This window comes from Ahaetulla prasina, chromosome 2 (genome assembly GCF_028640845.1).
Source record: "Ahaetulla prasina isolate Xishuangbanna chromosome 2, ASM2864084v1, whole genome shotgun sequence".
In the NCBI taxonomy this organism is placed as follows: domain Eukaryota; kingdom Metazoa; phylum Chordata; class Lepidosauria; order Squamata; family Colubridae; genus Ahaetulla; species Ahaetulla prasina.
The window spans coordinates 11,541,240-11,612,519 of NC_080540.1; the positions used below are offsets into that span (position 1 = coordinate 11,541,240).

General features: G+C 43.5%; 3 protein-coding genes and 1 pseudogene across 12 annotated transcripts; all 4 read right to left on the minus strand.

The window, feature by feature from the left end:
• Nucleotides 1-5,039: 5,039 nt before the first annotated feature.
• LOC131193485 (zinc finger protein 84-like) lies at nt 5,040-38,149 on the minus strand. Of its 8 annotated transcripts, none has more exons than XM_058173696.1 (3): nt 36,784-36,957; nt 35,602-35,719; nt 5,040-11,378 (listed from the first exon to the last, which is right to left on the minus strand). In XM_058173696.1, exon 3 carries the CDS (start codon nt 10,831-10,833, stop codon nt 9,205-9,207), a length of 1,629 nt encoding a protein of 542 aa, XP_058029679.1. In that variant the 5' UTR covers nt 10,834-11,378; nt 35,602-35,719; nt 36,784-36,957; the 3' UTR covers nt 5,040-9,204. The 8 variants fall into 8 exon arrangements, with proteins under 8 accessions (XP_058029679.1, XP_058029683.1, XP_058029685.1 ...); XM_058173700.1 differs by lacking the exons at nt 35,602-35,719; nt 36,784-36,957 and adding exons at nt 22,927-23,055; nt 24,162-24,195; XM_058173702.1 differs by lacking the exons at nt 35,602-35,719; nt 36,784-36,957 and adding exons at nt 20,091-21,883; nt 22,927-24,151 and having other exon boundaries at nt 5,040-10,616.
• Nucleotides 25,036-45,486, minus strand: LOC131193525 (zinc finger protein 850-like). The gene is made up of 4 exons (XM_058173783.1): nt 45,393-45,486; nt 44,337-44,589; nt 41,748-43,280; nt 25,036-33,546 (listed from the first exon to the last, which is right to left on the minus strand). Exons 3-4 carry the CDS (start codon nt 43,106-43,108, stop codon nt 32,436-32,438), a joined length of 2,472 nt encoding a protein of 823 aa, XP_058029766.1. The 5' UTR covers nt 43,109-43,280; nt 44,337-44,589; nt 45,393-45,486; the 3' UTR covers nt 25,036-32,435.
• Nucleotides 45,487-49,087: 3,601 nt separating this feature from the next.
• LOC131193475 (zinc finger protein 268-like) lies at nt 49,088-57,794 on the minus strand. 3 transcript variants are annotated; one of them, XM_058173670.1, is made up of 2 exons: nt 57,740-57,794; nt 49,088-52,393 (listed from the first exon to the last, which is right to left on the minus strand). In XM_058173670.1, exon 2 carries the CDS (start codon nt 52,219-52,221, stop codon nt 50,422-50,424), a length of 1,800 nt encoding a protein of 599 aa, XP_058029653.1. In that variant the 5' UTR covers nt 52,222-52,393; nt 57,740-57,794; the 3' UTR covers nt 49,088-50,421. The 3 variants fall into 3 exon arrangements, with proteins under 3 accessions (XP_058029653.1, XP_058029655.1, XP_058029656.1); XM_058173672.1 differs by lacking the exon at nt 57,740-57,794 and adding an exon at nt 54,783-56,076; XM_058173673.1 differs by lacking the exon at nt 57,740-57,794 and adding an exon at nt 53,339-53,853.
• Nucleotides 57,795-61,109: 3,315 nt separating this feature from the next.
• Nucleotides 61,110-66,181, minus strand: LOC131190365 (zinc finger protein 271-like; annotated as a pseudogene).
• Nucleotides 66,182-71,280: the final 5,099 nt, after the last annotated feature.

Genomic DNA, 71,280 nt, shown 5'->3' on the forward strand with positions numbered 1-71,280 from the left:
CTCCTTTCTGGCCCTGGGAGAGGAATTGAGAGCCAACTATTAAAGCCCAGGACTCTTTAGATCAGCTTCCTACAAACTAGCACCCTGCAGATCTTTTGCCCAAATTGCCTGGGAATATTCAATGCTGGAATCTTGACCCCTCTGGACATTGGCTTCTCAGAGCAATCCTGCCCTCTAGTGAGATTTAGGCCCTGCAAGAATGCAGATGGGAAAATAATTACTCCTATCCAGATGTGCTTGGAAGCAATGTGGGGTGGGGGGGAATCCAATATTTTGTCCCATATTTCATTTCCTTCACTAATGGGATGAAGCTGGCAATCCTTTAAAGCTGATGCATCAGCTGGTAATCTTGTGAAGCTTCACTCTTCAAGCTTCCCTCAGTTGCAAAGTCAGTTTTTGGGGAGTTTTCCTGCACCCCCAAGATGGAGAACTGGCTGGAATAGTCTTTGCAGATCCTGTAGGGAGGTGATCTTTCTTGTTGCCTGAAGGCACATTGTGTTCTCCCCATGGATGTTTTCCCTTGGTTTAGTTCTTGCAAAGGAAGCTCCAGGCTCAGTTGCAGTGATGATGAGGACTCCTCTGTGAGACCCCAAAGGATAGACTGGGGCTAGATCAGTGGTGAAATCCAATTTTTTTTACTACCAGTGTAGGAAGTTAGCACCCACCCACCCCTCCTAGAAGAATGAAATATTTTAGAAAATATTTAAAAGGCAGAATATATTTCCCTGGATGAGAAATGGAGAAAGATGTTTTAAAGACAAAGCAGCTTCCTGACTCCCCCCACCTTTGTCAATGGGTCAGAGACAGAAATTAATTCCTCCCCACCTTTGTCAATGGGACCATCATCTGCAACACAATAGGATCCACCTAGCAACAGAAACTCACCACATGACACCTGGGAAGATTACATCAGCCAGCAAGGTTAGCTAAGATCCCCACCCCCTGGGACTCTGACAACCAATCAGGATACTCTTGCTGTGCCCCAGAAAGTTCAAAGCTCAGAAAAAGCATAAAACCACCATTAAACCATCTTTCCAAGCAGCCTCCATGTTTCCAGTGTCTTTGTCCTCACTTGGAACTGAACCCAGATGGATATTTCTTCCAACACCAGTTCTGTAGGTGTTGGATATGGCTTGGTGGGTATGGCAGGGGAAGGATATTGCAAAATCTCCATTGCCACCCCACTGTGGGGACAGCCAGAGATGGTATTTGCTGATTCTCCGAACTGCTCAAAATTTCCACTCTTGGTTATGGATGTGATGGCCACGAGTGGAAAATGGCATTTCATTAGAAAAACCTTAAAAGCATCAGATAGGGACGGAATGAGCGTATTTTCAGTCTTCTGTCACTAGATGGAGCTCTAACACCACAGCAGGCCTGGAAAATCATCTGTCTCATAGCAGCATTGGTGGTGGCTGAGATCCAAGGAGGGATAAAGTTAAAACAAGTGAGTATTGCTAGAAAGAATGTCGACTGAATGTCGAGCAGAGGATGGAGCTGGCAGTCGTGCTCTTCCCAGGGTCAAAGCAGCAGCTCAGGCTGTTAGAGCCTGTTATTAGAACACAGTAGCCTGCAATTACTGCAGGTTCAAGCCCGGCCCAAGGTTGACTCAGCCTTCCATCCTTTATAAGGTAGGTAAAATGAGGACCCAGATTGTTGGGGGGGGGCAATAAGTTGACTTTGTAAAAATATACAAATAGAATGAGACTATTGCCTTATACACTGTAAGCCGCCCTGAGTCTTCGGAGAAGGGCGGGATATAAATGTAAACAAAAAAAAAAAAAGGCAAGTTGAGGGCAGGTCGAGAAAAAAAAACCGGGAGCAAGACTTTGGCTTCCTCTATGGTGTAAAAGCAGAGAAGGAACTAGACTGTTACATATTCCTTCCCACCCTGGATTTTATTCCACCGTTGCTGTAGGCTTTCAAACTGATGCTCGCAATATTTGGTGCTGGAAGATTTAAAAGTCTTCAAGCTAAGATTGATTCCTTGGGATTTTATGGACATGGTATTTTCTTGGCACCACGAATATGGGATTGGAATGAATAAATGAATAAATGAATGAAAGAACGAAAAAAAGAATGGAATGGAATGAATGAGGTGGAATGGACCTTGGAGATCTTCTAGTCCAGCCCCCTATTCAAATAGGAGAACCTATAGCATTTCAGGTAAGTAAATGCCCACTCATCTTAAAAACCTCCAGTGATGGAACTCCCATTATTTCTGAAGGCAAAGCTGTTCCATTGGTTAATTGTCCTCACAGTAAGGAAGTTTCTCCTTAATTCCAGATTGCTTCTCTCTTTGATCAGTTTCCATCCATTGTTTCTTGTCTTACTACCCTCTGGTTCTTTGGAGAATAATTTGACCCCCTCTTCATTGTGGCAGCCCCTCAAGAACTGGAATACTGGTATCATGTTCCCCCCAGTCCTTCTTTTCTCTAGACTAACCAAACCCACTGGTATTTTCTGGGATTTTACTTTCTTTTACTTCCACGTTTAGCTCCTATTGGAGCTTCATCAATTTATTAACCAGGTTGAACCGTTCTTAAGCCAGCATTTTTTTTAAAAAAAAAATAGCTGTTTAGGATCTTTTGTGAGGTTCAGTGGCGTAGGGAGTCCTCGCTTATGATTTCTTCCCTGAGCCTTCAAAGTTACTACGGCACTGTAAAAGCAGACATACGCCTGGTCCACAGATTTGTGGCCATGGTGGCGCTTCTTCGGTGACCGCACTTCAGCCCTTCCTGTGGCTCTGAACGTCCAGGAAAAGGAGTTGCACCAATTTGGGTGCTCCCACAGGTGCACATTTATGATCCCGTTTGTGACCTTCCCAGTTATCTTCTGACAAGGGGATGCTGGCAAGAAGTCGCCAGCCAGTCAGGTGAAAGTGCCTTTAACAACCCACAGTGATTAGGTTGACAGCTGCAGAGGAGGAGATACAGGTTGGCACTGTCGGGTGACATGATTAATGAATGGGCTACTTTAGTGACACAGATGCCAGCCCCAATTGCGGTCAGTAAGTGAGGACTACTTGAATGGGTATGTCACAAGAGGGCTTTTGGGCAGTATTTTCTGTCCTTCTTGTGAGCTGAAGATTTCCATGGGCAAAACTAGCGCTTCAAAACTTGCAGAGACTTTTGGCATCATTTCATCAGTTAAAGCCCCACATCTCTAAAAGGAGCTCAAGAGGTTTGACTGTTTTTTGTTTTTTGTTTGTTTGTTTACATTTATATCCCGCCCTTCTCCGAAGACTCAGGGCGACTTACAGTGTATAAGGCAAAAGTCTCATTCTATTTGTATATTTTTACAAAGTCAACTTATTGCCCCCCCAACAATCTGGGTCCTCATTTTACCTACCTTATAAAGGATGGAAAGCTGAGTCAACCTTGGGCCGGGCTTGAACCTGCAGTAATTGCAGGCTACTGTGTTCTAATAACAGGCTCTTAACAGCCTGAGCTATTACGGCCCTAATTACGACTGTAACCATTTTGGGACATTTTTCAGATTAAAATATGTGCGGATTTTCTGTATATATACGTTTGTATCTGTGTATATTTGTATTTCTCTCTGTGTATATATCTTATCCCCCAAACCTCCAGATATATAGTGGATATAGAATGTCTACACACCCCTTGTAAAATGCCAGGTTTGTGGGATGTAACAAAATCAGACCTCAGCATTTTTTCCACTTTTCAGATAACTTACAATTCAATTGAAACAGAAACCGAAATCATTTACAGGGAAAAAATGACAATAGAAACTTATAACCACATGGTTTCCGAATGATGCACACCCTCAAACTAATACTTTCTTGAAGCACATTTTGGTTTTCTCACAGCATGCAGGCTTTTGGGGGAAGAGCCTCTCAGCATGGCACATCCAGCCGTGGGAATCTTTGTGGCTCCCGCCCCCGAACCTGGCCCCATGCCCGAAAGTGCCTTGGAGCCAGGCGTGCTGCCAGAAAGTGACTCAGAGCCAGGCCTGCTGCCAGAAAGTGATTTGGACAGTGAGGGGGAAGGGCCATCAGGACTTACCTCAGAAGCAGCAGCCTCCCTGGCTCAGCTCCAGGAGCCAGAAGCAGGCCAGGTGAAAGAGATAACCAGGTGAAAGAGATAACCCCCAGGCCACGCCTGCAGACCCAGCTGACAGCAATCAGGTGTGGTTGAATCCTAGGTTTTCTAGACAGGAGAGAAGGGAACAACAGAAGCAGGGGAGGGGCAGGCCTAGGAAGTGCTGAGTCATGGAGCCACACTCCACAGGATATAAAAGGCAGCAAGAGCTGGTGTGTCTCTTTGTATCAGGCAAATCCACTGGTTGACTAGAGCTGAAGGTTGTGACTCACCAGCGTCTTGGCAGCTAACGAGGGCTCTTGGCAGACGCTGGCTCTTTTGCTGCCAAAGCTTATAAGAGCCGGCTAATTAAGCCATTGTTCGGACGGAGGCAAGGACAGAACAGGAATCTTTGCCCACTAAACCAGGGGTGGGCGTGGCCAGTACGTAACGCATCTGGCCAAAGTGCCGGGAATATGACACCCATGACCTAGAACATACTTCCAAGTCAATAAAACAATGGCCTAACCAGAAAATGATCGAAGTTTTGGAATGGCCCAACTAGAGCCCGCTCCAGTGTTTCATTATTCCATTAATAGCATGAAGCTGGCAACTGTTTAGGGCCACACAGAAACAAAAAAACTTCAAGAACTTTCAGGGCGCAGCAATTGCCTCAACCTGTGAACCTAAAATAGGGCCAAGCTTCATTCTTACAGCTTCGATCTTTTGCCAAAGCAGGTTTCCAGGAGTTCTCTTGCCCCCCTCCAGGCGAAAAACTGGCTGGAACAATCTTCACTAGCCCCCCAAGGGAGGTCCACTTTCCGGTTGGCTGTTATACGTCATTCACCCGCCTTGGACGCTTTCCTTGGGTTTAGGCTGAGCAAGTGGGACAGTGGCTGCCCTCTTGGGAGACCTGAAAGAAAAGGTTTGGGATACATTGTCCTGCACAAAAACTATTCATGTGCTGGATACGAGTTGGATGCAACTTGATGGCAGAGAAGGAAGCACGGAATCAATGAAAACATTCTGCTTTTATGATTATATTGAAAATTGAAAACATTTATTATATTGATATTGATATTGTTTCCTGATTGTTTATTTGTACCCTGTGACTATCATTAAGTGTTGTACCTTATGATTCTTGATGAACGTATCTTTTCTTTTATGTACAGAGAGCATAAGCACCAACACAAATTCCTTGTGTGTCCGATCGCACTTGGCCAATAAAAAATTCTATTCTATTCTATTCTATTCTATTCTGTTCTGTTCTATACCATACCATACCATACCATACCATACCATTCTATTCTTCTTTAGAGTAGAAATAGAAGTGGTGTGATTTTCAGCCTTATGTCGCTAGATGGCGCTCTTCAATGTACATATGCACATTGAGAGCATATGCACCAAGACAAATTCCTTGTATGTCCAATCACACTTGGCCAATAAAAAAATTCTATTCTATTCTATTCTATTCTATTCTATTCTATTCTATTCTATTCTGTTCTATTAAGAAGCGACAGTCGCGCCTAGAAAGCAGTGAATACAGTACCATAGTGGCATTGCTAGTCTACTGGGGTGGGGTGTGGGAATGAAGAGGCTGAGCTGGAACGAATGGAAACGATAAGAGTGTTGGATTGCTAGAGCGGATTTTGGAGAAGTGTACAGGAACCTCCTCTTCTGTGGGTCAGAACCCATGGAAGGATGACGTCGCTGGTTCCTCTTGTTCTGTTTCAAGGGGTGGAAGCCAGAGGTGGGTTTCAGCAGGTTGTGACCAGTTCTGTAGAACCGGTAGTGGAAATTTTGAATAGTTCAGAGAACCAGTAAATACCATCTCTGACTGGCCCCGCCCCCATCTATTCTCTGCCTCCTGAGTTCCAGCTGATTGGGAGGGAATGGGGATTTTACAGGATCCTTCCCCTGCCACGCCCACCAAGCCATGCCATGCCCACCAAGCCACAGCCACGGAACTGGTAGCAAAAAAATTTGAAACCCACCATTGGTGGAAGCAGCTCCTGGGAGGTGAGTGGAGGGAAGGCCGTGAGGAGAAGCCGGGAGCAAGTCGGGCCCTTTGGAGATTTTATAGTATTCTTTTCCTGGACTGAGGTGGGAATGGAGATTTTACAGTATCCTTCCCCTGCCATGCTCACCAAGCCACGCCCCATCCCACCAAGCCACAGAACAGGTAGTAAAAAAATTTGAAACCCACCACTGCCCAGGGATCAAATCTTTTGCTGTGCCTTTTTAACATCTACATGAAATCATTAGGGGAGGCCTTCCATACAGTAGAGAGTTAGAATTCACCCGTCTCCTAGAAGAGTGAAATATTTTTGGAAATATTTAAAAAGGCGGAATATTATATTTCCCTGATGAGAAATTGAGAAACATGCTCTTGGAGACAGAAACTCAGAGCCTCAGCTCCCTGATCCCCTCCCCCAAGCAAATACTGAGCTGGGGCAGCTTTAGAAATGCAGATTTGGTAATCCATTACTGCCTGCAGCATGATCTGGCCGTGAACAGAGGTAAGGCTAGCCTTCAGCTACAATAGGATTAACCCACTAAGCAGCAGAGCTCACCACATGGGACAATCGCTGGGGACACTGCATCACCCAGCAAACTTCAACCAAGCCGGGGACTCAGCCAGCCTACAAAGTTATCTGTGACCCCCCTACAACAACCAATAGAATACATATTCTTGCACAGGAAGAGGAAGTTCAAGTGCAAAGCCCAAGGGAGGGTATAAATATCTCGCTCTCTCAACTCCCTGTGGTCAGCTGCACCAGGACCACGTGCTTGATGGCTCTGCTTCATTAAACCATATTTCCAATCAGCCTCCACGTTTTCAGTGTCTTTTTCCCCGCTTGGAACTGAGCCAGATGGATATTTCTTCCAACAATACTTATGATGCCCAATTTTGTACAACTGGTCCTGGACACCTAACATTTCATTTAGCGACCGTTTGAAATTGCAACAGCCCTGGAAATCCTGACCTATGACCATTTTTCACACAACAACTCCAGCATCCCCATTGTCCCATGATCAAAACTCAAGAGAGTTGGCAATTGAGTCTTATTTGGGACCGTTGCAGAGTCCTGTCGACTGAACTGGGTGGGTGGGGGGGTCCTCCTGGACTCACAGATCCTGCTTGAGATCATGGCTGGGGGAGGGGCTTTGCACAAATTAATCAGGCGAGGAAATTGTGCTCTTTCCCAGATCAGGAGGATTTGCACACGGGTCACTCTTGCTCGTACTCCACTGCGCCATCCAGAAACTTCAACTGATACAGAACGCTGTAGCGCACCCAGTAATTCAAGGTGTTGGTTAACACCTTTAAAGTGCTCCATGGCATAGGACCGGGTTATTTACGAGACCGCCTGCTTCTACCAATAGCCTCCCATCGACCCGTGTGCTCCCATAGAGAGGGTCTCCTCAGGTGCCTTCGGTCAAACAATGTAGACTGGCGACCCCCAGGGGGAGAGCCTTCTCTGTGAGGGCTCCTGCCCTCTGGAATGAGCTGCCTCCGAGGATACGTCAACTTCCTGACCTCCGGACCTTCCGCCGCGAACTAAAGACTTTTCTATTTCATTGTGCTGGGCTGGCTCAATGAAGTTCTTATTGGGGTTTTATTATAGTCTTATATTCCTTCAGCCTTTAATTTAAGTAGTTTCTAAATGTTTTTTAACTTCTCTGAGTTGTGCTTTTACCCTGGCTGTAAACCGCCCTGAGTTCTTTGGGAGAAGGGCGGTATATAAATTAAATAAAATAAATAAATAAATAAATAAATGGAGACCCCCTAGATAGTCCATGTAACATCTTAGTAGTGCAAGCTGCATTGGTTCATTTCTTTAAGGTGCAATTCAAGGTCATCACCTTTAAATCATTTTTTTTTAAATTACAGAAATAGCACTTAGACATATATATCACCTCACAGTGCTTTATAGCAGGGGTCTCCAACCTTCGCAACTTTAAGACTTGTGGACTTCAACTCCCGGAATTCTTTTAAAGTTGTCAAGGTTGGAGACCCCTGCTTTAAAGCACTCTTGGTTTACAGTGTCAGAATATTGTCCCCAACGATCTGGGTCCTCATTTTACTGATGGCAGAAGAATGGAAGGCGGAGTCAACCTAGAGCCAGATCAGCATTGAACTCCAGACTGTGGGCAGAATCAGCTGGCAATACCACATTGCAATAACTATGGCACCAGAACACCTGTCATTATTGTTCCACCTTTATTTTTGCATCTCTCTCTGTCCTTCCAGATCAGATACAGTGGGCACGTTGTTAGTCCCTTGCCTTAAATATTGCCATCTGATAGGAGCTAGGAAGTGAGCCATTTCCGTTGCAGACCCTGCCCTATGAAACACTTTTCACTCTGAAGTCTGGCAGGCTTTTATCCTCCTGGTCTTCCGTAAAGAAAAACTAGCTTTTCCCCTAAGCACGGGGGTAAGAGAGGACTGCACGCCAGATGCTTGTTTCGGAACCAGGTGTTTGTTTATATTTAATGAATTTATATGCCGCTAATCCTGTGGTGAATTTCTCCAATTTAACTCCTTGCAAGTTGAAAGAATGGCATCAGGCATGAACACAATTGAACAAAAGCAAGAATCCCCTTTTTGGGATTCCCAGACCATCCAAATGCTATCAACCTTGCTAGAACTGCCCTGTATTTGCAGGGGAAGTACATGTTAAATGTGAAGCCTTTGCATTTTCCCATTTGCAATATATGGGGTTTATCGGTTTCTGTATTAAAGTTTTATTGCTGTAAACTGTGTGGAGTCATACAAGTTAGGCTACCATATACATTTTGTTCCTGAATAAAAATGCATACATATTTATATCCCCCTTTCTTATATGTAGAAATAAGTAAAGGCAACAAACAGACCTAATACAGATCCATATATATTCTACTTGACTTTGCTCTACTCTATGTTCTACTCTACACTACACTACACTACTACTATAATAAGACATATTTCATTCAAAAGAATCATGCAACAAATTAAATGGTAAATTGCTCCGCTGGGTTTCCAAGAGAGACAAGAAACCAAATTCAAGATTCCTCTACACACATCAAATTCTGCCACAAGTGCAATAATTTCTTGTGTGTGATAAGGGAGTAATTTTGTGGAAAACTATCTTTGTCTGCAATCTGGGAACTTGAATGGTTACTCCCCTATGTGTATCCTCACATGATTTATAAGGCTAGTCCTATAACGGAAATCTTTCCCACAATCGGGACATTCATAGGGTTTCTCTTCTGTGTGAGTCCTCTGGTGTGCCACCAGGTGAGAATTCCGACTGAAACTTTTCCCACAATACAGACACTCATATGGTTTCTCTCCTGTGTGAGTTCTCTGGTGCATCACCAGCTTGGAATTATGTGGGAAACATTTTCCACAATCTGGACATTCATATGGTTTCTCTCCTGTGTGGTTATTCTGATGTATCATCAGGCTGGAATTCCTACTGAAACTTTTCCCACAATCTGGACACTCATACGGCTTATGTCCTGTGTGAGTCCTCTGGTGTCTCACCAGCTCAGAATTCCAACTGAAAGCTTTCCCACAATCTGGACACTTGTATGGTTTCTCTCCTGTGTGAGTACTTTGGTGTTGCACAAGGTTACAATGTTGATTGAAACTTTTCCCACAAACTGGACACTCATATGGTTTCTCTCCTGTGTGTGTCCTCTGGTGTCTCACCAGGTCAGCATTCCAACTGAAACTTTTCCCACAAACTGGACACTCATATGGTTTCTCTCCTGTGTGACTCCTCTGGTGTCTCACCAGGTACGCATTCCAACTGAAACTTTTCCCACAATCTGGGCACTTATGTGGTTTCTCTCCCGTGTGAGTCCTCTGGTGTATCACCAACTTGGAAATCTGCTGGAAACATTTCCCACAATCCGGACACTCATATGGTTTTTCTCCTGTGTGAGTCCTCTGGTGTTCCACCAGGTGAGAATTCCGACTGAAACTTTTCCCACAATTTGGACACTCATATGGTTTTTCACCAGTGTGAGTCCTTTGGTGTATCACCAGGTCAGAATTCCCCTTGAAACCTTTTCCACAATCTGAACACTCATATGGTTTCTCTCCTGTGTGAGTCCTCTGATGTTTCACCAGGTCAGATTTTCGAGAGAAATCTTTCCCACAATCAGGACACTCGTATGGTTTTTCTCCTGTGTGAGTCCTCTGGTGTTGCACCAGGTGAGAATTCCGACTGAAACTTTTCCCACAATTTGGACACTCATATGGTTTTTCACCAGTGTGAGTCCTTTGGTGTACTTCCAACTCAGAATTCCAATTGAAATTTTTCCCACAATCTGGACACTTATATGGTTTCTCTCCCATGTGAATCCTCTGGTGTATCAAAAGCTTAGAATTCTGCTGGAAACTTTTCCCACAATCGGGACACTCATATGGTTTTTCTCCAGTGTGAGTCCTCCGGTGTATCACCAGGTTCGAAGTCTGACTGAACCTTTTCCCACAATCTGGACAGTCATATGGTTTCTCTCCCGTGTGAGTCCTCTGGTGTCTCACCAGCTTGGAATTCTGCTGGAAACTCTTCCCACAATCTGGACACTCATATGCTTTCTCACCTGTGTGATTCCTCTGATGAATCACCAGGTGGGAATTCTGAGTGAAACTTTTCCCACAATCAGGACAGTCAAATAGTTCCTCCCTGGTGTGAGTCCTCTTCTGTCTCACCAAATTGGTTTGCATGCTAAATCTTTTGTCACAATGGAAGCAAGGATGCAGCTTCTCTCCGGTATGGCTCGTTCCATGAATCATGAGGGAGATGTTCTGAGTAAAGCTTTTGTCCCGCTCCAAATATTTGTATAGCGTTTGTCTGGCTGAATCCTCATATGCATAATCACTTGTGATCTTTAATCTGTGTTTTTTCCACAATAGACAATCTGTGGGGTTTTTTCCAACATTTGATATTCTTGGATTCTTAAAGAAGCTAAAATATTTCTGATCTCTTACCAGGTGGCTGTTTGGTTGACGTCACTCTTTCCTTTCTCAAAGGCCTGGCACTTTTGGCTATCCACGGAACCTTTTTCTTCCTACTGCCTTCCAGATATTCTTTATTTAGAAATTATCCTCCTTGACTTCTCATTTAATGTTTCCTTGAGTTCCACGTACTCTTATTTTTTCCAGCTCAAAACTTTCTTCTTTTTATTCTCTCCCTTGTCTTTCATCTGCTGAGGAAGGAGAAGAGTTTTTAAACTTTCTGGAGGAAATGGGGAACAATGTTGATTGACGGCTTGTTTTGCGTTTTAATGATGCTTCTCATTCTCTGTTGTCCAGCGTGGTGTTCTTGCCATCCTCTTTGTCTGTAAGATTCATATTAATGGGTTAGTTTCATTATTGTTTAAAAAATGGCTGCAGGACATGTGAAAGCAGCAAAAACAAAACAAAACCCAATATATGATTACGAAAATATCAAAATTGTAGTTCAACCCAGTGGTGAAATCCAATTTTTTTTTTTTACTACCGGCTCTGTGGGCATAGCTTGCTGGGCGTGGCTTGCTGGGCGTGTCAGGGGAAGGATACTGCAAAATCCCCATTCCCTCCCCACACCTGGGGGAAGGATATTGCAAAATCTCCATTCCTACCCCACTCTGGGGCCAGCCAGAGGTGGTATTTGCTGGTTCTCCAACTACTCAAAATTTCTGCTGCCGGTTTTCTGAACTGCTCAAAATTTCCACTACCGGTTCTCCAGAATCTGTCAGAACCTGCTGGATTTCACCCCTGGTTTAACCTCTAACCTCTTATGATTCATTTGATAGATAGAAGCCTAGCAAGATGGTAGTTCAAATATTGACTTCATTATAAAATTCTCCCTTTGGTTTGGATATATATCACACATATATGGACACAAAGGCCCACAGAAATACAAAGCCATGAATTTATGTATATAGAGAATCTATGGGTGTTTCAGTGTGTAAAGTATCCCAGCAGTGCATGATCTAATTTTAGAAAGGTAGGGACATTAAGAGATGAAATAGTGCCCAAATCCAAATGCAAGACTTAAAGCATCCATTTTGCCCATGACACAACTTACTTGCCAGGAGAACAACATCTCAATAAAATCACAAGGAATGCGGTGTTACGTGAAGACTGAGGGAGATGAGCGGTTACGAAATATGACAAATAAAAGATTTTATAAATCTCCCAAATCTGAGATTCAGAATAGAGCTGAAAGGGTCCTTTTAGGTCTTCTAGCCCAACCCCCTGCTCAAGCAAGAGACCCTATACAAGTGATGGCTAACCTTTTTGCCATCACATCCAGGAGGGGTAGGGGTGGGGTGGGGGTCATGCATATGTGTGCCATACCCATAATTCTATGCACCCCACCCCTGCACATGCATGCAGAACCCCCTCCCCGCTCCCCCCATTCCTGGCACACAATGGCCCGGTAGGCTCATTTTTCTCTCTCACCTGGCTCCAGAGCCTTTCTAGGAGTCTGGGGAGGGCAAAAACAGCTCCCCCCCCCCGGAGGTCCTCCGGATGCCAGAAACGGCCCGTTTGCCAACTTCCGGTGGGAGCTGACCTCGCTTCCCCACTGATATGTGCCATAGGTTCACTATCATGGCCCTATACCATTTTAGACAAGTAGCTGTCCAGTCTTTCTTTAAAAGCCACCCGTGAGGAACCACCCACAATTTCTGAAGGCAAGCTTAGTTGTCCTTACTGTCAAGGAGGTTTCTCCTCAATTCTAAATTGCTTCTCTCCTTGATGAGTTTCCCTCCATTGCTTGACTTTTCCAGTTTTAGGAGGGTGCACTGAATCCACAAAGGGTGGTAAATTGCTGCAGCGCTACCATCAAACAGATCAGGCGAGGTATTGGGGCAGGGTGATGGTGGCTCCACTGTGGCCCCTGAAGGATCCGCCCTGCTGTCCAACGTCGTCTTCCAGTGCTGCTCATCCTACATTTGTGGCAGGATGGTGATGTTGGACGGCAGGCGCTGGAGGATGATGTTGGACGGCAGGCGCTATGGTGCGGCGCCACCCCCACCCCACCCCATGCCTCGCCTAATCCATTCAGTGGTACCGCTGCAGCGATTTGCCGCCCTAAGCGGATTCAGTGCACCCTCCTGAAACCGTCTGCAGAAAAATCAATGCTGCCTCATCAAGTTGGCCTTTGGGCGCAGCAACAGAGTGAGCCTTGGAGCCTCGAGTGGGTTTTTTACCTTTTTTCCACTGCAGGAGTAAAGTGAACAAGCCTGTATGGGCAAAGCTAGAGAAGCGCCGGAGGACGATGTTGGACGGCAAGGGCGGAGGGCAGAGGGGCTATGGTGTGGCGCCAGCCCCACCCTGCCTCCTGCCTTGCCTGATCTGTTGGGTGGTAGTGCTGCACAACCTCAACAAGATTGCCAAAAGAGTCACCGAGAAGAAGGAGGGGAAGAGGAAGGAGGATTATAAGGGCAGGAAAGATCACAAGGAAAAGGAGAAGGGAAAAAGCGAGGCCCAAGAAAGAAGAGAAGGAGAAGAAGTGGTATTAGTAACCGGGTTTTCTATTTGTAAATTAAAAGCGTTAAGACCCCGTGCCCGCCACCTCCTGTGCTGCCCACCCTCATGGCTGACGGTGGGGTGAGGTGGCAGAGGCACAGCGGCGGCAGGAATACCAGCCACTGCCACAGCAACCAGCCGTGGAACAGGAGCAGCGGCCGAAGGTGCCTCGCTGGCCGCCGCTCCCAGGTAGTACTGCTGCCACCAGCATCAGGACTCTGTAAGCCCCACTGCCCCTCTGTAAGCCCCACTGCCCCAACAGTATGCTTGGTCACCCATCCAGACAGGGCCTGTGCAGAGATGGGCAGTCTTGCAGGGCCCGAGAGGGGATGCGGCTGCAGCAATGATGGAAAGTGCCCGGCAAGAGCCAGCAGTCTCCTTCCTTGCAGGAAAGGCAGGGCAAGGCCAGCCAGCACTTCACAGAGCGGCCAGCCTGTATGCCCCGCTCTGCGCTCCACCCGTCCACATTCCAATGACATCCCAATTCATGTAGTCCTCACTTTGTGACCCGCAGTTGGGACTGACATCTGTGTCACCAAGACGCCTGATCATTAAGCATGTCGTCACAGGACAGTGCCGACCTACATCTGCTCCTCTGCCGTTGTTAACCTAATCACTGTGAGCTGTTAAAAGGCAATTTCACATGATTGTGACCAGCGACGTCTTTCCAGCATCCCCTGGTCAGAAGATAGCTGGGAAGGTCACAAACAGGATCATCAATGCGCACTTGTGGCAGAATAGGTACAACTCCTTATCCTGTACCTTCAGAACCACAGGAAGGGCTGAAGTGCTGTCACTGAAGAAGTGCCACCATGGCCACAAATCTGTGGACCAGGGGTATGTCTGCTTTTATAGTGCCATAGTAACTTTGAAGACTCAGGGAAGAAATGGTAAGCGAGAACTGTCTACCTCAACTGAACCTCACAAAAAGTCCTCAACAGCTTTTTTTTTTTTTTAAATGCTGGCTTAAGAACGGTTCAACCTGGTTAATACATTGATGAGGCTACACTAGAAAATGCCATCCTCCTACGGGTGAGATTGATTGATTGATTGATTGATTGATTGATTTAAACTTTTATACCGCCCTTCTCCCGAAGGACTCAGGGCGGTGTACAGCCTGCATTAAAACAATTTATATACACACTAAAATAACAATTAAAAAACTTATTCAATAAAAGGCCGAAATTAAAACCGTCCAATTGACCATATAAAATATCCAATAAAATTACAATTAAAAAATTTAAAATTTAAAATTTAAAAATCAGGCCAGTCCCGCTTGGATAAATAAATAAGTTTTCAGTTCCCGGCGAAAGGTCCGGAGGTCAGGCAATTGGCGTAAACTGGGGGGAAATCCCTTGGCCCGTAATCTCTCCTACCAGGGTGGATTTGATTTAAACCAGGGGTCTCCAACCTTGGCAACTTTTAAGACTTGTGGACTTCAACTCCCAGAATTCCCAGCTTTGCTGGCTGAGGAATTCTGGGAGTTAATAATAATAATAATAATAATAACAACAACAACAACAACAACAACAACAACAACAACAACAATAATAATAATAGTAGTAGTAGTAGTAGTAGTAATAGTAATAATAATAATAATAATATTTTAATTTGTATACCGCCCTTCTCCCGAATGACTCAGGGCGGTGCACAGCCAGAATAAAAATACAAAGAGAAACAATACATATAATATTAAGAACACCCCTTAAAAACTTATTCAATTGGCCAAAAATTTAAAATACAATAAAATACCCTATAAAAATTTACAAAAATTTAAAACCCATAAAAGTAAATTAAAAATTTTTAAATCAAGCCAGTCCAGCTTGGATAAATAAATAAGTTTTCAGTTCGGCGAAAGGTCCGAAGGTCGGATAGTTGACGAAGTCCAGGGGAAGTTAGTTCCACAAGGTAGGAGCCCCACAGAAGGCCCTCCTGGGGCCGCCAGTCGACATTGTTTGGCTGACGGCACTCTAAGGAGTCCCTCTCTGTGAAAACGCACCGGTCGCTGGGAGATAGAAGATGGCAGTAGACGGTCCCGTAAATATCCTGGTCCTAAGCCAAGGTAGTCACCAAAACCTTGAAGCGCACCCAGAAGACAACAGGCAGCCAGTGCAGTCTGCGCAGGATGGGTGTTACATGGGAGCTCCGAACCGCTCCCTCTATCACCCGCGCAGCTGCATTCTGGACTAACTGGAGTCTCCGGGTGCTCTTCAAGGGGAGCCCCATGTAGAGAGCATTGCAATAGTCCAAGCGAGAGGTCACGAGAGCATGAGTGACCGTGCATAGGGCATCCCGGTCCAGGAAGGGGCGCAACTGGCGAATCAGGTGAACCTGATAAAAAGCTCTCCTGGAGACGGTCGTCAAATGGTCTTCGAAAGACAACCATCCATCCAGGAGAACGCCCAAGTTGCGCACCCTTTCCAGCGGGGCCAATGACTCGCCCCCAACAGTCAGCCGCGGCTGCAGCTGACTGTATCGGGGTGCCGGCATCCACAGCCACTCCGTCTTGGAGGGATTAAGTTTGAGCCTGTTCCTCCCCATCCAGACCCGTACGACTTCCAGACACCGGGACAGTACTTCGACAGCTTCATTGGGGTGGCCTGGGGTGGAAAAGTACAGCTGTGTATCATCAGCGTACAGTTGGTATCTCACCCAAAACCACTGATGATCTCACCCAGCGGCTTCATATAGATGTTGAACAGGAGAGGCGAGAGAATCGATCTCTGCGGCACCCCACACATGAGGCGCCTCGGGGTCGATCTCTGCCCCCCTGTCAACACCATCTGTGTCCGGTCAGAGAGGTAGGAGGAGAACCACCGATAAACAGTGCCTCCCACTCCCAAACCCTCCAACCGGCGCAGCAGGATACTATGGTCGATGGTATCGAAAGCCGCTGAGAGATCTAATAGGACTAGGGCAGAGGAGTAACCCTTATCCCTGGACCTCCAGAGATCATCCACCAACGTGACCAAAGCTGTCTCCGAACTGTATCCGGGCCGGAAGCCGGACTGGAACGGATCTAGATAGACGATTTCATCCAGGTACTGGGGTAATTGACGTGCCACCGCACTCTCTACAACCTTCGCCGTAAAATGAAGGTTGGAGACTGGATGGTAATTTCCTAAAACAGCTGGGTCCAGGGAAGGCTTCTTGAGGAGAGGTCTCACCATCGCCTCTTTCAAGGCAGTGGAAAAGACCCCCTCCCGTAAAGAAGCATTTGTAATCCCCCGGAGCCAGCCTTGTGTCACCTCCTGTGTGGCCAGCACCAACCAGGAGGGGCATGGGTCCAGTAAACATGTGGTGGCATTCAACCTTCCCAGCAACCTGCCCACAAGTCTTAAAAGTTGCCAAGGTAGGAGACCCCTGATTTTAAACCGTGATTTAAATCAAATCCATCCTGGTAGGAGAGATTATGGGCAGAGGAACTGCCAGTCAGAGGAGGAGCTGCTACGGGACAGAGATGACAGGTACTCTTTAAAAATTATTATTTAAATCGAGGTGATATAAAGCAAGCCTTTTTTTACTAGTGATTTAAATCAGCGGTCACCAGCTGATCCATGAGAAAATTTTGGTGGTCCGCAGAAAAATTATTTGCATTTTTTATATTGAACTAAATCAGGGGTCCTCAAACTATGGCCCCTGGGCCAGATACATTTGTGTTGCTGCAGAGTCTCTCTTCCTTCAGGGTCTTTTTGTGTGGGTCGGAGGGGGATAGAAATTGCAACTTGGGGTCTGCTTCAGCCTCCTGGTGTGGGGCTTTGGGCGAAGACTGGAGGGAAGTGCTGCTGGTGGCGAAGAGTCGGAGGACCTTGTTCCAGTGGGACTGCCTCATGGCCTGGAACTGGCTGACCATCTCAGCTTGCTGAGCCTCCAGGTGCCAGTACCTGGCCTTGCACTCTTGCAGGTCTTCCCTCTGCTTGGAAAGCCTATGCTCCTAGTCCTCAGTGAGGTGCTTCTGCTGAGCTTTCTTCCCGGTGAGATCCAATTTGAACTGAGCTGTTTTGCCAACTCTTTCTCACAGTGGCTGCTTAGCTCCAACAACTGCTTCCTGTTGGGGCCCAGGGGTGGGGGGAGGCGAGGAGTGGCTGGGAGGGGAGGGGTTAGAGAGGCATGAGTGACATCAATTCGGCCTCATCCACCCAGTCACATGACCACCTAGCCACGCCCACCCAGCCGGTCATTAGGCAGATCATATTAGTGGTCCGCAGGATTTAAAATTATGAATTTAGTGGTCCCTGAGGTCTGAAAGGTTGGTGACCCATGATTTAAATCACTAGTAAAAGGCTTTATTTAAATCAACTGGTGGCTCAGCAGACTAAGTCTGTCTGTTATTAACACAGCTGATTGCAATTGCTGCAGCTTCTAGTCCCACCAGGCCCAAGGTTGACTCAGCCTTCCATCCTTTTATAAGGTAGGTAAAATGAGGACCCAGACTGTTGGGGGGGCAATAAAAGTTGACTTTGTATATAATATACAAATGGATGAAGACTATTGCTTGACATAGTGTAAGCCGCCCTGAGTCTTCGGAGAAGGGCGGGATATAAATTCAAATAAAATAAAATAATAAAAAAATTAATAATTTTTAAAGGGTAACGGTCATCTCTGCCCCACAGTGGCTCCTCCTCTGATGTGCTGTTGACTCACCGACAGTCCCATTCACTTTAATAGGAAGGTTGGCGATGCGGCAGTCACACAACAAGGTGAGGGACATGACGGGCAGCAGGTGAGTGGATGCCAGCTAACAGACGCTGCCATGATGGATCTGAAATGACAGTTGCTCTTTAAATGTAAGGACTCATTCTTGCTGGTAGTTAGACTCCTTAATATTATTATTTGCAAAGAAAATGAAGGCTTCCTATTTAGCTTGCAGAGCTTGGATTCATTGAATCAGTTTACCAAAAGTGTAAATATTGCAGAATATACAGCCTCATGCGACACAACTAAGCTCCGTTTCATGCTAAATAAACTAACGTATCTTAAGAAGAAAACTATCTTTAGACAGATTGTTACAACAAAAGGATTTTATTAAAATACATTTGATAAAAACATACAAAATCCGATTTAAATTTTAAAAAACCCATATTTTTTTAATTTAAAAAAATTGCTTTTTTTTTTCTAGCGACACTCGCTGGTTTTAACTCATTCACTCCTCTTGGATGTCAAACCTCAGCTACCACCAGTCAGTTTTCCAGGCCTGGGGATGCATGGAGGCTATTCCAGCCAGTTCTTCCTGTTGTGGGTGCAGGATAACTCCCCAAAACTACCTTTGCAACTGAGAGAAGCTTGAAGAGTGAAGCTTAATCCTACTTAGCTTCGCAAAATTACCAGGTGCTGCATCAGATTTAAACATTTGCTAACTTCATCCCATTAATAAAAGAATGAAATATGAGACAAAACACTTGAATTTCCCCCACCTGCTGGCCTGCTTTCCTGGGACTTATAAAATTTCACTTAGCGACCACATGATGGCTAAGTATTGGGGACGAAATTGGGATATTCAAAGAAATGAGTGGTATAATGAAATTTGGAGTATGGCAACAAATGATAAATTAACAACAGAAGTTAAATTTAAAAAAGGGATAATTAAACAATTATAATGAAATATGGGGGCTGGAATGCAAAGGGAATAAACCTACTCAAGAATATATGTTGTTTGGGAGTGGATAAAGGCACAATTAAAATATATTGTATATCTTCTAGTTGTTATAGAAGAAAGATAAGAAGTATAAGGGAAAAAAATGTTCTCCTGGGGGGAGGGGGTGCATTGTAATATTTGTATTTTTTTCCTCTTTTTTTGTATTTAAGAGTTACAGTAGAACCTCTGGTCACGACCATAATTTGTTCCATAACTTTGGTCGCAACCCAATTTGGTCGTGACCAAAATTAATGCAAAATTAATGCAGCGACCACACGTGGGTCACTGTTGTCTGTAAACAAACAGGAAATTTGGTGGTGTTCAGAAGCGTTCGTGACCAGAGGTTCTACTGTACATGTATTATGTCTGTATTATTTGTATGCAAAATAAAAGTCTTGGCCCTGAAATTTGGGATGCCCTCGGAGTTAAGCCTGTTCCTGTTGCTTTTTCCCATCTACATGGAAAGGCCAGGGAGGCCATGCAGCCTATGATACCGAATTATGTAGAGGTAGCCTGGGACTTATAACATTTCATTTAGCAACCATGTGAAGTTAAAACAGCGCTGAAAAAAAGTGCTACGAAGAGTTTCATCATAATCATTGCCGCATCCCCATTGTCACATGTTCAAAATTCAAAAATTCCATTCTATTCTATTCCAAAAAGAATCATACAAGAAAGTAAATGCTCAGCTGGGATTCAAATGAGAGTCAAGAACCAAAATTCAAGATTCTTCTACACATATCAAATTTTGCCTCAAGTGCAATTTCTTGTGTGTGATAAAGGAGGAAGTTTATGCAAAACAATCTTTGTCTACAATCCGGAAAGTTGAGTGGTTACTCCCCTATGTGTAACCTTACATGATTTATAAGGCTAGACTGAGTACTGAAATCTTTCCCACAATCCGGACATTCATAGGGTTTCTCTCCTGTGTGAGTCCTCCGGTGTATCACCAAATGGGAATTCTGATTGAAACTTTTCCCACATTCAAGACACTCGTATGGTTTTTCTCCTGTGTGAGTCCTCCGATGTTCCACAAGGTGGGAATTCTGACTGAAACATTTCCTACAATCTGGACACTCATACGGTTTCTCTCCCGTATGAGTCCTCTGGTGTATCACCAGGTTGGAATTATCCTGGAAACTTTTCCCACAATCCAAACACTCATATGGTTTATCTCCTGTGTGAGTCCTCCGATGTCTTACCAGGTGGGAATTCCGACTGAAACTTTTTCTACAATCTGGACACTCATATGGTTTCTCTCCCGTATGAGTCCTCTGGTGAATCACCAGGTTGAAATTATCCTGGAAACCTTTCCCACAATCCGAACACTTATATGGTTTTTCTATTGTGTGAGTCATCCGATGTCTCACCAGGTGAGAATTCTGACTGAAACTTTTCCCACAATCTGGACAGTCATATGGTTTCTCTCCCATATGAGTCCTCTGGTGAATCACCATGTTGGAATTATCTTGGAAACCTTTCCCACAATCCGAACACTTATATGGTTTTTCTATTGTGTGAGTCCTCCGATGTCTCACCAGGTGGGAATTCTGACTGAAACCTTTCCCACAATCTGGACAGTCAAATGGTTTCTCTCCCGTATGAGTCCTCTGGTGAATCACCAGGTTGGAATTCTGACTGAAACTTTTCCCACATTCTGGACACTCATATGGTTTCTCTCCTGAATGAGTCCTCTGGTGAATCACCAGGTTGGAATTATCCTGGAAACTTTTCCCACAATATGAACACTCGTATGGTTTTTCTACTGTGTGAGTCCTCCGATGTCTTACCAGGTGGGAAATCTGACTGAACCTTTTCCCACATTCTGGACACTCATATGGTTTCACTCCTGTGTGAGTCCTCTGGTGAATCACCAGGTTGGAATTGAGACTGAAACTTTTCTCACAATCTGGACACTTGTATGGTTTCTCTCCTGTGTGAGTCCTCTGGTGTACGACCAGGCTCGAATTCTGAGAGAAACCTTTCCCACAATCACAGCACTTATATGGTTTCTTTCCTGAATGAATCCTCTGATGAACCACCAGATGGGAATTCTGACTGAAACTTTTCCCACAATCTGAACATTCATATGATTTTTCTCCTGTGTGAGTCCTTTTGTGTATCACCAGGTCAGAATTCCTAGTGAAACTTTTCACACAAGACGGACATTCAAAGAGTTTGTCCCCAGTTTGAGACTTCTTGTGTCTCACCAGATTGGTCTGCATGCTAAATCTTTTACCACACTGGGAGCACTAGTACACTTCTCTTCGGTATGGGTACTTCCATGAATCATGTGGAAGTTTTTTTCAGTAAAGTTTTCACCACACTCCAAGTATTTGTATAGGTTTTCACTGGGTGGATCCTCTCATCCATAATAGGCAGTCTGTAGGGGTTTTCCACCACTGATATTCTTGGACTCTTGAGGTGGCCAAAAATATTTCTGATCTATTACTTGGAGGTTTTTTATTCAAGCCAGTCTTTCCTTTGTGAAAGACTTTCATTAATACCTGTCCATTTTGGCTGTCCAAAGAATCTTTTCGTTCCCACTGACTTCCAGTTATTTCCACATTTTGTTTATTTGGATCTTATCCTGCTTGACTTCTTAGGTAATGTTGGCTTCAGTTCCACATACTCTTATTTTATCCAGATCAAAACTTTGGTCTTGTTATTCTCTCCTTTGTCTCTCATCTGCTGAGGAAGGAGAAGAGTTTTTAAACTTACTGCCCTCCCCTCAGAAGCTCCATTTCATCCTGCAATGTGCCAGGAACAACCAGTGGAGAACTGAATGGAGCTCTGGAGGGGCGGATTCACCCCTCAGAAGCTGCATTTTGACTGGCAACGTGCAGGACGACTGTTGCAGAGCCTTTGCAGTTGTTCGTAAGGGCAAGTATCTGCTGTGGTGCTGCAAGATTCGTGGTTTCAGGACTTGTTTGTAAACGTTTGGGAGCCCTTATTACGTTGCTTTGAAACACTAGGGGAACACTCATAACCTGGGGACAACCAATACTGGTCGTCGTCCACTTACAACAGTTCTTTCAGTGACTGTTTGAAGTTATTAACAATACTGAAAAACTATTTTTTTTTTTACAACCACGGGTCTTGCAGCATCTCTGTAGTCACATATTGAAAATTCAGTCGCTTGGCAATTGACACATATTTACGACTCATATTTATGTGTAAAGAACACACATTTTTCTCCCCTAAAAGTGGGTGAAATTTGTGGTGTGTCTTATACAGCGAATGTTGCCGAAGCCCTGCACACCTGCCGGCCCCTACCCTTCTGCCGTTTTCTACCTCCGCACATTGCATTTTCGGCCTCATCATGCTCTGTTTTAGAATACCCCATTCCAGGCTGTGGGGATCGCCACAACACATTGCCACCAATTCCTGCTTCTGCGCATCATGTTTTTGGCCTCCGCAGGTTGCCTTTTCGGCCTTTGCATGTCCTGTTTTTGGCCTCCCTGCTGCCTGGAACCAGCCGAAAACGCGACGCGCAGAGGTGGCGATTGGCAGCGATGTGCTGTGGCGATTCCCACAGCCTGGAACAGCTGATTGGGGGTATTCTAGGAGTATGATCCACCAACCAATCAGCTGCTTGTGCTAAATGAGGCTGCTATTATAACATGCTGAAGCTGACCAGGCTGTTTGCTGCAAGGATGCTAGCCAGAGGAATATCGGTAAATGCTAGTAGGCAGAGGCAGAATTCTGCCCAAAAACTAATGTGTGTCTTTTACCTGGATGGACCTTTTCCACCTGCTTTTTCTTTTCCACAGAGGTGGCGGCAAGCGTGCAGGGGTCGCGGTGTGGTGCCAGCCCTGCCCCCTGCTTCACCTCATGGTGGCGGCACTGTTCTGCTGGATGCGCTTGTATGAAAAAAATAAGCCCTAATGGGTCTTTTGTAGCAAAAATTAATAAAGACCTGGTCTTATTTTCAGGGAAACATGGTAGATATGAGATATTATTTTTTCATCTGCATTCTTGCAGGGCCTAAATCTCACTAGAGGGCAGAATTCCTCTGAGCAGCCTTCCCAATTTCCACAGGAGTTAAGATTCCAGCATTGAATATTCCCAGGAAGCTTTCAAAAAAAACATTTGGAGGATGGTAGTTTGTAGAAAACTGATTTAAAGTGTCCTGGGCTTTAGTTGTTGGCTCTCAATCACCCTCAAAACCTCTCTACATCCAAAAATTTTATGACTGGCTTCCTTTGGCTCCAACGGATTTAGGATCCTGAAGCACCAGCAGCCCAAGGCTCCCAGGGATCTAGGCTCACTCCTGCTGGCCAGGGACCTGCCTAAGATTTTAAGCCTGTTAAATGCCATTTGTTTCTCTCTTTTCCTTAGCACAGAAATCTCATGAAGCCAAAGGGAGGGAGACACCTACACTGCAAGGTCTAGAAAACGGGAGCTCGAAAAGAAGCTGCCTGTATTTGGGGAACTAAACTAAAACCCTTTTCCAAGGAACGTTTGAAGGCCTTGTATGAAGAATGGGGGTAAACCACACCATGTGCATGTCTAGTCACACAGAAACACACAACAAAGCATTTGTTCACGTAAACAATCATGTCTACTTCGGTGTGCAAAATGCCCCAGAAATGCATTAACTCCATTTTCTTTGATCCAGTTTTGGAAAGGTGGGGGACATTAACAGGTGAGAATGGTGCCCAAATCCTATGCAAGATTGAAAGCCTCCCTTTTGCCCATGAAACTCCTCGCTTGTCAGGAAAGCAACTTGTCAATAACATGACATGTTAAAAAAATATGATTGTTTTTAAAATCTCCCAGCAGAAAATCACAGGCAGCTGCTTCAAATCATGGAGCAAAAGGATAAAAACATTTGGGGAGAGAAAGAATGTGCAGCAGCATTCCACCTATTTCAGCTCCCTCCCTTCGCTGCTTCTACCTACAACAGGGAGGAAGCCAAAGGGCCCGACTTGCTCCTGGCTTCTCCTCCGACCTTCCCTCCACTCACCTCCCAGGAGCAGCTCCGACCCCTCGAAATGGCACGAGAGGCTCCGACGACGACATCACCCTCCGGTGGGACAGCCGGAAAAGGAGGTTCCTGTACACTTCTCCAAAATCCGCTCTAGCAATCCAACACTCTATCGTTTCCATTCGTTCCAGCTCAGCCTCTTCATTCCCTCCCGCCCCTCCTCCCCATAGACTAGCAATGCCGCTACGGTACTGTATTCGCTGCTTTCTAGGCGCGAATGTCGCTTCTTTGAAGACCGCCATCTAGCGACAAAAGGCTGAAAATCACGCCCCTTCTATTTTTACTCTAAAGAATAGAAGAGAAAAAAAGAGAAGACAAGAGAATAAATATAGAATAGAATAGGATAGGATAGGATAGAATAGAATAGAATAGAATAGAACGATTGCAGGAACTGGGTATGTCTAATTTAATGAAAAAAAGGACTAGGGGAGACATGATAGCAGTGTTCCAGTACCTCAGGGGTTGCCACAAAGAAGAGGGAGTCAAACTATTCTCCAAAGCACCTGAGGGTAGAACAAAAAGCAATAGGTGGAAACTAATCAAGGAGAGAAGCAACTTAGAACTAAGGAGAAACTTCCTGACAGTTAGAACAATCAATAAGTGGAACGACTTGCCTGCAGAAGTTGTGAATGCTCCAACCCTAAAAAATTTTAAGATGTTGGATAGCCATTTGTCTGAAATGGTGTAGGGCTTCCTGCCTCGGCAGGGGGTTGGACTAGAAGCCCTCCAAGGTCCCTTCCAACTCTGTTATTATATTATATTATATTATATTATATTATATTATATTATATTATATTATATTATATTATATTATATTATAGAATAGAATAGAATAGAATAGAATAGAATAGAATAGAATAGAATTTTTTATTGTCCAAGGAATTTGTCTTGGTGCATATGCTCTCTGTGTACATAAAAAGAAAAGATATGTTCATCAAGAATCATAAGGTACAACACTTAATGATAGTCACAGGGTACAAATAAACAATCAGGAAACAATATCAATATCAATATAATAATTGTTTTCAATTATCAATATAATCATAAAAGCAGAATGTTTTCATTGATTCCGTGCTTCCTTCTCTGCCATCAAGTCGCATCCGACCCGTATCCAGCACATGAATAGTTTTTGTGCAGGACAATGTATCCCAAACCTTTTCTTTCAGGTCTCCCAAGAGGGCAGCCACTGTCCCACTTGCTCAGCCTAAACCCAAGGAAAGCGTCCAAGGCGGGTGAATGACGTATAACAGCCAACCGGAAACTGGACCTCCCTTGGGGGGCTAGTGAAGATTGTTCCAGCCAGTTTTTCGCCTGGAGGGGGGCAAGAGAACTCCTGGAAACCTGCTTTGGCAAAAGATCGAAGCTGTAAGAATGAAGCTTGGCCCTATTTTAAGTTCACAGGTTGAGGCAATTGCTGCGCCCTGAGAGTTCTTGAAGTGTTTTTGTTTCTGTGTGGCCCTAAACGGTTGCCAGCTTCATGCTATTAATAGAATAATGAAACACTGGAGCGGGCTCTAGTTGGGCCATTCCAAAACTTTTTTTCATTTTCTGGTTAGGCCATTGTTTTATTGACTTGGAAGTATGTTCTAGGTCATGGGTGTCATATTCCCGGCACTTTGGCCAGATGCGTTACGTACTGGCCACGCCCACCCCTGGTTTAGTGGGCAAAGATTCCTGTTCTGTCCTTGCCTCCGTCCGAACAATGGCTTAATTAGCCGGCTCTTATAAGCTTTGGCAGCAAAAGAGCCAGCGTCTGCCAAGAGCCCTCGTTAGCTGCCAAGACGCTGGTGAGTCACAACCTTCAGCTCTAGTCAACCAGTGGATTTGCCTGATACAAAGAGACACACCAGCTCTTGCTGCCTTTTATATCCTGTGGAGTGTGACTCAGCACTTCCTAGGCCTGCCCCTCCCCTGCTTCTGTTGTTCCCTTCTCTCCTGTCTAGAAAACCTAGGATTCAACCACACCTGATTGCTGTCAGCTGGGTCTGCAGGCGTGGCCTGGGGGTTATCTCTTTCACCTGGTTATCTCTTTCACCTGGCCTGCTTCTGGCTCCTGGAGCTGAGCCAGGGAGGCTGGTGCTTCTGAGGTAAGTCCTGATGGCCCTTCCCCCTCACTGTCCAAATCACTTTCTGGCAGCAGGCCTGGCTCTGAGTCACTTTCTGGCAGCACGCCCGGCTCCAAGGCACTTTCGGGCATGGGGCCAGGTTCGGGGGCGGGAGCCACAAAGATTCCCACGGCTGGATGTGCCATGCTGAGAGGCTCTTCCCCCAAAAGCCTGCATGCTGTGAGAAAACCAAAATGTGCTTCAAGAAAGTATTAGTTTAAGGGTGTGCATCATTCGGAAACCATGTGGTTATAAGTTTCTATTGTCATTTCTTCCCTGTAAATGATTTTGGTTTCTGTTTCAATTGAATTGTAAGTTATCTGAAAGGTGGAAAAAATTCTGAGGTCTGATTTTGTTACATCCCACGAACCTGGCATTTTACAAGGGGGGTGTAGACATTCTATATCCACTATATATCTGGAGGTTTGAGGGATAAGATATATACACAGAGACAAATACAAATATACACAGATACAAACGTATATATAGAGAAAATCCACACATATTTTAGTCTGAAAAATGTCCCAAAATGGTTACAGTCAAACCTCTTGAGCTCCTTTTAGAGATGTGGGGCTTTAACTGATGAAATGATGCCAAAAGTCTCTGCAAGTTTTGAAGCGCCAGTTTTGCCCATGGAAGTCTTCAGCTCACAAGAAGGACAGAAAATATTGCCCCAAACCCCTCTTGTGACATACCCGTTCAAGTAGTCCTCACTTACTGACCGCAATTGGGGCTGGCATCTGTGTCACTAAAGTAGCCCATTCATTAATCATGTCACCTGACAGTGCCAACCTGTATCTCCTCCTCTGCAGCTGTCAACCTGATCACTGTGGGTTGTTAAAGGCACTTTCACCGGACTGGCTGGCGGTTTCTTGCCAGCATCCCCTTCTCAGAAGATAGCTGGGAAGTCACAAATGGGATCATAAACGTGCACCTGTGGGAGCACCCAAATTGGTGCAACTCCTTTTCCTGGACGTTCAGAGCCACAGGAAGGGCTGAAGTGCGGTCACCGAAGAAGCGCCACCATGGCCACAAATCTGTGGACCAGGAGTATGTCTGCTTTTACAGTGCCGTAGTAACTTTGAAGGCTCAGGGAAGAAACCATACGCAAGGACTTCCTACACAACTCAACCTCACAAAAGATCCTTAACAGCTAATTTTTTTTTAAAAAAAATGCTGACTTAAGAACGGTTCAACCTGGTTAATAAATTGATGAAGCTCCAATAGGAGCTAAACGTGGAAGTAAAAGAAAGTAAAATCCCAGAAAAGACCAATGGGTTTGGTTAGTCTAGAGAAAAAAAGGACTGGGGGGAACATGATACCAGTATTCCAGTTCTTGAGGGGCTGCCACAATGAAGAGGGGGTCAAATTATTCTCCAAAGCACCAGAGGGTAGTAAGACAAGAAACAATGGTTGGAAACTGATCAGAGAGAGAAGCAACCTGGAATTAAGTATTGTGAGGACAATTAACCAACAGAAAAGCTTTGCCTTCAGAAGTCATGGGAGCTCCATCACTGGAGGTTTTTGTTTTTTTTTAATTTACATTTATATCCCGCCCTTCTCCGAAGATTCAGGGCGGCTTAAACTATGTTAGCAATAGTCTTCATTCTGTTTGTATATTTATATACAAAGTAAACTTTATTGCCCCCAACAATCTGGGTCCTCATTTTACCTACCTTATAAAGGATGGAAGGCTGAGTCAACCTTGGGCCTGGTGGGACTAGAACCTGCAGTAATTGCAGGCTGCTGCTGTTAATAACAGACTGCATTAGCAGCCTGAGCCACAGACAGATGAGTGGACATTTACTTACCTGAAATGGTATAGGTTCTCCTATTTGAACAGGGGGCTGGACTAGGAGACCTCCAAGGTCCATTCCAGCTCATTAATTAATTCATTCATTCATTCATGGTGCCAAGAAATACCATGTCCATAAAATCCCAAGAAATCAATTTTAGTTTGAAGACTTTTCAAATCTTCCAGCAGCTGCTTCGACCCTGGGAAGAGCACTACTGCCGGCGGCTCCATCCTCTGCTCCTTTCGTCCAATCAACATTCTTTCTAGCAATACTCACTTGTTTTAACTCCATCACTCGCCTTGGATGTAGGATCTCAGCCACCACCAATGCTGCTATGAGACAGATGATTTTCAAAGGCCTGCTGTGGTGTTAGAGCTCCATCTAGTGACAGAAGACTGAAAATACGCTCATTCCGTCCCTATCAGATGCTTTTTAAGATTTTTCTAATGAAGTGCCGTTTTCCACTCTCAGCCATCACATCCATAATTTTCTCCAGGATGATCTAGCCTCAGTCTGTCCTTTGGGGTCTCGCATGGATGTCCTTATCGTCACTGCAGCTGAGCCTGGAGCTTCCTTTGCAAGAACTAAAACAAGGGAAAGCATCAGGCAACAAGAAAGCGCACCTCTCTACAGGATCTGCAAAGACTATTCCAGCCAGTTCTCCCTCTTGGGGGTGCAGGAAAACTCCCCAAAAATTAACTTTGCAACTGAGGGAAGCTTGAAGAGTGAAGCTTGATCCTACTTAGCTTCACAAGATTACCAGCTGATGCATCAGCTTTAAAGGATTGCCAGCTTCATCCCATTAGTGAAGGAAATGAAATATGGGACAAAATATTGGATTCCCCCCCACCCCACATTGTTTCCAAGCATATCTGGATAGGAGTAATTATTTTTTCATCTGCATTCTTGCAGGGCCTAAATCTCACTAGAGGGCAGGATTGCTCTGAGAAGCCAATTTCCGGAGGAGTCAAGATTCCAGCATTGAATATTCCCAGGCAGTTTGGACAAAAGATTTGGAGGGTGCTAGTTTGTAGGAAGCTGATCTAAAGAGTCCTGGGCTTTAATAGTTGGCTCTCAATTCCTCTCCCAGGGCCAGAAAGGAGCAGGCCCGGGGACCACCCACTTGCCTGTAACTCTCAGCTGTTGGCCTGCTTCCCTGGGACTCTTCCCACTTTCAAATCACATGAGGTCCTCACTTAATGACCCACAGGGTGCTAGAATAGCCATGGCCACTGGAACTGCCAGGATTGCCCTCACTAAGCAATGTAGACCCTTGATATCATTTTTTATAACCTCATTGCATAGCAATGGAAAGCAATGGACAGCTTGTGGACTTCAACTGGAAAGTGGCTGAGGAACTCTGGGAGTTTAAGTCCACAAGCCTTAAAGTTACTAAGGTTGGAGACCCCTGTTTTAGATAAAAGCAGCTAAATTTAAAACTTCCTTAACTTTTAATTGCTGTCTTAAAACCCAACTCCTTAAAAAAAACCCAATTAACTATTTTTTAATAGTTTACTTACCCAATTGGAGGCAGGCAGATTGAGTTGCTCACCGAGGAGATGGATTGCAGGCAGGCAGATTCAGTTGCTAGCTGATGCAACTGATTGCAGAAGCCATGGTTTTGCGAGCCCGAAAGGCGCACTAATTAGGTAAATGGGGGAGGCGGTGATTGGGTGGGCATGGGTGGGGACTGTTGTAAGAGGTTGTAAAAAAGTGATTTTAAAAGCCTGTGATGATCAGGAAACTTATCTGGGATCGCCAGAGGAAAAAAAGATTTTAAAAGGCTCCTCTGATGATCCCAGCTGAAGTTGCCTGATGCAGCCCAGATGATAGAATAGAATAGAATAGAATAGAATAGAATAGAATAGAATAGAATAGAATAGAATAGAATAGAATTTTATTGGCCAAGTGTGATTGGACACACAAGGAATTTGTCTTGGTGCAGATGCTCTCAGTGTACATAAAAAAAAGATACGTTCATCAAGGTATAACATTTACAACACAATTGATGGTCAGTATATCAATATAAATCATAAGGATTGCCAGCAACAAAGTTACCGTCATACAGTCATAAGTGGAAAGAGATTGGTGATGGGAAGGATGAGAAGATTAATAGTAGTGCAGATTCAGTATATAGTTTGACAGTGTTGATGGAATTATTTGTTTAGCAGTGTGATGGCCTTCGGGAAAAAACTGTTCTTGTGTCTAGTTGTTCTGGTGTGCAGTGCTCTATAGCGTCGTTTTGAGGGTAGGAGTTGAAACAGTTTATGTCCAGGATGCGAGGGATCTGTAAATATTTTCATGGCCCTCTTCTTCATTCGTGCAGTATACAGGTCCTCAATGGAAGGCAGGTTGGTAGCAATTATGATCGCAACCTCTTAAAAGGATTTTTTCTACAAGTTCTTCAACTGAAGAGCTTGTAGAAATCATGTTTTTTTAAAGGTTCTGGTTATCAGCAATTCAGCTGGGATCGCCAGAGGAGCCTTTTAAAACCTTTTTTAAAACCTTGGCCAAGGGAACCGGTTCGGGGGCACGGCCAGCTGGGCATCGTTACTGGTTCTGTGAACTTGGCCAGATTTTTGCCAACGGTTCTTAAGAACCGGTCAGAACCAGTAGCAACCCACCACTGGTGGAATGCAAAGGGAATAAACCTACTCAAGAATATATGTTGTTTAGGAGTGGATAAAGGCACAATTGAAATATATTGCATATCTTGTAGTTGTTATACAATAGAAGAAATATAAGAACTATAAGGGGAAAAAATTTTCTCCAGGGGGTGTGTGCACTGGAATATTTGTATTTTTTTCCTCTTTTTTTGTATTAAAGAGTTACAGTAGAACCTCTGGTCACGACCATAATTTGTTCCATAACTTTGGTCGCAACCCAATTTGGTCGTGATCGAAATTAATGCAAAATTAATGCAGCGACCACACGTGGGACATTGTTGTCTGTAAACAAACAGGAAATTTGGTGGTGGTCAGAAGCATTTGTGACCAGAGGTTCTACTGTACATGTATTATGTCTGCATTATTTGCTTGCAAAATAAAAAAGTGTTGGCCCTGAAATTTGGGATGCCCTCAGAGTTAAGCCCGTTCCTGTTGCTTTTTCCCATCTACATGGAACAGCCGGGGAGGCCATGCAGCCTATGATACTGAGTTAGGTAGAGGTAGTCTGGGACTTATAACATTTCATTCCACTCCATTTCACTCCAGAAGATAGGCTCAAGATACAGAAAGATCTTGACAGACTTGAACATTGGGCGCTAACTAACAAAATGAAATTCAACAGTGAAAAAAGCAAGGTTCTACATTTAGGCAAAAAAACCCAAAATGCACCGGTACCGTATATGTGGTACCTTGCTCAATAGTAGTAACTGTGAGACGGATCTTGGAGTCCTAGTGGACAACCATTTAGATATGAGCCAGCAGTGTGCAGCAGCTGCCAAAAAAGCCAACACAGTTCTGGGCTGCATAAACAGAGGGATAGAATCAAGATCACGTGAAGTGTTAGTACCACTTTATAATGCCTTGGTAAGGCCACACTTGGAATATTACATTCAGTTTTGGTCGCCACGATGTAAAAAAGATGTTGAGACTCTAGAAAGAGTGCAGAGAAGAGGAACAAAGATGATTAGGGGACTGGAGGCTAAAACATATGAAGAACAGTTGCAGGAACTGGGTATTTCTAGTTTAATGAAAAGAAGGACTAGGGGAGACATGATAGCAATGTTCCAATATCTCAGGGGTTGCCACAAAGAAGAGGGAGTCAAACTATTCTCCAAAGCACCTGAGGGTAGAACAAGAAGCAATGGGTGGAAACTAATCAAGGAGAGAAGCAACTTAGAACTAAGGAGAAATTTCCTGACAGTTAGAACAATCAATAAGTGGAACAACTTGCCTGCAGAAGTTGTGAATTCTCCAACACTGGAAATTTTTAAGAAAATGTTGGATAACCATCTGACTGAGATGGTGTAGGGTTTCCTGCCTGGACAGGGGGTTGGACTAGAAGACCTCCAAGGTCCCTTCCAACTCTGTTACTATGTTATGTTATTTAGCGATCATGTGATGTTAAAACAGCACTGAAAAAAATAACTTATGACCATTTTTATCATATCATTGCAGCATCCCCATTGTCACATGTTCAAAATTCAAAAATTCCATTCTATTCCAAAAATAATCATACAAGAAATTAAATGATAAATTGCTCAGCTGGGATGCAAATGAGAGTCAAGAACCAAAATTCAAGATTCTTCTACGCGCATCAAATTTTGCCTTAAGTGCAATTTCTTGTGTGTGATAAAGGAGGAATTTTGTGCAAAACAAACTTTGTCTACAATCTGGGTAGCTGAATGGTTACTCCCTTATATGTAACCTTACATGATTTATAAGGCTAGACCTACTACTGAAATCTTTCCCACAATCCGGACATTCATACGGTTTCTCTCCTGTATGAGTCCTCCAATGTATCACCAAATGGGAATTCTGATTGAAACTTTTCCCACATTCAAGACACTCGTATGGTTTTTCTCCTGTGTGAGTCCTCCGATGTTCCACTAGGTGGGAATTCTGACTGAAACATTTCCTACAATCTGGACACTCATACGGTTTCTCTCCCGTATGAGTCCTCTGGTGAATCACCAGGTTGGAATTATCCTGGAAACTTTTCCCACAATCCAAACACTCATATGGTTTATCTCCGGTGTGAGTCATCCGATGTCTCACCAGGTAGGATTTCCAACTGAAACATTTCCTACAATCTGGACACTCATATGGTTTCTCTCCTGTATGAGTCCTCTGGTGAATCACCAGATTGGAATTATCCTGGAAACTTTTCCCACAATCCAAACACTTATATGGTTTTTCTACTGTGTGAGTCATCCGATGTCTCACCAGATTGGAATTCCGACTGAAACTTTTCCCACAATCTGGACACTCATATGATTTCTCTCCCATATGAGTCCTCTGGTGACTCATCAGGTTGAAATTATCCTGGAAACCTTTTCCACAATCCAAACATTTATATGGTTTTTCTACTGTGTGACTCAACCGATGTCTCACCAGGTGGGAATTCTGACTGAAACTTTTCCCACAATCTAGACAGTCATATGGTTTCTCTCCTGTATGAGTCCTCTGGTGAATCACCAGGTTAGAATTCTGACTGAAACTTTTCCCACATTCTGGACACTCATATGGTTTCACTCCTGTGTGAGTCCTCTGGTGAATTACCAAGTTGGAATTCTGACTGAAACTTTTCTCACAATCTGGACACTTGTATGGTTTCTCTCCTGTGTGAGTCCTCTGGTGTTCCACCAGGCTCGAATTCTGAGAGAAACCTTTCCCACAATCACAGCACTTATATGGTTTCTTTCCTGAATGAATCCTCTGGTGAATCACCAGGTGGGAATTCTGACTGAAACTTTTCCCACAATCTGGACACTCATATGGTTTCTCTCCTGTGTGAGTCCTTTTGTGTATCACCAGGTCAGAATTCTTAGTGAAACTTTTTGCACAAGACGGACATTCAAAGAGTTTGTCCCCAGTTTGAGTCTTCTTGTGTCTCACCAGATTGGTCTGCATGCTAAATCTTTTGCCACACTGGGAGCACTAGTACACTTCTCTTCGGTATGGGTGCTTCCATGAATCATGTGGAAGGTTTTTTCAATAAAGCTTTCGCCACACTCCGAGTATTTGTATGGGTTTTCACTGGGTGGATCCTCTTGTCCATAATAGGCAGGTCTGTAGGGGTTTTCCCCCACTGATATTCTTGGACTCTTGAGGAGGCCAAAAATATTTCTGATCTATTACTTGGAGGTTTTTGATTCATGCCAGTCTTTCCTTCGTGAAAGACTTTCATTAATACTTGTCCATTTTGGCTGTCCAAAGAATCTTTTTGTTCCCACTGACTTCCACTTATTTCCACGTTTTGTTTATTTGGATCTTCCTCCTTGAATCTTAGATAATGTTTGCTTCAGTTCCACATACCCTTATTTCTTCCAGGTCAAAACTTTGGTCTTGTTATTCTCTCCCTTGTTTCTCATCTGCTGTGGAAGGAGAAGAGTTTTTAAACTTTTTGGAGGATTCTCTCCTCAGAAGCTCCATTTCATCCTGCAACGTGCCAGGAACAACCAGTGGAGAACTGAATGGAGCTCTGGAGGGGCTGATTCACCCCTCAGAAGCTGCATTTTGGCTGGCAACGTGCAGGACGAATGTTGCAGAGCCTTTGCAGTTGTTCGTAAGGGCAAACAACTGCCATGGTGCTGCAAGATTCGTGGTTTTGGGACTTGGTAAATGCTAGGGGGCACTTATTACGTAGCTTTGAACGTTCGCTAGGGGAATGCTCATAACCTGGGGACAACCAGTACAGGTAGTCCTCCACTTAAAACAGTTCTTTCAGTGACTGTTTGAAGTTATAACAGCACTAAAAAAGTAACTTTTAACCAGGTTTTTTCACACCTACCAATGTTGCAGCATCCCCATGGTCATGTGATGAAAATTCAGTCGCTTGGCAATTGACTCATATTTATGACTCATATTTATCGTATTTTTCAGAGTATAAGACACACTTTTTTCTCTCCTAAAAGTGGGTGAAAATTGTGGTGCATCTTATACAGTGAATGTTGCTGAAGCCCTGCCCACCCGCTGGCCCCCACCTGCTGGCCGTTTTCAGTCTCCGCGCATTGCGTTTTCGGCCTCCGTATGCTCCATTTTAGTCCCATTCCAGGCTGTGGGGATCACCATAGCACATCACTACCGATTGTCGCCTCCATGCGTCATGGTTTTGGCCTCCACATGCCCCGTTTTTCGCCTCTGTGCTGCCTGGAACCGGCCAAAAACACAACGCAGAGGCCAAAATTGGGGCATGCAGAGCCTCAAAATGTGATGCGCAGAGCCGACAATGTGCTGTAGCGATCCCCTAAACGTGGAACGGGTCTAAAATGGAGCGTGCAGAGGCTGTAAATGCGACGCGTGGAGGCGGCAATGGGCTGTGGCTATCCCTACAGCCTGGAACAGCTGATTGGGGGTATTCTGGGACGCCGGTCCACCCACCAATCAGCTGCTTGTGCTGGATCAGGCTGCAATAATGTGCTGAAGCTGACCAGGCTGTTCGCTGTTTGCTGCAAGGATGCTAGCCAGAGGAATATCGATGGATGCCGGTAGGCAGAGGCAGAATTCTTTTTTCTTGTTTTCCTGCCCAAAAACTAATGTGTGTTTTATACTCCGGAGCATTTTATACTCCGAAAAATACGGTATATTATATCCCAGTGCCCTGGGGTAACGTGACCCCCTTCCGCAACCTTCTGACATATAAAGTCAATGGGGAAGCCAGATTCACTTCAACAGTTTGATTGATTTAACTACTGCAGTGATTCATTTAACAATTACGCCAGGAAAGGTCGTAAAATGGGGCAATCTGACTTAATACAAGTTTCACTTATCAACAGAAGTTTTGGGCTCGACAGTGATCGTAAATTGAGGATTACCTGGAATGACATACAAAACAGAACCTTGAAGTGCCTACCCATGTTGCTTCCGAACACATCGACCGTGCTTCCCTGAAAACGAGACCCTTCCCTCATGCTTTCACTCCCATTCTATCGCCAGTGGCCATGGCCAGGACACGCTTCTTTGATTTACTCCTGCAGTGGGAAAGAGGCAAGAAACTCAGTTGAGGCACCAAGACTCAATTCACCGCCCTGAGTAAATTCAGCAAACCCTCTTGAAACAGTCTGCAGAAAAATAAATCCCGTCTCATTGAGTTGGCGCTTTGGTGCAGCAACGGACAGAGCCTTGAGTGGGTTTCTTGCCTCTTTTCTGACGCGTGCAGTAAAGCGAACCATCATGGATGGGCAAAGCTAGAGGAGTGCTAGAGGACAACGTTGGATGGCAGGGGCAGAGTGCGCAGGGGCCATGCGATGGCATTACCCCCATCCTGCCTCCTGCATTACCCAATCTCTTCAGTGATAGTGCTTCCCCACCAGGAAGGAGACCACTGACTCCTGTGGGGCCTTTCCATCTTTTCTGCAACTGCAAATACCCTTGGTCCCAGATGGATGGCCAAGGATACTCTTGGGGCAGCAGGGCCTGCAGATCACAGAAATCTCATGAAGCCAAAGGGAGGGAGACACCTGCACAGCAAGGTCTAGAAAACGGGAGCTTGAAAAGAAGCTGCCTGTATTTGGGGAACTAAACTAAAACCCTTTTCCAAGGAACGTTTGAAGGCGTTGTATGAAGAATGGTAGTAAACCACACCATATGCATGTCTAGTCACACAGAAACACACAACGAAGCATTTGTTCACGTAAACAATCATGTGTACTTCGGTGTGCAAAATGCCCCAGAAATGCATTAACTCCATTTTCTTTGATCCAGTTTTGGAAAGGTGGGGGACATTAACAGATGAGAATGGTGCCCAAATCCTATGCAAGATTGAAAGCCTCCCTTTTGCCCATGAAACCCCTCGCTTGCCAGGAAAGCAACTTGTCAATAACATGACACGTTAAAAAAATCTCCCAGCAGAAAATCACAGGCAGCTGCTTCAAATCATGGAGCAAAAGGATAAAAACATTTGGGGAGAGAAAGAATTTGCAGCAGCATTCCACCTATTTCAGCTCCCTCCCTTCGCTGCTTCTACCTACAACAGGGAGGAAGCCAAAGGGCCCGACTTGCTCCTGGCTTCTCCTCCGACCTTCCCTCCACTCACCTCCCAGGAGCAGCTCCGACCCTTCGAAACGGCACGAGAGGCTCCGCCGACGACATCACCCTCCGGTGGGACAGCCGGAAAAGGAGGTTCCTGTACACTTCTCCAAAATCCGCTCTAGCAATCCAACACTCTATCGTTTCCATTCGTTCCAGCTCAGCCTCTTCATTCCCTCCCGCCCCTCCTCCCCAGTAGACTAGCAATGCCGCTACGGTACTGTATTCGCTGCTTTCTAGGCGCGAGTGTCGCTTCTTTGAAGACCGCCATCTAGCGACAAAAGGCTGAAAATCACGCCCCTTCTATTTCTACTCTAAAGAATAGAAAAGAAGAGATCACTGGAGGTTTTTAAGATGAGTGGACATTTACTTACCTGAAATGGTATAGGTTCTCCTATACCATTTCTATTCATATAGAATAGAATAGAATAGAATAGAATAGAATAGAATAGAATAGAATAGATTTTTATTGGCCAAGTGTGATTGGTAAGCAAGGACTTCCTGCACAACTGAACCTCACAAAAGATCCTTAACAGCTATTTTTTTTTAAAAAAAATTCTGGCTTAAGAACAGTTCAACGTGGTTAATACATTGATGAAGCTCCAATAGGAGCTAAAAGTGGAAGTAAAAGAAAGTAAAGTCCCAGAAAGGACCAGTGGGTTTGATTAGTCTAGAGAAAAGAAGGAGTGGGGGAGTATGATACCAGTATTCCAGTTCTTGAGGGGTTGCCACAATGAAGAAGGAGTCAAATTATTCTCCAAAACACCAGAGGGCAGGACAAGAAACAATGGATGGAAACTGATCAAAGAGAGAAGTAACCTGGAATTAAGGAGAAATTTCCTTACTGTGAGGACAATTAACCAACGGAACAGCTTTGCCTTCAGAAATCATGGGAGCTCCATCACTGGAAGTTTTTAAGATGAGTGGACATTTACTTACCTGAAATGGTATAGGTTCTCCTAGGGGCTGGACTAGGAGACCTCCAAAGTCCATTCCAGCTCATTCATTCATTCATTCATTCATGGTGCCAAGAAAATACCATGTCCATAAAATCCCAAGGAATCAATCTTAGCTTGAAGACTTTTTAAATCTTCCAGCAGCAAATATTGCGAACATCAGTTTTAAAGCCTGCAGCAACAGTGGAATAAAATCTGGGCTGGGAAGGAATATGTAACAGCCTAGTTCCTTCTCTGCTTTTACACCTTGGAGGAAGCCAAAGTCTTGCTCCCGTTTTTTTTCCTTTCTCCCTGCCTTCAACTCGCCTTCCAGCTGCTGCTTCGATCCTGGGAAGAGCACGACTGCCAGCTCCATCCTCTGCTCGACATTCATAGTCAACATTCTTTCTAGCAATACTCACTTGTTTTAACTCTATCACTCGCCTTGGATATTGGATCTCAGCCACCACCAATGCTGCTATGAGACAGATGATTTTCCAGGCCTGCTGTGGTGTTAGAGCTCCATCTAGTGACAGAAGACTGAAAATATGCTCATCCCATCCCTATCTGATGCTTTTAAGGTTTTCCTAATGAAGTGCCATTTTCCAGTCTTAGCCATCACATCAGGTATGAAATGCTCCTGGTTTGGACCGGATCTCCCAATCTGTTAGTGATGGTGGTGGGTGGTTTGGAGAACCGGAAGCAAAAGTCACTGCCCACCCCCTTAGCCCCAGCTGAGCCACGTGATCATCATTTTTCTTGGACCCAAAAAATGCTTTTAAAAGTCAAAAAAAAAAGGCCGTGATGATAGCGTGGCTCAGCTGGAATCATCAGAACCCTTTAAAAGCATTTTTTCCTCTGGCAATCCCAGCTGAGTTGCCTGATCATCACAGGCTTTTAAAAACATCTTTTTACAATTTCTTCAGCCGAAGAGGTTGTCGAAAAAATTCTTTTAAAAGTAAAAAAAAAAAAAAGTTGGCCACACCCACAGAACCGGTAGTAAAAAAAAATTACATTTCACCCCTGCATCACATCCATAACTTTTCTCCAGGATGATCTAGCCTACTGGGTCAAATCCAGTAGGTTCTGACAAGTTCTGGAAAACCAGTAGCGGAAATTTTGAGCAGTTCGCAGAACCAGCAAATACCACCTCTGGCTGGCCCCGCCCCCATCTATTCTCTGCTTCCTGAGTCCCAACTGATTGGGAGGAAATGGGGATTTTGCAGTAACCTTCCCCCAGGAGTGGGAAGGGAATGGGGATTTTGTAGTAGTCTTCCCCTGCCGCATCCACCAAGCCACACCACACCCACCAAGCCACGCCCACAGTAGTGGTAGTAAAAAAAATTGGATTTCACCAATGATCTAGCCCCAGTCTATCCTTTGGGGTCTCACAGGGGAGTCCTCATCATCATCACTGCAACTGACCCTGGAGCTTCCTTTGCAAGAACTAAACCAAGGAAAAGCATCTGTGGGAGAACACAATGTGCCTTCAGGCAACAAGAAAGATCACCTCCGTACAGGATCAGCAAAGACTACTCCAGCCAGTTCTCCATCTTGGGGGTGCAGGAAAACTCCCCAAAACTAACTTTACAACTGAGGGAAGCTTGAAGAGTGAAGCTTGATTCTACTTAGCTTCACAAGAATACCAGGCTCTGCATCAGCTTTAAAGGATTCCCAGCTTCATCCCATTCATAAAAGAATGAAATATGGGAGAAAACATTAAATTCCCCTCCCCCAACTAGCCATTGCTTCCAAACACTTCTGGATAGGAGTAATAATTTTTCCATCTGCATTCTTGCAGAGCCTAAATCTCACTAGAGGGCAGGATTGCTCTGAGGAGCCAATTTCCGGAGGAGTCGATTCCAGCATTGAATATTCCCAGGCAGTTTGGGCAAAAGATTTGGAGGGTGCTAGTTTGTAGGAAGCTGATCTAAAGAGTCCTGGGCTTTAATAGTTGGCTCTCAATTTCTCTCCCAGGGCCAGAAAGGAGCAGGCCTGGGGACCACCCACTTGCCCGTAACTCTCAGCTCCTGGCCTGCTTCCCTGGGTCACCTACCTCTTCCTACATCCAAATCACATGAGGTCCTCACTTAATGACCCACAGGGTGCTAGAATAGCCACGGCCACTGGAACTGCCAGGATTGCCCTCACTAAGCAATGTAGTCCCATGATGTATTTTTTTATAACCTCATTGCATAGCAATGGAAATTCTGGCACCAATTGCTGTCACAACCCAAGAAATACCCATATTTCTATTCCCAGCTCAAGAGAGGGCTGGAAGAGTCATGTCCCTCCTTCCGGACACTTTTTTTTTTTGTTTACATTTATACCCCGCCCTTCTCCGAAGACTCAGGGCGGCTTACAATGTATAGGGCAATAGTCTCATTCTATTTGTATATTTTTACAAAGTCAACTTATTGCCCCCCCAACAATCTGGGTCCTCATTTTACCTACCTTATAAAGGATGGAAGGCTGAGTCAACCTTGGGCCGGGCTCGAACCTGCAGTAATTACAGGCTCTGTGTTCTTAATAACAGGCTTAATAACAGGCTTTACCAGCCTGAGCTAAACTTGGCATCATGACCGGCTTGATACCTTCAACAGCAGTTTCTTATGCATGAAGGGTTTTCCTGCCAGAGGAGTTGAAGGCATTTCTGCAGATTAAGATATTTTGGAGGAGTAGGAGAGGCGATGTCGTGTCCCACTCCTCCGCTGATGGCTGGGTCGGGGAAGTCCGTATCAGGCGTGCCTCTGCAGCTCTGCCAAAGTCCTAGCAAAGTTCTCAAGGCAGGCAGCAGACCAGGAAGTGACTTCAGCAATCCAAGGTAGACTTTGCCTGACTCAGAGAATGCCAGAAAGCAGATCCTTTATATAGGCCATGGGGTGTGGCTCCATGACTCAGCACTTATCCAGGCCTGCCCCTCCCTTCCTTTTGCTGACGTCGCCTATCAATTCTCCTGAAGCGAGGATCTCTCCAGGCTCCAGTTGTTGGTAATTCACATTCCTCAGGCTCACATGCTGTGGGGGAGGGGGAGGGGTCTAGTTGCTCCGTTTGCCTGGGCATGGAGCCAGGGCTGGGGGCTGGAGGCACGTCAGGCCCTTCTTGCTCGGCCTGTCTGGGCATGGTGCCAGGGCTAGGGCCTGGAGGCATGCCAGGACATTCCTCAGTGTTCAGCAGGAGATAAGAGGGACCCGGCTGCGGGGAAAGCGAGCAAGACACAACAGGCGAGAAGAAACTAGGTAGGAAAAAAGGAAGGAAGGAAAGAGTAACAGGTATCCCTAGATTGCCCAGCTAACATCTTTGTAGTGGAGCTGCACTGGATTCGTTCCTTTAAAGGGCAATTCAACATGCTCCTCATCCCTTTTAAGCTAATACTGCGATTAACTTCTCCAAATTGATTCCTTGCAAGGAGAAAGATAACCATTTTCAGCAGGAATGGCAGCTGACATGAATATAATTAGTAAGGCAAGGAGGCCTGGTTAGAGTACCAAATTGGACAAAAGCAACAATCACCTTTTGGGGATTCCCAGATCATCAAAATGCCATCAACTTTACTAGAAATGCTCTGTATTTAGAGGGCAAGTACACTTTAAATGCAGAGGCTTTGCATTTTGCCACCTGTTTATTGGTTTCTGTAATAAGGTTTTATTGTTGTAAACGATGTGGAGTCATACGAGTTGGGTTGGGAGATACATTTTGTTACGGAATAAAAATACATAAATACATATCTTTATCCCCATTTATTATAGGCAGAAATAACTCAAGGTGGCAAACATACCTAATCACCCTACCCTATCCCACCCTTCATGTTTGATACTAAGATCTGTTTCATTAAAAAGAACCATGCAAAAAATTAAATGGTAACTTGCTCAGCTGGGTTACAAATGAGAGACAAGAATCAAAATTCAAGATTCCTCTATACCCATCAAGTTTTGCCTCAACTGCAATTTCTTGTATGTGATAAGGGAGCAATGTTGTACAAAATAATAATTGTCTGCAATCTGGGTAGTTGAATGATTACTCCCCTATGTGTAACCTTACATGATTTATAAGACTAGACCTCGTACTGAAATCTTTCCCACAATCCGGACATTCATACGGTTTCTCTCCTGTATGAGTCCTCCAATGTATCACCAAATGGGAATTCTGACTGAAACTTTTCCCACATTCAAGACACTCATATGGCTTTTCTCCTGTGTGAGTCCTCTGATGTTTCACCAGGTGGGAATTCTGACTGAAACGTTTCCCACAATCTGGACACTCATATGGTTTTTCTCCTGTGTGAATCCTCTGGTGACTAACCAGGTTGATATTCCGACTAAAACTTTTCCCAAAATCTGGACATTCATATGGTTTCTGTCGTTTGTGAATCATCTGGTGTTTCAGCAGGCTAGAATTCCGAGAGAAACATTTCCCACAATCTGGACATTTATATGGTTTCTCTCCTGTGTGAGTCCTCTGATGTTCCAACAGGTTGTAATTCTGCTGGAAACTTTTCCCACAATTTGGACATTCATACGTTTTTTCTCCTGTGTGAGTCCTCTGATGTTTCACCAGGTGGGAATTCTGACGGAAAGTTTTCCCACAATCCGGACACTCATATGGTTTCTCTCCCGTGTGAGTTTTGTGGTGGTTCAGCAGATGGGAATTCTGACTGAAAGTTTTCCCACAGTTCAAGCACTTATATGGTTTCTCTCCTGTGTGAGTCCTCTGGTGTATCACTAGGCTGTAATGCCAAGTGAAACATTTCCCACAATCACAACATTTATATGGTTTCTCTCCTGTGTGAATCCTCTGGTGTATTACCAGGTTAAAATTCTGAGAGAAACATTTCCCACAATCACGACATTTATATGGTTTCTCTCCTGTGTGAGTCCTCTGGTGTCTCACGAGGTTATCATTCTGATTGAAGGTTTTCCCACAATCTAGACACTCATACGTTTTCTCTCTTGTGTGAGTTTTCTGGTGTTTCACTAGGTAGAAATTCTGACTGAAACTTTTCCCACAATCAGAACACTCATATGGTTTTTCTACTGTGTGAGTCTTCCGATGTTTGAAGAGGATGGAACTCAGACTGAAACATTTCCCACAATCACAGCACTTATATGGTTTCTCTCCTGTGTGAGTCCTCTGATGATCCACCAGGTGGGAATTCTTCTGGAAACTTTTCCCACAATCCGGACACTCATATGGTTTCTCTCCTGTGTGAGTCCTCTGGTGAATCACCAGTTGGGAATTCCAAGTGAAACTTTTTCCACAATCACAGCACTCATATGGTTTCTCTCCCATGTGAGATCTTTTGTGGATGATCAGGCTAGAATTGCAAGTGAAACTTTTCCCACAATCCGGACATCCAAAGAGTTTCTCCCCAGGGCGAGTCCTCTTGTGTGTCCCCATTTTGGCTGTCCAGGGAACATTTTCCTTCCGACTTACTGCCAGTTATTTCAACTTTTTCGTTATTCCGATATTATCCCCCTTGACTTCTTAGGTAATGTTTGCGTCAGTTCCACATACTCTATTTTTTCCAAGCCAAATCTTTGTTCTTGTTATTCTCTCCCTTGTCTCTCATCTGTTAAGAAGGAGAAGAGTTTTTACAATTCCGTGTAACATTTTGCAAGATTCATGGTTTTGGGACTTGTTCATAAACACTAGGGGGCGCTTAACGTGTAACTTTGAATGTTCCCTAAGGAAACACTTGTAACCTCGGGACTACCTGTTCAGATAGTCCTTCACTTACAACAGTTCTTTCAGTGACTGTTTGAAGTTATTAACAGCACTAAAAAAGTAACTTATAACCCGTTTTTTTCCACCTATGAGTCTTGCAGCATCCCCATGGTCATGTGATGGAAATTCAATCATTTGGCAATTGATTCATATTTATGACTCATATTTATATTATAGCCCAGTGCCCTGGGGTAATGTGACCCCCTTTCTCGACCTTCTGACAAGCAAACTCAATGGGGAAGCCAGAGTCACTTGGAAAGTTTGATTGATTTAACTACTGCAGTGATTCACTTAAGAAGTGTGACAAGAAAGGTTGTAAAACAGGGTAAACTCATTTAATATATGTTTCACTTAGCAAGAGGAATTTTGGCCCGATTGTGATCATAAGTTGAGGAATATATGGAATGAAATACAGACGAAAACCTTAAAGTGTCCACAGATGTTGCTTCCGAAGACATCTACCGTATTTCCCCAAAAACGAAACCCAACCAGAAAATAAGCCCTAGGGGTTTTTTTGCACTAAATAGCAATAGCGCTTAGAGTTATATATCAATTCACAATGCTTTTCAGCCCTCTCGAAGCAGTTTACAGAGTAAGCCTGTTGCCCCCAACAATTTGGCTCTTCATTTTACCCACCTCGGAAGGATGGAAGGCTGAGTCAACCTTGAGCCTGGTGAGATTTGAACTGCAAAATTGCAGGCAGCCGGCAGGCAGCAGAAGTATTCTGCAGTACTGCATTCTAACCACTGCACCACCGAGGCTCATCCTATAAGCCCTCCCCAAAAAATTAGCCACAGTTAAGACTGTCAGCTTGGAAGGTGCTTTTAATTTACGGATAGAAAACCTGTACACAGGCAGCCTGCCCTGTGGAGCACCAGCTTCCTTGCCCAGACTTCCCTACCAGGAAGGAAACCGCTGCCTCCTGCATGATCCTTTCCATCCTTCCTGCGGCCGCAGCCCCCCTTGGGCCCTGCAAGGCCACCAGTCTCCATGCGGGCCTTGTGCAGATGGGGAGCCAAGGATACTGTTGGGGCCACGGCTAGGCCTGCAGTGCCCTGATGCTGGCGATGGCCAGAATAGCCCCTTCCCTCATGATTCTGCTCCCGTTCTATCGCTGGTAGCCCTGGCAGGGACACCCTTGGTTTGCTTTAGCCCTGCAGTGGGAAAGAGGCAAGAAAACCATAACCGTGAGAGGGGCCTTGGAGTCCTAGTGAATGATCATTTGAATATGAGCCAGCAACATGCAGCAGAAGTTAAAAAAAAGCTAGTGCAATCCTGAGTTGTATAAACAGAGGCATAGAATCAAGATCATGTGAAGTATTACTGCTGGTTTCGAAAACACTAGTAAGACCACACCTGGAAAACTGCAACCAATTTGGCTCACCATACTACTTAAAAGCTGATGAGACTTTGGAAAAAGTTCAGAGAAGAGCAGCTAAGATGATCAAAGAGCTAGAAACTAAACCATATAAAGAACGGATGCAGGTTTTGGATCTGGCTAATCTAAAGAAAAGCAGAATTAGGGATGATAAGATAGCAGTATTTGAGGGGCTGCCATAAAGAAGAGGGAGTCAAATTATTCTCCAAAGCACCAGAGGTCAGGACAAGAAAGAATGATTGGAAACTAATGAAAGAGAGAAGAAACCTGGAATTAAAGAGAAACTTCCGATCAGCGTCTATTCTATCCCCAATTCTATTCCTGTTCATGGAAGTAAAAGAAAGTAAAATCCCAGAAGAGACCAGTGGCAGATCAGTCCCATAATGTTGCCAAGAAAAGAACATGCCTGTAAAATACCCAAGGAATTCTTTTTAATTTGAAGGAGACTTTTTAAACTTTCCAACCAGCAGAAAATTGGGGGCATCAGTTTTAAGGACTGCAGCAATGGCGGAATACTCTGCTTTTACACAGCGGAGGAAACCAGGCGGCCCCAACTTTTCAGACCTGACCACGACTCACCTTCCAGCTGCTGCTTGGACCCTGGGAAAAGCCACCCTCCACTCCGCCCATCGCCTCTGGGAAACGAAAGTGGAAGATCCCCTCCCCATCTCCGCTTTTCTGGTCTAGAGCCTTTCTAGCAATCTTCGGTGGTTTTAACTCTATCACTCCCGTAGGATGTCGGATCTCAGCCACCACCAATGCAGCTCTTAGAGTGGAGGATTTCCAGTGTAGTGTTAGAGCTCCATCTACTGACAGAAGACTGAAAATACGCTCAGTCTGTCCCTATCTGATGTTTTAAAGGTTTTTTAATTAATTTTTCTCCAGGATGATCAGCCCCAGTCTGTCCTTTGAGGTTTCACAGGGATTTTCTCATCGTCACTAGAACTGAGCCTGGAGCTTCCTTTGCAAGAACTAAACCAAGGGAAAGCATCCGTGGGGAGAACACAATGTTCCATCAGGCAACAAGATCATCTCCCTACAGGATCAGCAAAGACTACTCGAGGCAGTTCTTCATCTTGGAGGTGCAGAAAACTCTCCAAAACTAACTTTACAACTGAGGGAAGCTTGAAGGGTGAAGTTTGATCCTACTTAGCTTCACAACATTACCAGGCGCTGCATCAGCTTTAAACAGTGGTGGGATTCAGGTTTTTTTACTACCAGTTCTGTGGGCATGGCTTGGTTGGCGGCGGTCATATGAATGAGTGGGTGTGGCCAACTCGACATCACTCACGGCAAGGTTGGGCGGCACCTTGCTTTGAGTGACATTGAGTTGGCTACACCCACTCAGTCACATGAACCCCGCCACTAAACCAGGCCCACAGAACCTGCAGAAAAGGCAGCTCCCACAGCCTGTCCCTTTATGGTCCCCCTTCACCCCAAGTCGAACTACCTTAAAGAGACACCACAGTCGAGATGCCTTCCGAGCAACTCCACGGCGATGACGTCCCTCCAGCACCACATGCCATTCTCCTGACCGGGTCTGACAATGGGTGCGTGTATGCGGCAGGCATGAAGAACAGGGCAGCAATGACAGCTACAGGACTTCTTTAGGCCTCTTTTTTGGCCTGTAGTTTTTGATGCAAGACGCCTGTAGCCACTGCCTCTTTTTTGGTGTAAGACGCTTCCAGCCCCACCTCTTTGCCACCCACAAATGAGCCAGCAACAGGCTTCTTGCGCTGAAATCTACCAAAAACTACAGGCTGAAAAAGAGGCCTCAAGAAGTCCCACCGCTGCCCTGTTCTTCATGCCGGCTGCGCACACGCCCCCGATTACCAGACCCAGCCAGGAGAATGACATGCTGCACCGGAGGGACAGCTTCTCAGCAGAGCTGCTCCGAAGGCAGATGAAAACTACTGGGAACCTTGCCTCACCGGAGACCCCCACTAAGTTGTGGATGAAGATGAGCGAGGTGGAGGGTGAGTGGGTGGCATGTGGACGGAGGCCCCAGGGAAGACTAAAGCTTGCACATTCCCCAACCCGGCCAAGGCAAATGGCAAGTGGGCGAAGGCTACAGGACAAAGCTGGAGTCGGGGAATGGTGTGTTCCCTGATCCGTCCGAGACGAAAGCGAGCAGCCGGAGGGTTCAGGGCAAGGCCGGAGCCAGGGAATGAATCTCTGGGCCTCTGAGTCTGACCAAGGTGAAGGACAAGTGGATGCCATGCTTGCCTTTGATGAGCAAAGTGGGGGAGGTGCAGAGGCAAGGCAATTAACTAAGCTTTTGTTGTTTCTAACCATAGCTTCTGTCAGTTTTGAAGGCTTTCCGTCTATTTTGTTATTCTTAATCTTGTATGATGTTTCCTTTTGTAATTAAATGTAACATCAAAGACGTATCAGGTCTTCCTAAGATTATGGTTTTGCCTTTTCTGAATGAAAACTGTGATTTCGTCCTATGAGGTAAAAGAGTCTGGCTTCATTTCCTTTACTGTTCTAGTTTTGTTATTTAAACAACAAAATACCTTATCCCACCAGACTTGAAATCCTAGGCTTAGAAAACTTGGAACTCCGTCGCCTTCGACAAGACCTAAGTTTAACTCATAGAATCATCTATTGTAATGACCTTCCTGTTAAAGACTACTTCAGCTTTAATTGCAATAATACTAGAGCAACTAATAGATTTAAACTTAATGTCAACCGCTTTAATCTAGATTGCAGAAAATATGACTTCTGTAACAGAATCATCAGTGCTTGGAATACTTTACCTGACTCTGTGGTCTCTTCCTATAATCCTAAAAGCTTTAACCAAAAACTTTCTACTATTGACCTCACCCCATTCCTAAGAGGACCATAAGGGGCGTGCATAAGTGCACAAACGTGCCTACCGTTCCTGTCCTATTGTTTTTCTTTTCTTCTTCCTATATATATATATGCTTATACCTCCTTATATTTACTCATATATGTGTTTATATACTATATCTTTTTTGTATGATACCTACATATATTGTTGTGACAAAATAAATAAATAAATAAACTAACTTACTACACTTGCAGGGCCTAAATCTCACTAGAGGGCAGAATTCCTAGGAGGAGCCAATTTCCAGAGGAGTTAAGATTCCAGCACTAAATATTCCAAGGCAGCTTCGAAAAACCATTTGGAGGGCGCTAGTTTGTAGAAAGCTGATCAAAAGAGTCCTGGGCTCTCAATTGCTTTACACAGATTCATCTGGTGTAATTGTGCCCTTTCCTGGACCAGGAAGGATTTGCACAGGCTAGCCAAACTCTTTTTTTTTTTTTCTGTTCAAAAAGTTTTTATTAGTCAAAAAAGGTTTATACAAATACATATCAGGTATGGTAAATTTTCATTTTTCTTATCTAAAATAAGAATTTTACTCAAATTTTTTAACACATACAACAGCCATAAGGCAAGCAGGTGACACGAAGTAGCAAAGTTTGCAAATTTTAAATACGTAATAAAGAAGAGTCAAGAATAAACAGAATATCGTACAAAAGAGAATAAGGAAAACCAACACAATCCCAAATATCTTTATCACTTCCTAGTTTTGGATCTCAGAACTCTGGGTTCAGCCTGACCCAACTCCAGGGCCGCAACAGCGGCAGCCGCTTCAGCCCCATGATCTATAACCCCCGCTTCTTCAATTTCTTCGTCATCTGACTCCAGGAAGGCTTTGTGTTCCTCCACATAGGCCGTAGCCTCCATAATTGTACTGATTTTTTCGTAATGCCCTCCCGGAAAATCATCAATCCCTCTGGCATCAGCCATCTGAAGCCCACTCCCTTCTGGTACAATTTGCTTGACAAAAAATAATATTTCTTTCTTTTTTCACGTACCTGTCTGGGAATCTGCCTCAGAATGGCTATCTCCCTGCCCCTATAAATCAGTGCCCCACTCCTATGTTTTCTAAGAATTTCATCTCTCGTCTCTCTTCTCACAAATTTGACATGAACCTCTCTGGGAACTGCATGCGTGCGTGCATATTGCGAATTAACTCTATAAACTCGATCCATAGCCAAACTCTTGACTTGATCACCTCCTGTTTTGATTACTACCCTGGGACATCCACAAACTTCAACTGGTCCAGAATGCAGCAGCACAAATAGTAACGGGGGCCTCTAGATTGCCTGTGTAACATCTTTGTAATGGAGCTGCACTGGATCCATTTCTTTAAGATGCAATTCAACATGCTGGTCATCATCTTTTATGCTATTTATGATAGCAATAGCACTTAGATTGATATACCACCCCACAGGGCTTTATACCATTCTCGGTTTACAGTGTCAGCATGTTGTCCCCAACAATCTGGGTCCTCATTTTACTAACCTCAGAAGGATGGAAGGCTGACCCGACCACGAGCGCCGTCAGGATTGAATTCCAGGCTGTTGGCAAAGTTAGCCGGCAATACTGCACTTTAATCACTAGATGACCAAGACAGCTGTCATTATGGCTGCACCTTTATTTTTATTTATTTTTTTTCATCTATCTGTTCTACCAGGTCAGAGAGGGTGGACACACTGCTGGACACTTCCGGTAAATATTACCATCTGATAGGAGCTAAGAAGTATGCCTTTCCTGTTGCAGACCCTGCCCTATGAAACACTCTTCCCCATGAAGTTTGACAAGCCGTTATTCTCCTGGTCCTCTGTAAAATAAGGAAGATCTAGCTGTCCCCTAAGCCTAGGATAAGAAAAGTTGCCTCCACACAAGAAACTGGACTGGGAACCAGGTTTATATTTATTAAATTTATATGCCGCTAATCCTGAGGTTAACTTCTCCAATCTGACTCCTTGCAAGGAGATGGCATCTGCCATGAACATAATTAGCCAGGAGGCCTCGTTAAATTCAAAATTGAACAAAGGCAAGAATCAAAATGCCATCAACTTTATTAGAAGTGCCCTGTATTTGCAGGGGAAGTACATTTTAAATGCAGAGGCTTTGCATTTTGCCATCTGCTACATATGGAGGTTTATTTGTTTCTGTAATAAGGTTTTATTGCTGTAAACCTTGTGGAGTCATATGAGTTGGGCTGCCATATACATTTTGTTGCTGAATAAAAATACATAAATACATACATATTTATATCCCCGTTTATTTTATGTAGAAATAATTCAAGATGGAAAACATACCTAATACAGATCACCCTACCTTACCCCACCCCTCATGTTTGATAATAAGACATGTTTCATTAAAAGAACCATGCAAGAAATTAAATGGTAAATGACTCAGCTGGCTTTCAAACAAATCAAGAAACAAATTTCAACATTCCTTTACACACATCAAATTTTGCCCCAACTGTGATCAGGGAGGAATTTGTGCAAAACAATGTTTGTCTGCAATATGGGTAGTTGAATGGTTGCTCTCCTATGTGTAACCTTACATGATTTATAAGGCTAGTCCTAGTACTGAAATCTTTCCCACAATCCAGACATTCATAGGATTTCTCTCCTGTGTGAGTCCTCTGATGTTCCACCAGGTGAGAACGCTGCTGGAAACTTTTCCCACAACCCAGACACTCATGGTTTCTCGCCTGTGTGAATTTTCTGGTGTTTCACTAGGCTGGAACTCTGACTGAAACTTTTCCCACAATCTGGACATTCATACGGTCTCTCGTTTGTGAATCCTCTCATGTATCACCAGACTAGAACTCCGAGAGAAACTTTTCCCACAATACAGACACTCATATGGTTTCTCTCCTGTGTGAGTCCTCTGATGATCCACCAGGTGGGAATTCTGGTAGAAACTTTTCCCACAATCTAAGCACTCATATGATTTTTCTACTGTGTGAGTCTTCCGATGTCTCAAAAGGTTGGAATTCAAACTTTTCTCACAATCTGGACATTCACACGGTTTCTGTCTTTTGTGAATCTTCTGGTCTATTAGCCGGCTAGAATTCCGAAAGAAACATTTCCCACAATCACAACACTTATATGGTTTCTCTCCTGTGTGAGTCCTCTGATGTTCCAACAGGTTGTAATTCTGCAGGAAACTTTTCCCACAATCTGGACACTCATATGGTTTCTCTCCTGTGTGAGTTTTCTGGTGTTTCACCAGGTTGGAACCCTGACTGAAACTTTTCCCATAATCTGGACATTCATACAGTTTCTCTCGTTTGTGAATCCTCTCATGTATCACCAGGCTAGAACTCCGAGAGAAACTTTTCCCACAATACAGACACTCATATGGTTTCTCTCCTGTGTGAGTCCTCTGATGATCCACCAGATGGGAATTCTGCTGGAAACTTTTCCCACAATCCAGACACTCATATGGTTTCTCTCCCGTGTGAGTTTTCTGGTGTTTCACCAGGTGGGAACTCTGACTGAAACTTTTCCCACAATCCAAACACTCATATGGTTTTTCTCCTGTGTGAGTCTTCTGATGTCTCAAAAGGTTGGAATTCAGACTGAAACTTTTTTCACAATCACAACACTTATATGGTTTCTCTCCTGTGTGAGTCCTTTGGTGTTTCACCAGGCTGTCATTCTGACTGAAACTTTTCCCACAATCTGGACACTCATATGGTTTCTCTCCTGTGTGAGTTTTCTGGTGTTTCACCAGGTGGGAACTCCGACTGAAACTTTTCCCACAATCCAAACACTCATACGGTTTTTCTACTGTGTGAGTCTTCTGATGTCTCAAAAGGTTGGAATTCAGACTGAAACTTTTCTCACAATCACAGCACTTATATGGTTTCTCTCCTGTGTGAGTCCTCCGATGTTCCACCAGGTGGGAATTCTGCTGGAAACTTTTCTCACAATCCGGACACTCATATGGTTTCTCTCCCGTGTGAGCTTTCTGGTGTTTCACCAGGTGGGAATTCTGACTGAAACTTTTCCCACAATCCAAGCACTTATATGGTTTCTCTCCTGTGTGAGTCCTCTGGTGTATTGCCAGACTAGAATTCCAAGAGAAACATTTCCCACAATCACAACACCTATATGGTTTCTCTCCTGTATGAGTCCTCTGATGTTTATCCAGGTTGTCATTCTGACTGAAACATTTCCCACAATCCGGACACTCATATGGTTTCTCTCCTGTGTGAGTTTTTTGGTGTTTCACTAGATGGGAACTTTGACTGAAACTTTTCCTACAATCCAAACATTCATATGGTTTCTCTCCGGTGTGAATTTTGTGGTGTTTCACCAGGTGGGAATTCTGACTGAAAGTTTTCCCGCAATCCAAGCACTTATATGGTTTCTCTCCTGTGTGAGTCCTCTGATGTTGCACCAGGTGGGAATTCTGCTTAAAACTTTTCCCACAATCCGGACACTCATATGGTTTCTCTCCCGTGTGAGTCCTCTGGTGAATCACCAGGTTGGAATTCCAAGTGAAACTTTTTCCACAAACCAGACATCCAAAGAGTTTCTTCCCAGTGCAAGTGCTCTTGTGTCTCCTCATTTTGACTGTCCAAGGAACCTTTTTCTTCCCACTGACATCCAGTTATTTGAACTGTTTCTTTATTCCGATATTATCCCCCTTGACTTCTTAGGTAATGTTTGCTTCAGTTCCACAAACTCCATTTTTTCCAGCTCAAAATTTTGTTCTTCTTGTTCTCTCCCTTGTCTCTCATCTGTTGAGGAAGGAGAAGAGTTTTTACACTTTCTGGAGTATCTGCCCCTAAGGAGCTCCAATTCAGTCTGAAACATGCAGGGCAAGGCCTCCGGAGGACCAAATGGAGCATCGTAAGGGCAAATCAGCCCGCTCTGAGCCTCCATTTTGGCCGGCTACGTGCAGGACAAATGTTGCAGGGCCTTTGCGGATGTTCGTAAGGGTGAACTACTGCCATGGTGCTGCAAGGTTCATAGTTTTGGGAGTTGTTTGTAAACGCTAAAGGGCGCTTAACATGTAACTTTGAATGTTCGCTAAGGAAACACTCGTAACACTCGTAAGGGCCTCTGGTGGCTCAACAGGCTAATGCAGTCTGTTATTAACACAGCTGCCTGCAATTACTGCAGGTTCAAGTCCCACCAGGCCCAAGGATGACTCAGCCTTCCATCCCTTATAAGGTAGGTAAAATGAGGACCCAGATTGTTGGGGGCAATAAAAGTTGACTTTGTATATAATATACAAATGGATGAGACTATTGCCTTACACAATGTAAGCCGCCCTGAGTCTTCGGAGAAGGACGGAATATAAATTCAAATAAAAAAAACAAAACCTGGGGACTGCCTGTACAGGTAGTCCTTCACTTACAACAGTTCTTTCAGTGACTGTTTGAAGTTATTAAGAGCACTAAAAAAGTAATTTATAACCTGTTTTTTCCCACCTTTGAGTCTTGCAACATCCCCATGGTCATGTGATGGAAATTCAGTTGCTTGGCAATTGACTCATATGTGTGACTCATATTTATATTATACCCCAGTGCCCTGGGGTAACGTGACCCTCTTTCTCAACCTTCTGACAAGCAAACTCAATGGGGAAGCCAGATTCACTTGCACAGTTTGATTGATTTAACTACTGCAGTGATTCACCTAAGAAGTGTGACAGGAAAGGTCATAAAATGGGGCAAACTTACTTAATATGTTTCATTTAGCAAGAGAAATTTTGGGATCAATTGTGATCGTAACTTGAGGATTACCTGGAATGAAATACAGAACAAAACCTTGAAGTGCCCACCTCCATTGATTCCAAATATGTCTACTCAGTGGCGAAATCCAATTTTTTTTACTACTGGTTCTATGGGCGTGGGTTGGTGGGCATGGCAGGGCAAGGATACTGCAAAATCCCCATTCCCTCCCCACTCTGGGGCCAGTCAGAGGTGGTATTTGCCAGTTCACTGAATTACTCAAAATTTCCACTACTGGTTCTCTGAACTACTCAAAATTTCCACTGCCGGTTCTCCAGAACCTGTCAAAACCTGCTGGATTTCACCCCTCCATCTACTGTGTTTCCCTGAAAACAAGACCCAACCATAAAATAAGCTCTACCATATTTTGCGCCTAATAGCAATAGCAAATATTTATATATTGCTTTACAGTGCTTTTCAGCTCTAAGTGGTTTACAGATGTCCGCATCTTGCCCCCAACTATTTGGGTCCTCATTTTACCCACCCCAGAAGGATGGAAGGCTGAGTCAACCTTGAGCCTGGTGAGATTTGCCTGTGTGCTGCACCCGCTTTGTTTTTCTTTTTAACACAGGAGGCGGTGAGGATGCGGGGATCGCGGTGTGATGCCACTCCTGCCTGGCACTGTTTCACCTCGTGGTGGTAGCAACAGTCTGCCAGACACGCTACGCAGCTGCTTGTGTGGAAAAAATAAGCCCTAATGGGTCTTTTGTAGCAAAAATTAATAAAAACCCATCTTATTTTTGGGAAAACACGGTTGATAGGAGATATTATTTTTCCATCTGCATTTTTGCAAGGCCTAAACCTCACTAGAGGGCAGAATTCCTCTGAGCAGCCGTCCCAATTCCCAGAGCAGTTCCAATTCCAGCACTGAATAGTCCCAGGCAGCTTCTGAAAAACATCTGGAGGGCACTAGTTTGTAGAAAGCTGATCTAAAGAGTTCTGGGGTTTAGTTGTTGGCTCTCAGTCGCCCTCCAAACCTCTCTACATCCCAAAATTTAATGGCTGGTTTCCTTTGGCTCCCAAGGACATGGAAGCACCAGCAGGCCATAGGCTCCAAGGGAACTGGCCTCACTCCTGCTGGCCAGGACTAATTTTAAGTCTGCAAAAAGCTGTGTGTTTCTGTATTTTGCTTACCACAGAAATCTGGAAGTAAATAAAGTTACAACTAGTAGCCAGCACGGGTTTGTTAAAAACAGATCATGCCAAACCAATCTTATTTCATTCTTTGATTAAGTCACTAAATTAGGACACCAGCAAAATGCTGTAGACATTAGATTTCAGTAAGGCATTTGACAAAGTAGACCACAAGCAATTTCTTGGTAAGCTAGAAAACTGTGGAATGGACAACCTCACCACCAGATGGATTTGTAGCTGGCTGACAAATAGTACTCACCGAGTAGTCCTTAGTAGCTCAGTCTTAGGCCCGGTATGCATTATCTCTATAAATGACTTAGATGAGGGAATAGAAGGGGAACTCATCAAATTTGAAGATGATACTAAACTGACAGGAATAGACAACACCCCAGAAGACAAACTCGGAATCTTGAGCAACTTGAACAGTGGGCACTATCCAACAAAATGAATTTTAATGTGGAGAAAAGCAAAACTTTACACTTAGATAGGGAAAAAACAAAGAAGTTGAGTCTTTGGAAAAAATTCAGAGAAGAGCAACTAAGATGATCAAAGGCCTGGAGACTAAACAACATGAAGAACGGATGCAGGTTTTGGGTCTGGCTAGTCTAAAGAAAAGCAGAATTAGGGGTGATAAGATACCAGTATTTCAGTATTTGAGGGGCTGCCACTAATGAAAGAGAGAAGCAACCTGGAATTAAGGAGAAACTTCCAATCAGGGAGGACAGTCAACCAATGGAACAGCTTGTCTTCAGAAATCCTGGGAGCTCCGGGAGGTGTGGCCAGTGTCACGGGCGAAACGGTCGCAAACCCTGATGGCTCTGGGGTTTGCACCGATACCTCCCCGATCTGGGGGTCCGTCCTAATTTAGGATAGGACCACAGCTGCCCTGTAGGGGCAGCAAAGAGTGGGGGAGCCGCTGGAGCGAATGGGGGGGGGCTGCAAACCCCCCGCAGCTCCGGACTCTTTCCCCCAGACCCAAAGGGGAGGAATGCAGCCTCCATCGTGGTGGTGGCACCAAAGCTGCGGCGGCCGCAAGAATGAGCAGGAGGAAGAAGCATCAGGAGACAAATTGTTGAAGTCAAGTGAGTTATGAGCTCATGAAGAAAAAATATTTTAAAATAAGCGCAAGCACTGGGAGAAACCTTCAGTCGGGCGGCTAATTGAAGAGGAAGTGAAAGTGGAAAGAATCAATTTAATGAATACACACTCTGGAATTGAATTAGCTCTGGGGGCTTGGAATGGAAGTAGAACCCTATTTAAATAAGGAAAGGAAAAATAAATTTTTACTAAATAATGGTTTGGAAAACCCTGGAAGTGTTAATGGACTATAGATGGAAATTAAAGATATAATGAGAAAAGTATAAAAGAAATATTTGAACTGTTATTAAATAAATGTCTCAAATCCCTCTACCCTAAATCTATGGAATATTAAAGCAACCTACAAGAGAAAAATCCTGGAAGATAAATAAGTTGGACACAAAATAAAAATGAATATTTTAAATTGAGAATACAATTTAAGAGAAGATACAGTAAAGATGGAAGAAAAATGGGGAAAAAATTGTTGTTTTGGACTTAAAAGACTTAATCAACTTTCAATACAGTTAAAGAAAAACTTGGGAAAATTAACTTCCATGTACTGAAGCATTTGAGAACAAAGAAATGTTGTCACCAAAATGGCTACTTATTATTTGTGAGCTGCAACTGTTTCAAGATGACACCTAGAGGCAGAGGAAGATAGTAAGAGTCGAATAGCTTTCTTGTGACTATTCCCATGAATGATTGGCATTTTGGGACTGCGCAACAGTTTTGGAAGAGAATTTTAGATGGTGTGCTCTTGGATTACAGATCTGGAGAATTTGTTATTTAAGCAAGGATCCAAAGGCAGAGAAAGACTGTAAGAATGGAATAGCAGACTATTCCCCCAGACGTGGCACATGACATCGCTTTGAAAGGAATTAATGGCTGCTTTTAGAATCATCTAAAGAATTTAAAATAGAAAATGTTAATATCTATCTTAAAATATAAGTGACAAATGTAATAGTAAATTGATGTTTTTGGAAATGGAAGGAAAGATATTAGAATTGGGATAAGAGGGAAATGAGGGTTTTTATGTTTGGGCAAAAATTGTTTTTTCTTGCCCCTTTTTTGCTTTTCTTCTTTTTATGTATGGGTGAGGTAATGAAATGATTAGATAAAAACTTCTAAGGGAATAATTAAATATATTGTAGAAACAATTGGTGGAATTAATTAGTGAACCCCTTTTAAATAAACTTTTTGTTTGGTATTATAAATTATTAGATGAGAATTTTGAATATATGTTATTTGATTTAGAGGCCGAGGATGAAGAGAAGGGAAGAAATTGTCTATGTGATCTCTGGGCAGTTTTCAAGGAAGAGATTTTAGGTGGTCTGACCTTTGATCAATAATGTAAATGCAAAATTGAGATTGATGAAACTTGAAAACGTAAACAGATGATTTATTATTGATGTTTTGGGGAAGCAAACATGGGGACTAAATTTTATTTAAATAACTTTCAGAATGTGTTGAATTTGGAATATTTTTTAATTAGATTTGCGCAAATAAATAATTAAATTTAAGAAGGAAAGGAATATATTGTATTAGATTATAAATCTGGGTGAAATTTGATATGTTTAAAGATGTACCTGACCAATAATTTGTTCACAATGATTTTTTTATTATTATTATGTTTATAAAAAATAAAAAAACTTTTTGGCAAAGAAAAAAGAAATCCTGGGAGCTCCATCACTGGAGGTCGTTAAAAAGAGACTGGACAATCCCTTGTCTGAAATGGTGTAGTAGGTCCTCCATCTTCAGCAGGGGGCTGGACTAGAAGACCTCCAAGGTCCCTTTCACCTCTATTTCTATGTCTATTCTATCCCTAATTTTATTCCTATTCCTATTCCTGGAAGTAAAAGAAAGTAAAATCCCAGAAGAGACCAATGGCAGATCAGTCCCATAATGTTGCCAAACAAAGAACATGCCTGTAAAATACCCAAGGAATTCGTTTTAATTTGAAGGAGACTTTTTAAACCTTCCAACCAGCAGAAAATTGGGGACATCAGTTTTAAGGACTGCAGCACCGGCGGAATAAGATCCAGGGTGGGAAGGAATATGACGAAGCCTAGTTGTTACTCTGCTTTTACACAGCGGAGGAAACTAGGCGGCCCCAACTTTTCCGACCTGACCACAACTCACCTTCCAGCTGCTGCTTGGACCCTGGGAAAAGCCACCCTCCACTCCGCCCATCGCCCCTGGGAGCCGAAAGAGGAAGTTCCCCTCCCCATCTCCTCTATTCTGGTCTAGAGCCTTTCTAGCAATATTCCGTAGTTTTAACTCTATCACACCCGTTGGATGTCGGATCTCAGCCACCACCAATACCGCTATTAGAGTGGAGGATTTCCAGTGTAGTGTTAGAGCTCCATCTACTGACAGAAGACTGAAAATACGCTCATTCTGTCCCTATCTGATGCTTTTAAGATTTTTTTTTTTAAATGAAGTGCCATTTCCACTGATAAGCGACCACATCCAGAATTTTCTCCAGGACGATCGAGCCCCAGTCTGTCCTTTGGGGTTTCACAGGGATTTTGTCATCGTCACTAGAACTGAGCCTGGAGCTTCCTTTGCAAGAACTAAACCAAGGGAAAGCCTCCGTGGGGGGAACACAATGTGCCTTCAGGCAACAAGAAAGATCATCTCCATACAGAATCAGCAAAGACTATTCCAGTCAGTTCTCCATCTTGGGGGTGCAGGAAAACTCCGGCACCAATTGCTGTCACAACCCGAGAAATACCCATATTTCTTTTACAAATACAGAAGACCGGACGTGTCATTTTCCCCCTTCTGGACACTTGGCCCCCTGACCGGCTTGATACCTTCAACAGCAGTTTTTTATGCATGTAGGTTTTTCCTGCCAGAGGAGTTGGAGGCATTTCTGCAGATTAAAATCTTTTGTAAATGCAGTTTACAAGAGGGCAATGAAAGGCTGGCAGCCTGGGACTTCAACTCACCCTCTGCTTCTAGCTCTGACTTTGACACCCGGAGAAAGGGCTGTGCAGGAGGAGAAAGTCGCCTGGGCCCTTCTCAGACTGGGTTCATGTCAGAATATTCATGAACTGAGATAAACACAGTGGCAACAGGTCAGCCATTAGGGACTGGCTAGAATAAGACATAGTAATAAGGTCAGCCAATGAATAGGCATGGCAACATTTCAGCCAATGGGAGCGGAATTGGAAACTGAAACTGGAAGGAGTCTGGGCGTGGCTCTGCAGATCTGGATCTGTGCTGAGAACTAAACAAGTCTGGGCTTATCTGCTCTGCTGAATTGAAACTAAGCACTATTCTCTCCTCTGCCGGTAACTCTCTGCCACGTTGGAAGAATCTGCTGTTGGTATTGTAAATTTACTTCATGTGTTATTATGCATATAAAGAAGTTAATGAATCCTGCTGAATCAGTTTACCTGTGTGTGCTTTTTGGATTTGATTTTGCAACAAACTCTTGACAGTTCAGGCCAGGGAACATCACTAAAATGCCATTGGTTGCAATAGACAGGATACAACCATTATGTCCCTTCCTAGACTTTCAATCAGGTTTAAATACCATCAACCAGCTTTTCAGGACTGGAAATGGAAGGCACTTTGTTACAGTGGTTCTACTTCTGCCTCCATGGACAGTTCCATTGTGGGTAGAAGAGGCCAAGTCTTTTTTTCACAACCATTGCAACATCCCCATAGTCACACAATCAAAATTCAGAAACGTGTTGAGTCATACTGTATTTGTGATAGTTTCACTGTCTTGGGATCATGTGATCACCTTTGGGGACTGAGCTGGTGCGCAACCTGCAGGTCCTCCTGGAGTCACGGCTCCTGCTTGAGAACATCATGACTGGGGGAGGGGCCTTGCACAGCTCCATCTGGTGCACCAATTATGCCATTTCTTGGACCAGGGAATCCTTGCACAGTGGGTCACTCTTGCCTTGGTCACCTCCTGTTTGGATTCCTACCCTGGGCCATCCAGAAACTTCAACTGGCCCATAACGCAGCACCGCACAGAGTAATAGGTATCCCTAGATTGGCCAGCTAACATCTTTGTAGTGGAGCTGCATTGGATTCGTTTCTTTAAGGGGCAATTCAACATGCTCGTCATCCCCTTTTAAGCTCTGTATTTAGAAGGCAAGTACACTTTAACTGCAGAGGCTTTGCATTTTGCCACCTGCTACATACGAGGGTTTACTGGTTTCTGTAATAAGGTTTTATTGTTGTAAACGATGTGGAGTCATATGAGCTCACTTGGCAGATACATTTTGTTACTGAATAAAAATACATAAATACATACATATCTTTATCCCCATTTATTATATGCAGAAATAACTCAAGGTGGCAAACATACCTAATCACCCTACCCCACCCCACCCCTCATGTTTGATACTGAGATCTGTTTCACTAAACAGAACCATGCAAGAAATTAAATGCTCAGCTCGGTTACAAATGAGAGACAAGAATCAAAATTGAAGATTCCTCTATATCCATCAAGTTTTGCCTCAACTGCAATTTCTTGTGTGATAAGGGAGCAATGTTGTGCAAAACAATTATTGTCTGCAATCTGGGTAGTTGAATGGTTTCTCCCCTATGTGTAACCTTACATGATTTATAAGGCTAGACCTCATATTGGAATCTTTCCCACAATCCGGACATTCATACGGTTCCTCTCCTGTCTAAATCCTCTGGTGTATCACCAAACTGGAATTCCGACTGAAACTTTTCCCACATTCAAGACACTCATATGGTTTTTCTCCTGTGTGAGTCTTGATGATAGACTATGTAAGAGAAAGAAATTCCAAGAGAAGACAAGCCCATCAAACATTAGAAAATAGCCACAAAAAATTAGAGCAAGATTTATATAAATCTCCAGAGGAAAAAGATATTAAAATGAGAATGGATTTAATTAAACATAAAGTGGCTCTAATCAAAAAAGAAGGATTGGCACAAAAAGTTAGAGGGGTAAAACAGAACTATTTTGAAAATGCTAATAAACCAGGTAGATGGTTAGCCTATAAATTGAAAAAAGAGAAAGAACCCCGGAGAATATTACAATTAGTAGATAACCAAGGTCAGATTAAATATGGGAATGAAGAGAAGAAAAAAAATGTGCAAGACTACTATAGGGAACTATATGAGCAGGAGAACATTGATGAGGGAAACGTTAAACATTATCTTCAGAAAGCAAACTTGCCTCAGATCTCCAAAGATACTGAAATGATGTTGGAAGGAAATATAACTATGATGGAATTAATGGAAGCACTTAAAAAACAAAAAAGTGCAAAAGCGCCGGGCCCAGATGGATTGCCAGCTGAATATTATATGACATTTCAAGAACAGCTGAGTCTCCCATTATTGGAGATTATGAATGAAGTGATGTTAAGGAAGAAAATACCTGAGACATGGACAGAGGCATATATTACACTTATCCCGAAAGAGGGCACGGACCTACAACAAGTTAAAAATTATAGACCTATATCTCTGTTAAACTCAGACTATAAAATGTTTGCTTTAATACTGGCAGAAAGACTTAAAAGATGCTTAAATGATTTATAAGGCTAGACCTCATATTGGAATCTTTCCCACAATCCGGACATTCATACGGTTCCTCTCCTGTCTGAGTCCTCTGGTGTATCACCAAACAGGAATTTCAATTGAAACTTTTCCCACATTCAAGACACTCATATGGTTTTTCTCCTGTGTGAGTCTTGATGATAGACTATGTAAGGGAAAGAAATTCCAAGAGAAGACAAGCCCATCAAACATTAGAAAATAGCCACAAAAAATTAGAGCAAGATTTATAAAAATCTCCAGAGGAAAAAGATATTAAAATGAGAATGGATTTAATTAAACATAAAATGGCTCTAATCAAAAAAGAAGGATTGGCACAAAAAGTTAGAGGGGTAAAACAGAACTATTTTGAAAATGCTAATAAACCAGGTATATGGTTAGCCTATAAATTGAAAAAAGAGAAAGAACCCTGGAGAATATTACAATTAGTGGATAACCAAGGACAGATTAAATATGGGAATGAAGAGAAGAAAAAAATTGTGCAAGACTACTATAGGAAACTATATGAGCAAGAGAACATTGATGAGGGAAACGTTAAACATTATCTACAGAAAGCAAACTTGCCTCAGATCTCCAAAGATACTGAAATGATGTTGGAAGGAAATAAAGCAATGATGGAATTAATGGAAGCACTTAAAAAACAAAAAAGTGGAAAAGCGCCGGGCCCAGACGGATTGCCAGCTGAATATTATATGACATTTCAAGAACAGCTGAATTTCCCATTATTGGAGGTTATGAATGAAGTGATGTTAAGGAAGAAAATACCTGGGACATGGACAGAGGCATTTATTACATTTATCCCGAAAGAGGACACGGACCTACAAGAAGTTAAAAATTATAGACTATATCTCTGTTAAACTCAGACTACAAAATGTTTGCTTTAATACTGGCAGAAAGACTTAAAAGATGCTTAAATGATTTTATACACTCTGATCAAAACGGATTTCTGCCCAAAAGACATATTAAAAATAATATGAGGATAATATTGGACACTCTAGAATATTATGAGGCCCATCCGGAAAAACAGATGATTTTCCTTGACGCACAAAAAGCCTTTGATAATGTTAATTGGCGCTTTTGGTGGAAAGTTTATCAAGGCAATAAAAGCTATATATCACAGCAATCAGCTAAAGTAATGATAAATGGCGAACTAACAGAATCGATTCAAATTAAAAAAGGAACAAGACAAAAGTTGCCCGGTCTCACCTCTGCTGTTTGTACTAACATTGGAAGTATTAAATAGAAGTATTAGAGAGGAAAGAGAAATAAAAGGCATGAAAATTCAGAAGGAAGAATTTAAATTACAAGCATTTGCTGATGATTTGGTCTTTATTATTGAGGATCCGCTAGAATCTATAATTATTTTGATAGATAAAATAGGACAATTTGGAAAAGTAGCAGGTTTGAAAATAAATAAGGATAAAACGAAGATCTTAACAAAAAATATGTTAATGAAGCAAAAAATTGAACTAGCAGAACGATCAGAGATGCAGATCACAAATAAAGTGAAATATCTGGCGATATATTTGACTGCAAGATGTAGCACATTGAAAGATAATAACTACAATAAACTCAAAGAGCAGATTGTGTCAGACTTGGCAAAATGGGAGAATTTGCAATTATCATTGATTGGAAGAATATCAACGATTAAGATGAATATTCTACCTAGAATTTTGTATCTGTTCCAGACAATTCCAATTAGATTGGGGAAAGGATATTTTGAGGAATTGAATAAAATAATGTTGAAATATATGTGGCAAGGTAAAAAAGTGAGGATAAAACTAAAACTATTGCAAGATGTGAGAACAAGAGGGGGTTTTGGACTACCCAACAGGGAATTATAGTATCAAGCGGCAAATTTAATGTGGATCAAGGAACGGATAACCTTAAGGAATAATAGAATACTGACTTTGGAAGGCCACGATTTGTTATTGGGGTGGCGTGCTTTTTTATGGTATGGGCAAGCTAAAACATAGGGGTATTTTAGAAGACACTTTGTAAGAGAGGCTTTGTTATTAAACTGGGAGAGGATTAAGAAAAGTCATTTTTAAAAAATCCCAGTCTGGATATCAACTATTGAGGCATTCTCATATTCAATAACATTTAGAAAGGAACAAATTGTTAGATACAATGAATTGTTAAATGAAAAGGGTGAATTAAAAACTATGCAAGAACTAGAAACGGAAGGCATAAAAATGAACTGGTTTTCTTACTCACAAATACACTCCAGATATGATAGATTCCAAAACAGAAGGCTTCTATAACAATTTGACTAGTTTTGATAAGATCTTAACAGGTGCTGATGACAATTTAATTAGGAAATTGTATGGATAGTTACTAGAGGTTAAATTAGAAGAACAAGTTAAAGAGACGATGATTGCCTGGGGGAAGAATTTTGGACATGGGATAGATCTAGAGGCATGGCAGAAATTATGGACGCATAATTATAAAATGACAAGGTCTACAGCATCTAAAGAGAATTTGTATAAGATGTTTTATAGGTGGCATTTACCCCCAACAAGAATTGCCAGAATGTTCGAAGATAAATCCAAAAAATGTTGGAAATGCCATCAGATACCTGAATCATACTACCATATGTGGTGGACATGCGTCGAAGCTAAAAGATATTGGACTAAAATATATACATGATTGGAAAAAATGGTTAAAAACACATAGGCTTTAAGCCAGAAGTTTTTCTATTGGGGATTAAATCTGAAACATATAGTAGAGAATTGAGATATTTGATGGTGAATGTTATAACACCGGCTAGGATTGTGTTTGCTAAAAATTGGAAGAATGAGAAACTACCTTTGCAAGATGAAATTATTAGGAAAATAATGGAATGTGCAAAAATGAGTTAATTGACATTTGAAATCAGAGAACAAGAAGATAAGCATTATTATAAGATATGGGATTTATTTTATCAATGGTTAGAAGGAAGGATATGTTAGAAAAGATTTAATGTAAGATCAGATGAATGAAAGATATTTTTATCTTGAAATTGTACAAGAGTTTTGTAACCACCCTACCAACACACTATGATTGGATTGAAGATGCTTTTATGTTTGTTTGTTTTAAAAAATAAAAAAAATTCCAAAAAAAGTTTTGCCTGAACTGCAATTTCTTGTGTGTGATAAGGGAGAAACCTTGCGCAAAACAATTATTCTCTGCAATCTGGGTAGCTGAATAGTTACTCCCCTATGTGTAACCTTACATGATTTATAAGGCTAGACCCAATATTGGAATCTTTCCCACAATCTGGACATTCATACGGTTCCTCTCCTGTCTGAGTCCTCTGGTGTATCATTCATGTGGCTTTTCTACTGCGTGAGTCCTCCGATGTCTCACCAGGTTTGAATTCAGATTGAAACTTTTCCCACAATCTGGACATTTATATGGTTTCTCTCCTGTGTGAGTCCTCTGATGTTCCAACAGGTGGGAATTCTGACGGAAAGTTTTCCCACAATCTGGACATTCATATGGTTTTTCTCCTGTGTGAGTCCTCTGATGTTTCACCAGGTGGGAATTCTGACGGAAAGTTTTCCCACAATCCAGACACTCATATGGTTTCTCTCCTGTGTGAGTTTTGTGGTGGTTCAGCAGGTGTGAATTCTGACTGAAAGTTTTCCCACAATTCAAGCACTTATATGGTTTCTCTCCCGTGTGAGTCCTCTGATGTTGCACCAGGTGGGAATTCTGCTGGAAACCTTTCCCACAATCTGGACACTCATATGGTTTCTTTCCCATGTGAGACCGCTGGTGTTTCACTAGGTAGGAACTGTGATTGAAACCTTTCAAACAATACAGACACTCATATGGTTTCTTTTTTGTGTGAGTCCTCTGGTGTATCACCAGGCTATAATTCCAAGTGAAACCTTTCCCACAATTCAAGCACTTATATGGTTTCTCTCCTGTGTGAGTCCTCTGATGATCCACCATATGGGAATTCTGGTGGAAACCTTTCCCACAATCTGGACACTCAAATGGTTTCTCTCCCGTGTGAGTCCTCTGGTGTTTCACTAGGTAGGAACTGTGACTGAAACTCTTCCCACAATACAGACACTCATATGGTTTCTCTCCTGTGTGAGTCCTCTGGTGTATCACCAGGCTAGAATTCCGAGAGAAACCTTTCCCACAATCACAACACTTATATGGTTTCTCTCCTGTGTGAGTCCACTGATGATCAACCAGGAGGGAATTCTGACGGAAACTTTTCCCACAAACTGGACACTCATATGGTTTCTCTCCCATGTGAGACCTCTGGTGTTTCATTAGGTAGGAACTGTGACTGAAACTCTTCCCACAATACAGACACTCATATGGTTTCTTTTCCGTGTGGGTCTTCTGGTGTATCACCAGGCTAGAATTCCGAGAGAAACATTTCCCACAATCACAACACTCATATGGTTTCTCTCCTGTGTGAGTCCTCTGATGATCCACCAGTTGGGAATTCTGACTGAAACCTTTCCCACAATTCGGACACTCATATGGTTTCTCTCCCGTGTGAGTCCTCTGGTGTTTCACTAGGTAGGAACTGTGACTGAAACTCTTCCCACAATAGAGACACTCATATGGTTTCTCTCCTGTGTGAGTCCTCTGGTGTATCACCAGGTTAGAATTCCGAGAGAAACATTTCCCACAATCACAACACTTATATGGTTTCTCTCCTGTGTGAGTCCTCTGTTCATCCACCAGGTGGGAATTCTGCTGGAAATTTTTCCCACAATCCGGACACTCATATGATTTCTCTCCCATGTGAGTTCTTTTGTGGATGACCAGGCTAGAATTCCAGGTGAAACTTTTCCCACAATCCGGACATGCAAAGTGTTTGTTCCCAGTGCAAGTGCTCTTGTATCTCCCCATTTTGGCTGTCCTAGTAACCTTTTCCTTCCGACTGACTGCCAGTTATTTCAACTTTTTCATTCTTCCAATATTATCCCCCTTGATTTCTTAGGTAATGTTTGCTTCAGTTCCACAGACTCTATTTTTTCCAAGCCAAATCTTTGTTCTTGTTATTCTCTCCCTTGTCTCTCATCTGTTGAGAAAGGAGAAGAATTTTTACACTTTCCTGTAACATTTTGGAACATTCATGGTTTCGGGGCTTGTTCATAAACACTAGGGGACGCTTAACATGTAACTTTGAATGTTCGCTAAGGAAACACTTGTAACCTGGAGACTACCTGTACAACTAGTCCTCCACTTACAACAGTTCTTTCAGTGACTGTTTGAAGTTATTAACAGCACTAAAAAGTAACTTATAACCGTTTTTTCCCACCTATGAGTCTTGCAACATCCCCATGGTCATGTGATGGAAATTCAATCGCTTGGCAATTGACTCATATTTATGACTCATATTTGTTATACCCCAGTGCCCTGGGATAACGTGACCCCCTTTCTCGACCTTCTGACAAGCAAACTCAATGGGGAAGCCAGAGTCACTTGGAAAGTTTGATTGATTTAACTACTGCAGTGATTCACTTAAGAAATGTGATAGTAAAGGTTGTAAAATGGGGCAAACTCACTAGTCTCGTTAAGACTAATGGGCACACAGCTAGGACCACACCCACACAGGAGGTTGCAGCCCAGTACTCAGGATGTCACAGCATTAGAGCTCAGGATGTTGCAACACAGCCCATTACCCAGGTCGTTAAGACTAATGGGCGCACATCCACACAGGATGCTACAAAAAAGCTGACCAATCTGCAAACATCAACTCCATCAACCAATCAAGATCCATCAACACAGCTGCAAACGTCTACTCCATGTTTGGTTGACATCAACTTGTCAACCAAACTTGGTACATAGATGACTTAATCTCTGGAAAAAAATACTGTGGGGGATAAAACACTCCTAACACCCCTCAGTGTTTGTGTGTGTGTATGTGTGTTCCAGCATAACTCTGGAAAGGCTCAAGCAATGACTTACTCTCTGGAAAAAAATACTGGTGGGGGCGGTAACACATCCCTACCACCCCTATCTCTGTATGTGTCTCTGTGTGTTCCACAATAACTCTGGAAGACCTCAAGCAATTTTAAGCAAACTTGGTACACAGATGACTTGCATTGAGACTTGCATTCTCAATCACGATCAATAAGTCACAGGGTCAGTCTATTAAATACTGTGGAGTGGATTTGAGATCACCATGTTTCTCCCACGGATAACTTAATTTTGTTTGCTCAAGGGTGGGTTCACCACAGAATTTATTTATTCTTGCTCCTGGAGGTGAAACTAAAAATGTTGCTTATAATCAAGATTTGTCATAAATTAATATTATTCTTAATTTGAATATTTTACTTTATAATTTGTATACTGTGCTTATACTTTTAAAACCCTGTGAATAAAATTGCTTTGATTTGACACTAAAGATATAATTCATTCCTTTTCCTGTCTAATACAAGATTGGGATAAATAAATTCCCGGGAAATCAGCTAGTACTACTTAAAAGATGATGAGACTATGGAAAAAGTTCAGAGAAGAGCAGCTAAGATGATCAAAGGGCTAGAAACTAAACCATATAAAGAATGGCTGCAGGTTTTGGATCTGGCTAGTCTAAAGAAAAGAATTAGGGATGATAAGATATCAGTATTTGAGGGGCTGCCACAAAGAAGAGGGAGTCAAATTATTCTCCAAAGCACCAGAGGTCAGGACAAGAAATAATGGTTGGAAACTAATGAAAGAGAGAAGCAACCTGGAATTAAGGAGAAACTTCCGATCAGAGTCTATTCTATTCCTATTCCTGTTCATGGAAGTAAAAGAAGGAAAAATCCCAGAAGAGACCAGTGGCAGATCAGTCCCATAATGTTGCCAAGAAAAGAACATGCCTATAAAATACCCAAGGAATTCTTTTTAATTTGAAGGAGACTTTTTAAATCTTGCAACCAGCAGAAAATTGGGGGCATCAGTTTTAAGGACTGCAGCACCGGCGGAATAAAATCCGGGGTGGGAAGGAATATGACGAAGCCTAGTTGTTAATCTGCTTTTACACAGCGGAGGAAACCAGGCGGCCCCAACTTTTCCGACCTGACCACGACTCACCTCCCAGCTGCTGCTTGGATCCTGGGAAAAGCCACCCTCCACTCCGCCCATCGCCTCTGGGAGCCGAAAGAGGAAATTCCCCTCCCCATCTCCTCTTTTCTGGCCCAGAGCCTTTCTAGCAATCTTCGGTGGTTTTAACTCTATCACTCCCATAGGATGTCGGATCTCAGCCACCACCAATGCCGCTCTTAGAGTGGAGGATTTCCACTGTGGTGTTAGAGCTCCATCTACTGACAGAAGACTGAAAATACGCTCATTGTATCCCTATCTGATATTTTAAAGATTTTTTAATGAATTTTTCTCCAGGATGATCTATCCCCAGTCTGTCCTTTGCGGTATCGCAGGGACGTCCTCATCGTCACTGCAACTGAGCCTGGAGCTTCCTTTGCAAGAACTAAACCAAGGGAAAGCATCTGTGGGAGAACACAATGTGCCATCAGGCAACAAGCAGGATCGTCTCCCTACAGGATCAGCAAAGACTACTCGAGGCAGTTCTTCATCTTGGAGGTGCAGGAAAACTCTCCATAACTAAGTTTGCAAATGAGGGAAGCTTGAAGAGTGAAGCTTGATCCTACTTAGCTTCACAAAATTACCAGCTGCTGCATCAGCTTTAAACTGTGGTGGGATTCAAGTTTTTTACTACCGGTTCTGTGGGCATGGCTTGGTTGGCAGGGGTCATGTGACTGAGTGGGTGTGGCCAACTTGACATCACTCAAGGCAAGGTGGGGTGGCACTTTGCTGTGAGTGAGATTGAGTTGGCTGCCCACTCAGTCACATGAACCCCGCCACTAAACCACTCCCACAGAACCTGCAGAAAAGGTAGCTCCCACAGCCTGTCCCTTTATGGTCCCCCTTCACCCCAAGTCTGCAGGTTCTGTGGGAGTGGTTTAGTGGTGGGGTTCATGTGACTGAGTGGGCGGCCAACTCAATCTCACTCACAGCAAAGTGCCGCCCCACCTTGCCGTGAGTGATGTCAAGTTGGCCACACCCACTCAGACGACCCAGCCGTCAGCGGAGGAGTGGGACACGACACTACCTTAAAGGGACACCACAGTCCAGATGCCTTCCGAGCAACTCAAAAGCGACATCCCTCCGGTGCAGCATGCCATTCTCCTGGCAGGGTCTGGAAATGGGGTGTGTGTATGTGGCAGGCGTGAAGAATAGGGCAGCAATGACAGCTACGGGACTTCTTCAGGCCTCTTTTTTGCCCTGTAGTTTTCGACAAGAAGCCTGTAGCCATTACCTCTTTTTTGGCCCAAGACGCTTCCAACTCCACCTCTTTGTCAGCCTGAAATGACTTGGCAACAGGGCTTCTTGCGCTGAAATCTACCGAACACTACAGGCTGAAAAAGAGGCCTCAAGAAGTCCCCACTAAGGTGTGGATGAAGATGAGCGAGGCGGAGGGTGACTGGATGGCATGTGGGCAGAGGCCCCAGGGAAGGCCAGAGCTGGGGAATGGCACATTCCCTGACCTGGCCAAGGCGAATGGTGAGTGGGCGGGTGGGGGTGCGTGGCGACCGGTCAAGTGGACCTGGGGCCAGGTAGAGAGGGTATTTGCTGGTTCGACAAACCAATTAAAATTTCTGCTACCAGTTCATTCGAACAGCTCCGAACTGGCTTTAAATGATTGCCAGCTTCATCCCATTATTAAAAGAATGAAATATGTGAGAAAATGTTGAATCCCCCCACACACATACACATTGCTTCCAAACACATCTAGATAGCAGATAATGATTTTCCATCTGCATTCTTCTGTTGGAAGGAATTCCCCAGTTTGATTCGCGGCTGGGAGCTGTCACCGAGGCTTGAAGGAAAAATTACACAGATTAGCTGCCTGAAAGCAGGGATTTGTAATTCAGGAAAGCGAGGAAGGTCGAGACACGGCTCAAATGTTCCCGGTTCTGCAGACAAATTGTACAAGTACTGGTTCCCTTTTTATATAGGTTTTCCCCTTGGAGGTTTTGTGTAAGTTATGGATTATAAGTATTTATTATTGGTGATTGATTTTGGTTTTCCTGTCTCTTGGTCTAATCTTGCTTGGTATCCTGGGTTCTTCCTCTCCCAGGGTCAATCTTGTCAAAAGAAGGAAGGAAAGTTTGTGTGGTAATTGTAAGTAAACGTTTGTTTTTTGTATTGCCTGGCATCTAAGCTTTTGTTCTTTCTAACCATAGCTTCTGTCAGTTTTGCAGGCTTTCCGTCTATTTTGTTATTCTTAATCTTCTACTAGGTTTTCTTTTCTGATTAAATGTAACGCCAAAGATGTGTCAAGTCTTCCTAAGATTATGGCTTCATTTCCTTTCTACTTTTGTTATCTTCTGGTTCTATCTCCCTAAAACCTACTACACTTGCAGGGCCTAAATCTCACTAGAGGGCAGAATTCCCAGGAGGAGTCAATTTCCAGAGGAGTTAAGATTCCAGCACTGAATATTCCCAGGCAGCTTCCAAAAACCATTTGAAGGGCGCTAGTTTGTAAAAAGCCGATTGAAAGAGTCCTGGGCTCTCAGTTGCTTTACAGAGGTTCAGCTGGTGTAATTGTGCCCTTTCCTGGACCAGGAAGGACTTGCACAGGCTAGCCAAACTCTTGACTTGATCACCTCCTGTTTTGATTACTACCCTGGGACATCCACAAACTTCAACTGGTCCAGAATGCAGCAGCACAAATAGAGGACCCCTAGATTGCCCGTGTAACATCTTTGTAATGGAGCTGCACTGGATCCATTTCTTTAAGATGCAATTCAACATGCTGGTCATCATCTTTTATGCTATTTATGATAGCAATAGCACTTAGATTGATATACCGCCCCACAGGGCTTTATACCATTCTCGGTTTACAGTGTCAGCATGTTGTCCCCAACAATCTGGGTCCTCATTTTACTAACCTCAGAAGGATGGAAGGCTGACCCGACCACGAGCGCCGTCAGGATTGAATTCCAGGCTGTTGGCAAAGTTAGCTGGCAATACTGCACTTTAATCACTAGATGACCAAGACAGCTGTCATTATGGCTGCACCTTTATTTTTATTTATTTTTTTTCATCTATCTGTTCTACCAGGTCAGAAAGGGTGGATACACTGCTAGACACTTCCGGTAAATATT

Excerpts from the sequence above, each read along its gene's own strand:
- LOC131193485 (XM_058173702.1), bottom strand. The coding sequence starts at position 21,417 with ATGCAGACCAATCTGGTGAGACACAAGAAGTCTCAAACTGGGGACAAA. Across the intron at positions 10,617-20,090 it reads ACCCTATGAATGTCCGGATT|ATTGTGGGAAGAGTTTCCAG; the intron begins GTGGGAAAGATT and ends ATGAGTGTCCAG.
- LOC131193475 (XM_058173670.1), bottom strand. The coding sequence starts at position 52,221 with ATGAGGAGACACAAGAGCACTTGCACTGGGAAGAAACTCTTTGGATGT.
- LOC131193525 (XM_058173783.1), bottom strand. The coding sequence starts at position 43,108 with ATGGGGACACACAAGAGGACTCGCCCTGGGGAGAAACTCTTTGGATGT. Across the intron at positions 33,547-41,747 it reads AGTCTTATAAATCATGTAAG|GACTCACACAGGAGAGAAAC; the intron begins GTTACACATAGG and ends GATACACAAAAG.